This window comes from Syngnathus leptorhynchus, chromosome 4 (genome assembly GCF_054491065.1).
Source record: "Syngnathus leptorhynchus isolate UIUO chromosome 4, UIUO_Slep, whole genome shotgun sequence".
Taxonomy (NCBI): domain Eukaryota; kingdom Metazoa; phylum Chordata; class Actinopteri; order Syngnathiformes; family Syngnathidae; genus Syngnathus; species Syngnathus leptorhynchus.
Window position 1 is genome coordinate 3,078,862 of NC_141198.1, and position 68,417 is coordinate 3,147,278.

At 43.5% G+C, this 68,417-nt stretch overlaps 1 protein-coding gene and 1 pseudogene across 4 annotated transcripts; both read right to left on the bottom strand.

Annotated features, from left to right (window-relative positions):
- Nucleotides 1-11,511: 11,511 nt before the first annotated feature.
- On the bottom strand, nt 11,512-13,745 carry LOC147057647 (uncharacterized; annotated as a pseudogene).
- A 2,975-nt stretch (nt 13,746-16,720) lies between these two features.
- Nucleotides 16,721-60,469, bottom strand: dhfr (dihydrofolate reductase). Of its 4 annotated transcripts, none has more exons than XM_085908773.1 (6): nt 58,606-60,141; nt 43,072-43,121; nt 31,072-31,177; nt 29,410-29,533; nt 28,558-28,673; nt 16,721-17,090 (listed from the first exon to the last, which is right to left on the bottom strand). In XM_085908773.1, exons 1-6 carry the CDS (start codon nt 58,713-58,715, stop codon nt 17,009-17,011), a joined length of 588 nt encoding a protein of 195 aa, XP_085764899.1. In that variant the 5' UTR covers nt 58,716-60,141; the 3' UTR covers nt 16,721-17,008. The 4 variants fall into 4 exon arrangements, with proteins under 4 accessions (XP_085764899.1, XP_085764902.1, XP_085764901.1 ...); XM_085908776.1 differs by lacking the exons at nt 43,072-43,121; nt 58,606-60,141 and adding exons at nt 33,076-33,136; nt 33,229-34,353 and having other exon boundaries at nt 16,722-17,090; XM_085908774.1 differs by lacking the exon at nt 58,606-60,141 and adding an exon at nt 60,238-60,469 and having other exon boundaries at nt 16,733-17,090.
- Between the last annotated feature and the right edge of the window lie 7,948 nt (nt 60,470-68,417).

Here is a 68,417-nt window from a genome sequence, read left to right on the forward strand (position 1 = left end):
TATGACAAATCTTCCATCTTTGCTCAATATGATTCAAAATCTGTAGCATTCAAGGTCTCGAATTACATGGTAAGACAAGCTCCCTTAGCTTCAATAAAGTAATAAAAATATTGCATTTTTCTGTGTGGATATTTGCTGATTCTTATTTTGAAAAATGTATATATATATATATATATATATATATATATATATATATATATATATATATATATATATATTTGTATATTTCATTTTCTCACCCACTGTGAGTCCGATTCAGCAGTTATTGAGCCCATGTGTCACACTAAATGTGGCAATTGCTGAGCAATTTGTGAATTTGTTTTCTTAATATTTGATCAAATACGTGTTATCAAACTATAGCATTTTTAATTCAATTTGACAGGTTATCAATCAAAACATTAACATGTTTCAACACATTAAGTTCCTTCCCTTGTTGTGGCCTGCTCAGCTGTCTCCAGTGAGTTTACATGTCTTTAGTTTCACTGGTTTTGTATTATGTACTGGTTCTCTCTCCTGTTTTCTACTATGTGGGTACCTTGTTTGCTTAAGATACCTACTGCATGCAGACAGTTATCTAATTATCCTTTTCAGTTGAAAAACGTTTCACTCAGTAATCTGATACCAAGAAAAACTTTGATAAAAAGATACACCCTTGTACACGATAAACATTTGCTATTCACATGCAGAAAATATCCTGCTAGGTGTGACATCAATGTCAAGTTTCATGTAAACAATTCTTTTACTCCCAAAACAACGCTTGCCCTTTTAGCTGAGCACAAAAATTACAATAAGAAAAATTTACACTGGTCCTTTTTTAGGTTTTTTTTGTTCTTTGTTAAGGGCTCTTTAGTCAGAGTTTGTTGTGATGAAAAATAGTGGAATGTGGTGCATTTGAGGCCTTCTTCAAGGTCTTTGTTGAATGGTGAGTCAATTTGTCATCCCTGGCATCTTAAAACACTCTCATTGCACAAAATGTCAATGCTGCTTGGAAAGTTACTTTCTTTGCCACACGACCATAAATTATCAAACCTTTTAGAGGGCAAATGAGTAGTGCACAAATAACACAGCCACCTGAACTCCAACCTTCTTGCTAATTTAAGAATGCTAATTTATGGCTGTCACCATGGTAACTATGTTGCTGGTCTTTGCAAAAGCAGCAGTCCTATTAGTTATTGTAAAGAATTACTTTTGCATCGGTGTATAAAGGCAGGTAGTCCCGGCATAGAATCCACAGATGGTCACCTTTTGCAGCTTTGTTTGGAGCGAAATAGTTCGTTTTACTTGGAAGTATCACTAGAAACTGGCACTGTGAAGATCCATGATAATACCCTAATTGTTTTGGACAATGGATCATATACACAATATACATATACATACATATACACAATATATACATAACAACACATTAAGATTTAGGCGGGTTGCAAATTTCCGTTTCATCTTATTTTAAGCCACCGGGGTGCTCTCTGGAGGAAATATAGCATAATTCTTTAAATGTTGTCATGTGCAATATTATACATATTCAATAGTTCAGAGCTGGTGCTTTTCAAGGTGTTTATGTCATGCCAAGTTAGGACTTTAAAGACGAAGGGATAGCCCCCCTTAGCCCACTCTGGTGTGTTCTGGACATACTCAACAGTTCAATTACTCTTTATATTTGAACACTTCTGGTCTGCTCTTGTGTTTTATATTTTCTTAACCTTGTTTTTTTTCTGCATACCATCCAGTGACAATTGAGGATGTTGATTCTAAAACATTCACTCTTTCTGTACAGAACATTGTCCGAGTTGTGTTTGATTATGATTTTGTGGTTTGTAAACAATCCTACAGCAGAGCCAGAGGAAAAGAAAACCAAAAGCTTATCGAGGAAGTTTGTGCCAAGGTGGAGGAGGCTCGTCCCAGCAGAGTAGTGAGTATGAGCAGGCTGGGGGCCTAGACCAAATGCGATCACATAGCTGGTCGAAAGATCACCTGGACCAAACTGGAGGCACGCCAGTTCAAGTTCTTGGTCCTGTCCATCTATGACAGGGGTGTCAAACTCTTTTTATTTCACGGGCCACATTGTAGTCATAGTTTCTTTTGGAGGGCCATTATGACTGTCAACCCAAATAAATGTATGAGCACTTCATATTATATACAGTAAAAGCTACAAAGCAAACTGACAAATAACTCGTTTTCAAATCAGACGAGTAAAAACTGGTCAAATATTTAAATAAAAACATATTAAAAGTGAAGACAATTTGCAATTCTAGTAATGACACATGAATTTGATGCAGAATTTGTCTTCGCGGGCCACATAAAATGATGAGGCGGGCCGTATCTGGTCCCCGGGCCTTGAATTTGACACCTGTGGTCTATGAGGTCCTGCTAAGTTTTGCTAACCTATTCACCTGGGGCAACAGACTCAATTGTGTGTCAGCTCTGCCAGAAAAAAGGATCTCTAGAAAACCCCTTCAGCTCTTACCCAAAGGCGAATGCATTTGTCAGAGCAGTGGAGAAACCTCAACCCTCCAAGATGTGGGGGTCCGCTTGCATCATCAAGGGATTTGACTTCTGGAGGCAGACATCATCGCAACTGTGACACTCAGGCCTGACATGGTCTTGGTGTAAGGAGCCAAGCAGGTGGTGCTCCTTGAGCTCACTATATACTGGGAGACAGATCGGAAGAGGTTCGGGAGAGGGAGAGTGCAAAGTATGCTGATCTTGTGGCTGAGTGCCAGAGGAATTGGTGGAAGGCCCACTTCGAGCCAATCAAAGTGGGCTGCAAGGGTTTAATCGACAAGTCCTTACACCGGGTCCTGGGGCTCCTTGGAGTTTGTGGACTGCACGGAAGGAGCCGTCAAAAACATCCTGAAATTGTCTAAAAAAGTTCCATGATGGCTCTGGTTGAGGAAGAGGTAGGCAAAATGCACTTGGCCGCCTGAGATGGTTAAAAACGGGAGAATTTTGCTGCTTAAATTGTATATCACAAACGCCAATATTAATCAGCATACTGTGTTTCGATGAGTGAGGGAACATCCAACATATTAGTGTAAAGAAAATTTGGGGATGACTTCCTCTTTCAATAAGCGTTAGTGATGAACAGGGCCAATGATTAACATCTCAGTTGTATCACAGTTGAGTAAAAAAAAAAACGACAACTGAAAGACATTAATTGTCATGGTCAGAATTTTATCCTTGTCCAAGTGGACTTCTGTTGGTCAGTCGGTCTATTTGCTGGCCGTGAGTCTCTATCCCGTCTGTCTTCGTTGCCCAACTTCCTCCCTTTCAACTCCCTTTTCCCTTCAATAAACCCTGGTCAAAGCTCCATTTGGTTGCCCTGGCTCAACTCATTCCTGACACTGTAAAATGTATATCAAAGAAAGAACTAAAATGTGCATCACAAGATGTGGAAATTTCTCTAGGAAGTCGTCGCAAATCCATCAATTAGCTCAGGTTTACACAAAGCATGCATGTATAGGTATAATCATATGTATTTGAATACTGTACAAACAATACTTAATTGTATCTGTGGGCAAATGTATTGTGATCAAACACTTGGCAGGGAGCAAACACTTGCAGCGAGCAAAAGCCCACCCCGGTCTTCCTCGCTGAACCTGCACGAGAGGATGAGGCTTCAACAAAGGAGCTCGTGTGGAGCATTGTTGCCATCTAGTGACCGCTGGCTGACAGGCCAATTTAACACGGCGCTGTTAATTCACAGAGCAGTCACAGAGGCCAAACTATGTCCATAAATACAATTGTGCGTGTAATTTTTACCTACTACCGACTGAACAAAATGTGTTGATGTCTCCAGCTCTGCCTTCATTTATTTTTGTGTTAATTGTAAAATTTTATGTTGATAAATAAGTACAATTATGGGAGGTGGATTTATCTTATTTTTCTTATTTTATTTCGTATATATATATATACACACACACACACACACACACACACACACACACACACACACACACACACACACACACACACACACACACACACACACACAAGCCATTAACGTCTATTAGATGTCTGGTGTCATGTTTTGTGGTTATTGTTGTCTTGTCTTTTTGTCGTATTGTCTCTTCCTGTTTTATTTTGATAAGTAACTCCTCTCATTTCAGTTCGTGGGCCCTTCCTCTGTGCGTCAGTGTGCTTGTCTTTTTTTTTTCATTTCATTTTATTCACACACACACATATACAGATCATTTATGCTGGACATATCATTTAGGCATGTGATTAGGTCTCCTGAGGAAGCTAACTAAAGCTTATGGTAGGAGCCTTGTGCGCAGAGTTAATTGTTGGTGAGCTATCACTATAATAGACATACACATAGGACATTTACATACATTACATTTACATACATTTAATATGCTGCGTGTAATGCAACGGATATTTAACATAAAATAACATGACAATAACCGAACAACGTGCACTTAGGATAACATAACAACATGACACTATACATTTAACATATAGTTTGTGATCCCATAAATTATAATTTCGTGTAAGAGTTCAACAGTTGTTGTTTTAATTGATGTTTGAATATGGAGACAGATTGTGATATTTTGAGGCTGTCGCTCAACTCATTCCAAATCTGTGGTCCCCGGCACACCACACTCATACTGGTTCTCATTAATTTGCGTTGTTTACCTACTATGAGGTGTTTGTGTCTCGTATTGTGGGTATGCTGGGGAACACAGTCTTTGTTTCAATCTGTGGTTTGAGTCTGAGATTACCCGATATATTACACAAGCGTTGTGATAGTAGTTGAAATCATTAAGTCGAAGGATACGATAACGGGCAAACAGGTGACAGTAGGGTGAATTAGGTTTATTCCAGGAGATGGCACGAATGACTTTTTTCTGTAATACGTCCAGTTTCTTGATATGGCTGGGATAGGTGTTGCACCAAATAATATTACAATAGTTAAGGTGTGGTTCAAATAAAGTTTTATATAAAGTGAGAAGGGATGAGCATGGCAGCAGGTGCCGCAGCTTAAAGAAAAGACCAACATATTTTGACAGTTTATGTGCTAGGTAGTCGATATGACTTTTGATATTTAAACAGTCATCTATGTGGATCCCAAGGAATTTGGTAGAGTGGACCCTTTTAATCTCTTCACCATCTATTTTTATTTTGGTGATAGGATTTTCCATTTTTAATTGTTTTTTATTTGAATGGAATAGCATATTGGTTTTCCCAATGTTGAGGGAAAGTTTATTTACTTTAAGCCAAGAGTTCACACTCTGTAATTCCTTATTGAGAAGGTCGTGAAGTTCATAAATATTATTGTGTGATATAAACAGGTTTGTATCATCTGCAAAAATTATTTTATGAAGAGTTTTAGAGGAATTAACCAAGTCGTTTATATATATGATGAAGAGCAACGGGCCAAGAATAGAGCCTTGTGGGACCCCACACTTGATGCATTTCTGTGGAGACTTGGTGTTATTAATGCTGACATATTGTTGTCTCTGAGTAAGATAACTTTTGAACCAGTTAAGAGCTAAGCCACGGATCCCATAATGCTTCAATTTATCTAGAAGTATGTTTCGACCAATAGTATCAAAGGCCTTAGATAGGTCCAGAAATACACCAATACCATAGTCCCCTTGTTCTAAGGTATCGTTAACTTTTTCAAGTAGATCCAGGATAGCCATACAGGTAGTGTGTTTCTTCCTGAAACCGTATTGGGATGATGTTAATATGTTTAATTTGTTGAGGTAATTGATTAATCTGCTGTGGACGATTCTCTCTAATATTTTGGAGAGGGTGGGTAGTATGGCTATGGGCCGGTAATTGGTCTTATCATTTTTGTCACCAGATTTGTATGTAGGGATGATTTTTGCCATTTTTGTTCTTTTGGGAACAATGCCTGTGTGTAGGGAGAGGTTGAGACAGTGGGCAATTGGGTCAGCAATTACATTTGCTATAGATTTTAAATTTCTGCTGTTGATCTTATCCTCACCAGCTGAGTTGGAGGTCTTCATGGACTTTACGATGTTGAGAATTTCATATTTGTCTGTTGGTTTCAGGAAGAAAGAAGTCGGGTAATTGATAATGTACCTGTCATGTAATGTTGATACGAAGCTCCCTGTAGTTGGCTGATCTTACTTGATAAATTCTCATCTATAGATATAAAATAGTCATTGAATTCATTAGCGAGGTCATTGTTGTTGTTAGTAAAGGAGTCGGGGAGTGTAGTTTGTTTATGGCATCTGTTTAGGACATTGTTTAATATGTGCCAAGATTTTTTTGAGTCACCCTGCGCGTCTTGCGGGAGTTTACTATAATAGTTGGCTTTACTTATCCTTAATAAATGTGTAAGTTTATTTTTGTAGGTGGTATATTTATTTTTATTATCAATTGTTGTCGGTCTTAAATATCTTTTGTATAGTTTATTTTTGTGCTTAATGGTATTAGAAAGGGGTCGGCTCTGTGATGGACTGGGTAGCACGTCCGCCTCACAGTTAGGAGGGTGCGGGTTCGATTCCACCTCAGGCCCTCCCTGCGTGGAGTTTGCATGTTCTCCCCGTGTCCGCGTGGGTTTTCTCCGGGCACTCCGGTTTCCCCCTACATCCCAAAAACATGCTTGGTAGGCCGATTGAGCACTCTAAATTGTCCCTAGGTGTGAGTGCGAGTGCGGATGGTTGTTCGTCTCTGTGTCCCCTGCGATTGGCTGGCAACCAGTTCAGGGTGTCCCCCGCCTACCGACTGATGACGGCTGGGATAGGCTCCAGCACGCCCGCGACCCCCGTGGGGACGAAGCGGTTCAGAAAATGGATGGATGGATGGATGGTATTAGAAAGCTCTTGGGTTACCCAGGGTTTAGTTTCCCTCTTGCTGCATGTGACCTTCTTAACAGGGATGGTTTTTAATATTGCATCCCTGATTGTCAGGACCAGGCTGTCATATGCCGTGTTCGGATCATTGCACAGATGAACATTGCCCCAGTCTATGGCCTGGAGGTCGGTGTGTAATTGCTGTAGTGTACTCTCGTTTATGACTCTAGTTTGCACTATATGTTGTAGTGTAGGACACTTGAGTGCAAGATTAAGAAACATTACAATTGGGAGGTGGTCAGAGATATCAGAGAAGAGCACACCAGAGTCAAGTTTGTTATTTTGAATGTTTGTGATGATGTTGTCAATGATAGTTCTGGAGGAGTGGGTTACTCGTGTGGGTAATGTAATGGTAGGGAAAAAGGCTGATGAAAGAAGAGTATTAATGAAGTCGTTTTTAGCTGTGTCATCTCTGGAGATATCGATATTGTAATCTCCGAGAAGGATACAGTCATTATTTGTTGTATTAATAAGCATTAGCAGCTCATCCAGGTTTGAATTAAAGGTAGATAGAGTGGAATCTGGTGGGCGGTATATAACTCCTACTATAAGTTTTCTGTTTTTATCTATAGTAACCTCTAAAAAGAGGGAGTCAATAGTGTTATCATTTATGACAAGATCATCACGAACCTTCACATGCAAACTAGAATGGATATACAAACATACGCCTCCACCTGTTCTATCTAATCTGTTCTTAAAATGTAGTGTATATCCCTCTATATTTAAGGTATCTATGTATGACTTCTCATTAAGCAAGGTTTCAGTACAGCCAATTATATTAAAGGGACTGCCTATGTCAGAGAGCAGTGATACTAGTTCATCATAGTGTTTGTTTAAGCTCCTTATATTTAGATCCAAGGTTGAAAATGTATTGTTACCAATTAGGCATTTTAACTGTTCAGGAGTGTCGTTCATACAAGTTACATTATCACTGATGTTCATATATTGATTCACATTATCTCCTTCAAAATAAAAATCATCCATCCATCCATCCATCCATCCATCCATCCATCCATCCATCCATCCATCCATCCATCCATCTTCTTCCGCTTATCCGGGGTCGGGTCGCAGGGGCAGCAGCTTTAGGAGGGACTCCCAGACTTCCCTTTCCACACTCACTTCATCCAACCCAAGGCGTTCCCAGGCCAGCCGAGAGACATAGTCTCTCCAGTGCGTCCTGAGTCGTCCCGGGGTCTTCTACCGGTGGGACTCTCAACGTGGAGGAGTAGTGGCTCTACCGGATGACCGAGCTTCTCACCCTATCTCTAAGGGAGAGCCCGGACACCCTGCGGAGGAAACTCATTTCGGCCGCTTGTATCCTGGATCTCGTTCTTTCGGTCACGACCCATAGCTCGTGACCATAGGTGAGGGTAGGAGCGTAGATCGACCGGTAAATCGAGAGCTTTGCCATTTGGCTCAGCTCTCTCTTCACCACAACGGACCGGTACAGAGTCCGCATTACTACCGACGCTGCACTGATCCGTCTGTCGATAACGCAAAGAGACTTGTGGACAAATCTCTCTCAATGTTATTTTATGTAATTTTGCTCATGCTTGTATGTGTTTATGTATATATGTTTTTGTGTGATCCTGAAACTTACAGTTCTACTCCATTATCATATGAGCTTTGATGATTTTTATTTCCCTCTGTGAGTCGTCACCTTATCGTGGTGGAGGGGTTTGCGTGCCCCTATGATCCTAGGAGCCATGTTGTCTGGGGCTTCATGCCCCTGGTAGGGTCACCCATGGCAAAAGGGTCCTAGGTGAGGGGCCAGACAAAGCACGGCTCACAAAAGCCCCTTATGATGAGAAACAAAAATGGACTCAGTTTTCCCTCGCCCGGACGCGGGTCACCGGGGCCCCTCTCTGGAGCCAGGCCTGGAGGTGGGGCTCGAAAGCGAGCGCCTGGTGGCCGGGCCTTCGCCCATGGGGTCCGGTCGGGCATAGCCCGAAAAGAAAACGTGGGTCCCCCTTCCCATGGGCTCACCACCTGTAGGAGGGGCCAAAGGGGTCGGGTGCAAAGTGAGCTGGGCGGCGGCCAAAGGCCTTGGCGGTCCGATCCCCGGCTGCAGAGGCTGGCTCTGGGGACATGGAATGTCACCTCTCTGGCTGGAAAGGAGCCCGAGCTAGTGTGTTAGGCAGAAAAGTTCAGACTAGACATAGTCAGACTTGCCTCCACACATAGTTTGGGCTCTGGTACAAGCCTTCTCGAGAGGGGCTGGACTCTCTTCCACTCTGGAGTTGCCCACTCTGAGAGGCGTCGAGCAAGTGTTGGCATACTTATTGCCCCCCCGGCTGGGCGCCTGCACATTGGGGTTCACCCCGGTGAGCGAGAGGGTAGCCTCCCTCCGCCTTCGGGTGGGGGGACGGGTTCTGACTGTTGTTTGTGTCTATGCACCAAACGGCAGCTCAGAGTACCCACCCTTCTTAGAGTCCCTGGAGGAAGTGCTGGAGAGCGCTCCTTCTGGGGACTCCATCGTTCTACTGGGTGACTTCAGTGCTCACGTGGGCAATGACAGTGAGACCTAGAAAGGCATGATTGGGAGGAACGCCCCCCCCCCCCCCGATCTGAACCCGAGCGGTGTTCTATTATTGGACTTCTGTGCTCGACACAGATTTTCTATAATGAACACCATGTTCAAGCATAAGGGTGTCCATGTGTGCACTTGGCACCAGGACACCCTAGGCCGCAGTTCGTTGATCGACTTTGTAGTTGTGTCATCGGATTTGGACACTCGGGTGAAGAGAGGGGCGGAGCTGTCAACTGATCACCACCTGGTGGTGGGTTGGCTCCGATGGTGGGGGAAGATGCCGGTCCGACCTGGCAGACCCAAACGCTCTGTGAGGGTCTGATGGGAACGTCTGGCAGAATCCCCTGTCAGGAAGAGCTTCAACTCCCACCTCCGGCAGAGCTTTTCCCACGTCCCGGGGGAGGCGGGGGACATTGAGTCCGAGTGGACCATGTTCCGCGCCTCCATTGTTGAGGCAGCCGACCGGAGCTGTGGCCGTAAGGTTGTTGGTGCCTGTCGTGGCGGCAATCCCCGAACCCGCTGGTGGACACCGGCGGTAAGGAATACCGTCAAGCTGAGGGAGTCCTATCGGGCCGTTTTGGACTGCGGGACTCCGGAGGCAGCTGACAGGTACCGGATGGCCAAGCGGAACGCGGCTTCGGCGGTTGCTGAGGCAAAAACCCGGGTGTGGGAGGATTTTGGTGAGGCCATGGAGAATGACTTCCGGAGATTCTGGTCCACCATCCGGCGTCTCAGGAGGAGGAAGCTGTGCACGGTCAACACTGTTTACAGTTGAGGTGTGCTGCTGACCTGGACTCGGGACGTCGTGAGTCGGTAGGGAGAATACTTTGAAGACCTCAGGGTCAAAGTCACTGAGGTAGTTAAAAAAAACTCCCTAACCCCCAGAGTTCTTAAAGGCTCTGGATGTTGTGGTGCTGTCATGGCTGACACGCCTCTACAACATTGCGTAGACATCGGGGACGGTGCCTCTGGATTGGCAGACTGGGGTGGTGGTTCCTCTCTTTAAGAAGGGGGACTGGAGGGTGTGTTCCAATTACAGGGGAATCACACTCAGCCTCCTTGGTAAGGTCTATTCAGGGGTGCTGGAGAGGAGGGTCCGTCGGGAGGTCGGATTCAGGAGGAGCAGTGTGGCTTTCGTCCTGGCCGTGGAACAGTGGACCAGCTCTACACCCTCGGCAGGAAGTTCGCTCAACCAGTCCACATGTGTTTTGTGGACTTGGAGAAGGCGTTCGACCGTGTCCCTCGGGAGATTCTGTGGAGGGTGCTTCAGGAGTACGGGGTGCCGAGCCAACTGATAAGGGCGGTTCGAAGTCCGGTTTGGGGACCTCAGCATCGCGTCTTTACTTTTTGCAGATGACGTGGTGCTGTTGGCTTCTTCAGGCCGAGATCTCCAGCTCTCACTGGAGCGGTTTGCAGCCGAGTGTGAAGCGGTCGGGATAAGGGTTAGCACCTCCAAATCCGAGTCCATGGTCCTCGGTCGGAAAAGGGTGGAATGCTCTCTCCAGATTGGAGATGAGATCCTGCCCCAAGTGGAGGAGTTCAAGTATCTTGGGGTCTTGTTCACGAGTGAGGGCAGGATGGAGCGAGAGATCGACAGGCGGATCGGTGCAGCATCGGCAGTAATGCGGACTCTGTACCAGTCCGTCGTGGTGAAGAGAGACCTGAGCCAAAAGGCAAAGCTCTCGATTTACCGGTCGATCTATGGTCCTACCCTCACCTATGGTCACGAGCTATGGGTCGTGACCGAAAGAACGAGATCCAGGATACAAGCGGCCGAAATGAGTTTCCTCCGCAGGGTGTCCGGGCTCTCTAGAGATAGGGTGAGGAGCTCGGTCATCCGGGAGAGACTCGGAGTAGAGCCGCTGCTCCTCCACGTGGAGAGGACCCAGATGAGGTGGCTCTGGCATCTCATCAGGATGCCTTCTGGACGCCTCCCTGGGGAGGTGTTCCGGGCATGACCTACCGGTAGGAGACCCCGGGGACGACCCAGGACGCGCTGGAGAGACTATCTCTCTCGGCTGGCCTGGGAACGCCTTGGGATCCCCCGGGATGAGCTGGATGAAGTGGCTGGGGAGAGGGAAGTCTGGGAGTCCCTCCTAAAGCTGCTGCCCCCGCGACCCGACCCCGGATAAGCGGAAGAAGATGGATGGATGGATGAACTCACGACGACTCCAACGTCAGCGGCGCATATGTGGCATTGTTTATATTAAGGACGATCGATGGATTTAATGAATTGGAGTGACACACATGGTTTTATTTATGTAGTAATTTGAATAACTCTGAATGTTACATCAGGCTCGTTCTCAGCTCCTCGTTTGTGTATATGTCATGTTAGCATCCCATATTGTTTAGCCTGTTGTTGGTGGTTCATGTCTGTTCTTGGTGTTGGAATTTGTGCGAAAAGTGCGATTCACTTTATTGTGCATTTTATTGCTGGTGCGACTTATACTCCGGAGCAACTTTATACCGAAAAATACGGTACTCACTTTGTGTCAAAGACGCACAAGATCGCAGCAACACACTCAGTCCATACCAGCAACGTTTAACTTACCGCTGCGCACAAGCTCCAACAATCGCGAGAAGCTGATGTAACTCACGCAAGACTTAAGGTGCGGTGACGTAACTGTCCAACATTTTAACATCAACATAGGAACCGTTTCTCCATTTTCTGTTATCTCTTCTCTTATTTTCTTCTGTTTTCTGTCTAACTGCTATTTTTTATTTTTCTTCTTCGTGCGACCGGTATTTTTATTCTTCGTGACAGGGGTCCGCTTTGGCCTGGAGAGTTAAGTTCAGCATTCGCTTTAAAGATATCTGGTGCCATCTAGCGTTGTGAATGGGTATGATGTCTAAACCCCGAATGTAAGACGACCTCCAGTTTTTCAGTCTTATTTCAATGCAAAAAAACACCGTCTTATATTCGGGCCAATACGGTAGTTTGGGTCGAAGCGGATCGAGGAAACACATTGTTTGTTTAGCCGCACGAACCAATTGTGTAAGCCTTTCAAGGGACACGTTTTTTAAATTTGAGACGGTTATTGCATGATTGTCAGTGCCCGTAATCGGGGGTCTCGACTGAGTGATTCGAACAGTCATCTTGATCTCGTCCCTAATGGATTCAATCTTTTGAGCGAAAAATGTCATGAACTCGTTGGCTGAGTGGAAAGAGCGGAGGTCGGCTGGCGTAGTGTTAGCTTTGCCACTGTATCGAATAAGTATTTAGGATTGTTTTATTGAGATTAACAGTTTGCGAGAAATAGTTTTTGCTAAGATAAGCGCATCTTTGTATTTCAGGAGGCTGTCACGCCATGCCTGATGAAAAACCTCAAATTTGGTTAAACGCCATTTGCGCTCATGCTTTCTACATAATTGCTTAATCGTACGTGTTTCATCTGTGAACCATGGAATGGGCATTCTACAGCAAATTTTCAGACATAGTGGTGCTACAGAGTCGATGGCATTTAACAATGTCGCATTGAATTCATTTGTGAGATTATCAATAGAGCCGATATATGCGGGAAATATGGCAGTTACCGGCGACAGTAACTCAGATAGCGCAGTCAGAGTTACGGAGTTAATATTACAGCTGCTGTAATTTTGATTGCGCTCTTTCTTTGACAGAGAACTAAAATTTCCATTTTTATTAAGTAGTGATCAGACATAACATTTGTGTATGGCAGTACTGTTTATATTTGAGGTTGGTTCTCGGGATAATACCAGATCTAAGGTATTTCCATTCTTATGCGTTGATGCTTGTATGGTTTGCGTAAAACCAAACGTATCAATTAAAGTCTGAAATGCCAAAGTAAGTGGCTCTGACGGTAAATTTATGTGGACATTGAAATCACCCATAATTATTATATTATCCGCATTTGTCACTAGATCAGCCATGAATTCTGAAAATGCATCCAGGAAGCCAGAGTAAGCCCTGGATGAACTCTATATAACAGCAAAATAAAACGGCGGTAGAGCTGTGGATCGGACAATGAGAACTTCAAATGTTTTAAATATGTTAATCGAACAAGGCCTAAATCTAAGATCAGAATTAGAGATAAGGGCGACACCCCCACCCTTTTTACGAGGACGCGCCACATGCAAGCTCACAAATTTTGGAGGCGAGGCCTCATTAAGCGGCAGCAGTTCATTAGGTTTTAATCAGGTCTCACAAAGACCAAATTTTTTTAGATTATGGTCTGTGATGAGGTCATAATGAGTACTGCTTTCGTGTGAAGTGATCTAATAGTCATAAAACCGAGTTTGAGTCTAATCGGTAGATCGGAATTCGTATCTATTGGAGGATTTTTAAACGAAATACGGGTAAGATTGTGTTGTCTAGCCCCGACACTACCTCTAAAATGTTTATTAGCGCGGTGGGAAGATACTACCATAGGTATTTGATAGTTAATATTCGGGCTAACCTTTTTCATTTTTCTGTTGAAAAAATTAACAAACTGGGCTAAATAGTGAAAAATGAACCAGCTTCGCTTTTATGTCCTTTTAATGATGGAAAGCCTTTGTTTCTTTGGCCCCAGCTCTCTGCAGGTCATTGGCCAGTTTAGTTCTGGGATTTTTGGCACTGTTCCAATGATAATTTCATTGAACAGGGTTATCTTGCATGGAGCCCAAAGCCCTTTTATGTAATACTTATTTTCCACTATACTATGCAAATTCATGCTCTAAAAATCCTAAAATGTTATTTCCAGTAGATTTTTTTTTACATTCTGTCTCTCACAGTTAGTGTACGCAATGGTGCAAATTACAGAACTCTCTCATCAGTTTAAGTGGGAGAACTTGCACATCTTGTCTCTTGCAGTTGAAATGTATTTATGATGAAAATAACAGACCTCTGTCAGAATTTTAAGTGGGAAACATTACACAATCTGTGGCTGAATTAATACTACACTGCTCAAAAGAATTAAAGGAACACTTTGAAAACACATCAGATTTCAACGGTGAAAAAAAAAGTTGGATATCTATACCGATATGGACAGTTTAATGTCTCAGGAACAAAAGGATGCCACATCTTTTGATGGAAATAAAGGTTTTCAGCCTACAGAGGGCTCAGTATATAGACACCCCAAACATCAAAGTGAAAAAATGATGTGGCAGGCTCGTCCATTTTGCCTAAATACAATTTCTGCAATTCAAAACTCTTTTCAATATCTTGTGTAGCCCCCATATGCTTGTATGCATGCTTGACAACGCCACGGCATGCTCCTAATGAGACGACGGATGGTGTCTTGTGGGATGTCCTCCCAGATCTGTCTAAGGGCATCAGTGAGCTCCTACAAAGTTTAACGAGCAACCTGGCGGCCTCTGATGGACCGAAACATTTTGTCCCAAAGGTGTTCTATCGGGTTTAGATCAGGTGATCGTGAGGGCCATTCAATTGTGTCAATTCTTTCATCCTCCAGATACTGTCTGCATACTCTTGCCTTATGAGGCCGGGAATGTTGTGGATCAGGAGGAACCCAGGACCTACTGCACCAGTGTAGAGTCTGACCATGGGTGCAAGGATTTCATCCCGATACCTAATGGCAGTCAGACTGCCGTTCTCTAGCCTGTAGAGGTCTGTTCATCCCTCCATGGAAATGCCTCCCCAGACCATCACTGACCCACCACCGAACCGGTCATGCTGAATGATGTTGCAGGCAGCATAGCGCTCTCCTTGGCTTCTCCAGACCTTTTCACGTCTACTACAGGTGCTCAGGGTAAACCTGCTCTCATCTGTGAAAAGCACAGGGCGCCAGTGGCGGACTTGCCAATTCTGGTGTTCTATGGCAAATGCCAATCGAGCTCCACTGTGCTGAGTAGTGAGCATAGGGCACACTACAGGACGTCGTGCCCTGAGGCCACCCTCGTGAAGTCTGTTTCTGACTGTTTGGGCAAAAACATTCACACCAGTAGCCTGCTGAAGGTCATTCTGTAGGGCTCGGGCAGTGCTCAACCTGTTCCTCCTTGCACAAAGCAGCGGATATCGGTCCTGCTGATGGGATGAGGACAGAATACGGCCCTGTGCAGCTCTCCTAGAGTAACTGCCTGTCTCCTGGAATCTCCTCCATGCTCTGGAGATTGTACTGGGAGACACATCAAATCTTGCAACAGCACGCATAGATGTGTCATCCTGGAGGAGTTGGACAATCTGCGCAACTTCAGGAGGGTTAAGAAATCGCCTCATGCTTCCAGTCGTGATAATGACTCTTGCTAAAGCCAACACTTGTGGAAAAACAGTTAGGTACTGTCACCTTTAAAGTTCCCCACATTATCAATGCAGCTGAACCTCGATTTTACACAGACTTTGGGGTCCAGTATTTGGGAATCGTGTTAATACCAAAAGTGCGTTATTTAGAAAGTCTTCGAAGTGTAATAAAATCAGAGCCATGCATACAAGTGTATTGGGAAATTGCAGTCGGGAATTACCTACTATGATATAAGTGTTTGCATTTAGGGAATAATGTCATTATTCTGGACAAGATTAATTCGATATAATTATTAAAAATTATTATGTTACCAATCAGGGTAGCAATCATGAAGGGATACCCTATCTATTAGCATAAGCAGTCATAGATATCAAACAGCCCTTAAAGATCGCCATATCTGTGGTTGTACAAAGGAGTGCTGTTCGGGCGTACTATCAAACGCCTTTAAATTAGTCACAGAGATTAAATCACTAGTCCTCTTAGGTCCACATGCTAATCATTTACCTTCGTACGGTCCTTCTTTATAAACTGGGGTCTAGTGTAGTGTATTTTTATTCCGGTATCATACAATGTATATTTCAGTGGTAAGCCTAAATGTGACCTGGTCACGCTCGTGTGGGATTTTATGGGGCCTGGTCCAGGAAGGCAGACTTCCTGGCACCAGGATGTATAGATACAGTGGTTGGCCATCTGTGTAGAATCAGCAAGGCAGGCTGGCGGGTCAAAGGTGATCCAGCAGCCTTCGTGTGCGTGCGCTCAAGTGAGGTGGGGGCGCTGGGTATAAGATTCGAGGCGGGAGACACTTCAATTCTGACATCGGTTGAATAAAATCTTTCCCCACTCAGCCGTGTGTCACTGAAGTTTTCCCTCCCCGAGCCAGCCACCTTTCCACCGCTTGCTTTTGAAGACCAGCTGACCACCGAAAATAATTCGCCACACTAGGACCAAACCAAAGCGCGTAAAACTATGGTTCAGGTGCATATAATTTTTCTGTCGATCTCGTATTGTATCTACAGCTTATGATATATACAGTGCACAATATAGTAAATGTACATGTCCCAATTCACTGACTATATTTAGTTCTGCATCATACTATTATGCCAACTAAAAAAGTATTTGATTTAATTCCAAAACATCTAATATTTATTAAAAAAAAACTCGATATATGTAGTAATAGAACAGGGTTTTTAGTGAAATGAAAAAAAAAAAGTCAGTCACAGTGCTTATCGTGAACCAGGCAACTTTTGGGTGAGAAAAATACCCACCAAAATACAATCCTGCTCACCAATATTGGCACCAATGAAGTATATTATGGAAATCATACGACATATACCTGCAAAAAATACTTTTCTTTTCATTTAAAGTTTTCATTTACAACAGAATAAACAACTCCAAAAAGTACAAAGACGTATTTTCAGCTTTTCAGAGATTTCTTTACTGTATAATTGACATCAATGTGCAATGCTCTCATAGACTTCAAATCTGTACTGGATACCATTTTCTTCTTGCAGGCCCAGTGGCAGTCCTGGAAACCTGTAAGCAAAATAAAACTTGCAATAAAACTCACTGCACTCATATCAATTTTAAAATCCTACTAACCTTTATAACTATGAATCAGAACTTGGGTAAAAATCTATAGAAATAGGTTTTATACCAAAAATGCACATCATTTTATGTGCTATATTGTGAAATAATAGTTTCAACTTCCGTCTGCCTGCAAAGGCTTCATATAAGAAAGGAAATTTTATTGCACAGTTCCATGTTTTTAGTGAATGTTTCCGTGGTTTTACAGAACATAACATGCAAAAGTCAATTACAGTGTGGAAAAATGCAAATGTTTGTCTTTAAACTGCTTGAGCCGCTTGGCAGTTATGAGAGAGAGGAAAGTGGATATCGAGTCCGAATTTAATCCAGCTATGATTGATGGCTTTATCAAAAGGTCATCAAAAGGTAATCAAAAGGTCATTAAAGGGTAATAAAAGTGATGGATGGTTCTCAAGGGTTAGGGTTAGGGGTTAGGGTTAGTTTAAAGGTGTAGGGTCACATGTTTCTCACCATATAGAATGACATGGATTAGTTTAAAGGTGTAGGGTCACATGTTTCTCACCATATAGAATGACATGATTGAAGACAATTTAGTGTTGGGGGTTTAAAATGTTGCTGTCACACCTGTTTTAATGAGAATGCTGCCTGTACATAGATCAACTGGTGTTTTGGTAGTTGTAAAAAGATGTTGTTGCAACCTGCATCCTCCAGGGGGTTAATAAGATTGCAGGATGCTCGGAGGTCAAGGGTGAGATTCTGGGTGGGAATGTGCCTGGAGGAGTTGGGTATAAAGATATGTAGACTTGTAAATGTTTAAATATTTGCAAAAGACCTTTGCAAGCTCAATCCACCACAAGTCTGAGTCTCTACGCTGCGAAGATCTTTTAGAGAGATGGTTAAAGGTAACTATTTTTTTTAAATAAAATATATTCTCGTATAATGAGATTGTATGCATAATATGACGTACGTGTATGTTTCTTTTCACAGATATTATCGTTTATGCGGACGTACACAATGCTCGTGAGTTTATTATGTTTACATTACTCTGTTATTTTCTCCAGCAATTGTAATGTAATTTTTTTTTTCCTCTCACAAAAGCACGCTTAAATGATGACTACAGTGGTATCTATTTGACGCAGACGGATTACGGTGAATCACACACACACATTCATTTATGTTAGTTAATATTAATGTGATGACTTTTTAATTTTAACATATGTATGTACGACAGATCTCGTCGCCGCAGCGGAACAAGATATTCAGAAAAACGGTCTGGGTCACATGGATCGAGAGGAGGTGGAGGGGGACGAGGAGTCAGCTTCACACGTGCTGCGTGCGTTTGAGGAAAATCAAAACAACCGCGACCGAGAGGAGGAGGAGGAGGACGAGTCAGCGCCACACGTGCTGCGTGCGTTTGAGGAAAATCAAAACACCCTCTTTGACTACAAAGGGGACCACGTGACGGATGCGGAACTAGCGGATATTACGTATGAAGACCGGAACCAAACTCGAGAGTCGTTAAAAGAAGTTAGAGGTATGCCGAATCAATTTTGTTTTCTATATTTTTTTTCCTGTAGTATCGTTATCAGTATATTTATGTTATTATAACAATGTTTGTTCTGTATACTTCAGGCACGTTTCGATGCCTGCCTCAGACTGTTCAAACCGGGAGGAAGAAGAGGAGTTGGAGTAGGAGAGCGTTCACACACAACCCTCACCATTCCTTCGGGGTGAGAGCGACGTGTCCCGAAGGTCCAAGAAGGTCTATATCACGTGACGGTGAATGTGTACATAAGCAACAACTGCGGGAATGTTTAAAAATAATACATGCGCTAACATCTACGCTTGAAACGTCATTAGTTTAAAAAAACAATGGCTAGCACTAACCTCACATCAACTGAGGCAGACGTCATAACAAGCATTACTGAATTCGATTTTGAAACTGCGAAAACAAATCATGACTCACATACCGGGCAGAGATGCAATACCCCTGAACTAGATCAAGAATTATTGACAATTAGCAACGATATTGAATTGTTATCGGCTGATACGCATAGGAGTCAAATATCAGAATTAACATCTCACCTGCTAACTGTTCTTGAGGATGTAAATGCGGTGGTGTCGGGTGAGCAGAGTGCCCTCAGCCCCAATGTACCCAGTCATTTACTCAGTGTGATAGAAGGTCTTAATAATCAAAGTGTAAATGATGGTGGACAAAGTCCTACACACACATTTCTTCACAATTGTTAAACTTGGTAGCCGAACTAAACAGCCACACGATCGATAGCATAGGATGTCTCAGTCCTAACATACCGGCTCAATTGGTTGACATTATCAACGAGTTAAATATACAGCCGTCTGATGATCAATTATGCGTTAGTCCTGTTGATCCCAGTCACGACAATCATTCTGTGTTAAATGATGAAATAATTGATGAAATATGCGTTAGTCATGTTGATTCCTCGCACGCACCCGAGAATCATTCAATACCGATGGCTATCGATGACAATACACTGACAAATCAGCGTACACCCCCTGATGTTAATTTAAGGCCTCCGAGAAGTGATCAGAGGTTTGTTCAGGAAGGGGGGTCTGTGGTAATTAACAGACTCCATTTCAATAATGTTGAGGTACGGAGACGTATAAATCCTCCCATGCAATCGGATACCAAGGATTTTGCGTCCTTTTACATGCACATTGAAAATAACATCGATGATGTTTTGGAGGAGGTAGATAGGACGGCACAAGCGGGTGACGTGATTCAGATTGAGATTGTGGGTGGTAATGAAAGAGCTCATACCTATCAACAAATGACCGACATAAACTCTATGAGGGAGCATGTATAAAGCATGCTTGAGCGTCTAGCACAGTCTAACACCGAATTTATGCTCGATGAAAGCTTAGAATTAGTGGTACAAAAATTCACGCCTTTGCGCGGAGGTATGCGACGTAATCCACTAATACAATCCACTAATGTAGAAATATTAAAGAGAAAAAAAACGACACTTGTACATAACTCTTAACAAAGACAACAATCTATGCTTTGCTCTCTCGTTAGCACATCTGTTAAACAGCACGCTAACATCAAAACAGGCCACACATCAGGCGCGGCTTTTACAAGAGAGTGTAGGTTTGAATTGTCAAACAGCTGTAAGTTTGGCTGATGTACACAAATTCGAGAAAGCCCTCAAAAGAAAGATAGTTGTAATGTACAGAAAAGCCGACTGCCGTCCTATGACTTTTTTTGAGACTCATTACCCCAAATCAGCCAACGATACTTTGTTTATCCTTTAACTCGAGGGTCATTACCATGGCGTTAAATCGATAGAAGGTTTCATAGGTCATACGTTTTTCTGTAGACATTGTTACATGGGTCATGAGGATTGGCAACATCACCGCTGTCCGGGGCATTGTCACGTTATGTCTTGATGCGAGATGTAAACATCTACCATTTAAGCTTGTAATCTTCCCTGATTGTAATAAGACTTGTTATAATGACGAGTGTTTTATCAAGCATAAAGAGCCGCGGAAGACTGAAAGATCGGAGATCCTCAAGACTAACTGTGACATATAAAAAATGCATGCAATGTGGTCTACAATATGATGTGAAACCTGGTGGTAGTCTTGCTAAACATCATTGCCTCGCTAAAAAATGTGCGGTGTTGAATTGAGTCGAGATGCTGATACAACGCTAAATCCACATCTGTGTTACATTCAGCCGCTAAAATCAGAGCCACCTTGTAAAAATGTAATCTACTACGATTTTGAAACTTATGTAGATACAGACGGGCCACTCAAACCGTTTCTTGTGTGCTGTAAATCGATTAGTATGGAGAAGCATTGGTTTGGTCCCGATTGTGTCGATGGTTTTGTTAGTTTTTTTCAGAAATCCTCGTTTTAAGTGCACAACATTTGTCGCGCATATTGCTAGAGGTTTTGATTCCTTCATTTTACTCAACAGAATGATCGATCTAGGTATCAAATTTGACATTATAATGCAGGGGAGTAAGGTTCTCTCTTTTGTGGATGTTGATCTGAAATCGAGATTCATAGACTCGCTCTCATTTTTGACCATGGCTCTCTCTAAGTGCAATCCCAAAGGCCCTGGGGTTTGAGGACAAATCAAAGGGGTACTTTCCTCACAAATTCAGCTCGCCGGCTCATCTAAATTATGTGGGGTGTTACCCCGAGCCTTTGTATTATGACGTTGAACGCCTGGCCCCCTCCGAGCGTGCAAAGTTCTACGAATGGTATGACAAAAACTGTAAGGGCCTGTTTGATTTTGCTCAGCAGGCTGTAGCCTACTGTAAGAATGACGTGAACCTGCTATACCAGGGTGGCGAAACATTCAGGGGGGAGTTTTTTGAAGCCACAGGTTGTGACCCGTTCAATGCTGTGACAATTGTGGCTGCATGCATGCGCGTGTTCCGCACAAGATTTCTGACACCCCAAACGCTGGCCATTACACCTGCAGACAACTACACACGTCAATGTAAAGCTTTTTCACATGACGCTATGGGTCATGCATTGTCAAAACATTCACATTAGACACGCTTTGAAAGGTGGGGAAGTCAAATTAGATAACTACACTGTAGATGGCTATACTGAAATTGGAGGTGTGAAGGTACTGTACAAGTATTTCGGATGCTATCATCATGGTTGTTCAGAATGCTTCGATCTTGCTAAAATATGTCCGACGACAAAACGCCACCCGAAAGAAAATTCGGGAACTACGGCTTAAAACGGATGTGCAACTTGTAATTATGTGGGAGCATGAATGGTTGCGAATGAAAAGGCTAGACGCAGAGGTGAGCGAATTTGTCAAAAAAGCTAAATTCCCATCACCGCTAAAGCCTAGACAAGCCTTGTTCGGAGGCCGGACAAACGCGTTTGTTTTAAGATATACGCCAAAACCTGACGAGCGTGTGCTTTATGTTGATGTCACGTCACTGTACCCTTTCATCAATAGCACCTGCGTTTATCCCATCGGTCATCCTGAAATCTCCCACAGTGACTTCAAGGACCCCAGGACGTATTTTGGCTTCATCAGCGCTACAGTTAATCCACCCTGAGGGTTATATTTTCCTGTTTTACCATTCAAATCAGCTAAAGGTAAACTGCTATTCACACTATGCCGCACATGCGCCGATATCAACAATCAAAATACAACATTTACGCATAATGATGATCAAAGGTCATTAACGGGTGTCTGGAAAACCCTGGAATTTGTTAAGGCTCTCGACCTCGGTTACACTGTTGTGAATATTTCAGAGGTATGGCATTATACTTGAAAGAGCGACACCGTTTTCCGCGATTACATGCGAACGTTCCTAAAGGGTATGCAGGAATCTTCAGGCTATCCAGCACATGTCATCAATCAGGCTGACAGAAATCAGTATATTGAGGATTATAAGACTCATCAAAATATTCAACTAGATCCTTCCAAAATTATCGTAAATCCTGGAAAAAGACAAGTTTCAAAACTCTGTCTGAACAACCTTTGGGGTAAGTTGGCACAGCGCGAGAACATGCCAAACACAAAAATTGTGACAAAAACTAAGGATTTTTTCAAACTGCTTTTTTCAAGCCTGTATGATGTGAAATTCATCCACTTTCTTTACAAAAAACGCTCGATGGTGCAGTATTCTTTCCGAACAAACACTGAGAAACCATTGCCAAAAACTACAAATCTGGCTGCGGCTTGCTTTACAACAGCGTACGCTCGTTTGAAAATGTACGGCTATTTGGAAATGTTACAGAATAGAGTTTTGTACACTGATACCGATAGTATCATCTATACAGCTCTGCCCGGTGAAAGCGTTCTCCCTTTGGTAGACTATTTGGGAGATTTGACAGACGAGCTTTCTAATGACAGCATTGTAGAATTTGTCTCTGCAGGACCCAAGACCTACACATACAAACTGAGAAACAGCGGGCGGGTCGCGATGAAGGCTAAAGGGATGACACAAACACACGAAAGCGGTCAAAACATAAATTTTGATAGCATGCTTGATCTGGTTCAAGGGTATATCGACAGCGAAGGTGCGCACTCAGCTGTGCTCACTGCCCCCCAACACATCATTGTACGAGATAAAAAAGGCTTCCGTTTGAAGAATGCCTCATTCAATAAGAAACTGAGGGTCGTGTACGATAAGAGATGCTTAGTTGAGCAAGGTCAGACATTGCCTTTTGGGTTTTAGCATTTTCTTTTTTTCTGTGTGTAAAATGTCTTTGAACCAAGTTGAATTTGATCCTAGATTAGAACTACCTTTTGCCTGTATAATCAGTGGCCCCAATGGATGTGGCAAGACCTTTCTTGTGAAAAATGTTTTAGAACACGCTGATCATGTTATGAGACAAAAGCCTAATAATAGTGTATGGGTTTATACTTTGTATCAACTGTTGTATGATGAAGTCAGAACTCTGAATAAAGATGTTGTATTTATCAAAGGATTGCCTGATTCTTTTGACGATGAAAAGTTTTTCCCTCCGCACCAAAGCCACCTGTTGATATTTGATGATGTCATCTTTCAAGCGTCAGACAATCAGGAAGTGGTTCCAATTTTTACACAATATAGACATCATAAGAATCTAAGCGTCATAATGTTAACGCAGAACGTCTTCCACCAGGGTAAATTTAGCCGCACTATAAGCCTAAACAGTAATTATCTAGTTTTGTTAAAAAATCCACGGGATGAATTGCAGGTGATTGTTCTGGCTAATCAAATTTGTCCCAACAACCGGAAGTTCTTTCTGGAATGTTTTGAAGATGCGACGAGGGATCCACACGGCTATTTACTGGTTGATTTGACACCCACGTGTCCAGAACAATACAAACTTCGAACAGGCATACTCCACAATCAGTGGCCTACTGTTTATATCCCTAAACAATAAAAATGATGACGAAGCTTTTAAAAAAAAATGCGGCGTTACTCAAGTCCTTGTTTACCTGCAAGCCAGCCAAATGTAAGCATTTACTCCTCAGAGCTCCTACCAGTTTACTAAAAGCGTTGTGCGAGATTGCACTAAACCTTCTGAAAGGGCATATACAACTGAAGCCGAAACAGTACAAAAAACTTAAAAAGCAAAAAACGAATATTCGCTTTCTGGCCGATAAAAAAATACTTTAAAGAAATAAAGAGCTGTGTTGGTTCAAAAGGGTGATTTTATATTACCCCTGCTGGCCGCATTTGCACCTATACCCGAGTATAGGTCGTCGTCGGGGGGCTCATAAACAAATAAAAAAATGAGTTTGAAAACTGCGACCAAATTGTACCTCATTTCCCCATATCAGTTAGAGCGGCTGACTCGAGCGGAGCCGACCATCCGCGATACAGTGGAACGTGATTTAGATGGTCGGATGAAACAGGTGTTGGAAAATAAACATTTAAATCAATATGAAAAACTCAAAATGTATCAAAGCCTAATGCAACGTTACAGAGGGATATTAAAACAAAAGAATGATGAGAGTGTCCCCATCACACTGAGCATGCCGCAAGAACAGCTAGACCGCAGCATCCCCACCACTCAAAACAACACAGAGGACGTGACGGAGATGAAAACTAAAGAGCAGGTGCACGTTAAAGAATGGTCAGACACTCTAGATGCTATAGGATCACGTCATCGCCGAAACGCTGCATATGTGTTAAGAAAATTATCATCGGGGGATATAGGATGGACGCCTCATGGCGAATTTATATTTAATGGAAATCTTACCAAAGGATCTTATATGACTGATTTGTTAAAATAGCTCGTCGTGAGCGGTAAAAAAAAAGTAGGCAGTGCCCCTATAGGTTGGAGTGAATTTTTGGAAACACTGACCCGTCTTAACTTACCAGAATCAGCCATTTCTAACCCGTTGGCTCGTTCTGACTTTAAACGTTTAAAATACGCTAGAGCTGAAGACATTTCTCATGGAAAAAATATAAATGGTAAAAACAATAAGAAAACAAGAAAGAAACCCACAACGGCTCAAAAATGGCTTAGTTATTAGATATGAGAAAATTGATGTATTATGAAAAAAAATTGTATATTGTATGTCAGCAAAAAAAAACAAAAAACACTTGACTCTGTAACCCTCTTTGAAAGATTTTTTAATTGAATTAAAAGAGATTTCTAAAAAACATTAACGTGACTACGGACAATGACATTTTTTAAACTTCTGCAAAGAGCATGCGGTTTGACCCCCACACATCCGCCACGACCGACGAGATTTTGGAACAAAGTCGCTAGCCATAGCGTCGTTACGTAGGGGATCTCGCGTGTGGCTATCCAAAACTTCCTGGTAAGTTAGGCCGCATCCTCGTTTACTTAAATAATAAACACAATGTTGGCCGCAGGTGTCCGTCAGCTCATGTGCTAGTTGAATATTATGGTAAACTAGAATTTGCAATTTCTGGAGAAATTGCGTGTGAAAGCGAAGACAATATAGGTCACTTCCGGTTTAGAGTGGGTCACTTCCGGTTTAGCTGAGGTCACTTCCTGTTTATTTAGGTTACTTCCGGTTCAATTTGGGCCACTTCCGGTTTAGCTGGGGTCATTTCCCTTTGGCTAATAAAACACTATGGTAAGAATCTTTTTATTTTCCACACTATAGTTAAAAAAAACCAGGTCTTTTTTTTCTTTTGTAATTTAAATGAATCGTAGTAGAAAAGATATGTTTGGGTATTACACTCTCTCCACGTTACTCTGTCCCACACTCCAGGTGACGGCCGTACATGTCCAGGCACATTCCCACCCAGAATCTCACCCTTGACCTCCGTGCATCCTGCAATCTCATTAACCCCCTGGAAGATGCAGGATGCAACATCTTTTTACAACTACCAAAACACCGGTTGATCTATTTACAGGCTGCATTCTCATTAAAACGTGTGACAACAACATTTTAAACCCCCAACACTACATAACAGGTGTGAGCATGTCCAGGCACATTCCCACCCAGAATCTCACCCTCGACCTCAGTGCATCCTGCAATCTCATTAAGCCCTGGAGGATGCAACAACATCTTTTTACAACTACCTAAACAACGGTTGATCTATGTACAGGCTGCATTCTCATTAAAATAGGTGTGACAATATTTTAAACCCCCAACACTACATTGTCTTCAATCATGTCATTCTATATGATGAGAAACATGTGACCCTACACCTTTAAACTAACCCATGTCATTCTATATGGTGAGAAACATGTGACCCTACACCTTTAAACTAACCCTATCCCCTAACTCTTGAGAACCATCCATCACTTTTATTACCCTTTAATGACCTTTTGATCACCTTGTGATGACCTTTTGATAAAGCCATCAATCATAGCTAGATTAAGTTCGGACTCGATATCCACTTTCCTCTCTCTGCTATGACCCCAGAAAAATGCTTCCTGTAGTTGCAGACTCGACCTTGGCTCTTTTCAGAAAGCAAGGTCAGGCCAAATAGTCAAACGCTGACCAAATTTGAGAGTCAGTATTTTCTTCCATTTACAATAAATTACCAGATTTTACTGCTTAGAAAGTTGCAGACAAACTGCAGGGATAAAATAAATTGACAAAGATTTTTGCCCTCATTTGCATGTGAATGTATTTTGAGTGAACTACCATCTCTGACTACCTTGTGACATCTAATCAAGGCCCATTTCTGGACTTTAAAATGTCTCAGTTTCAAAATGTATCAGTATCAAAAACATTGTTGAATGTTATTTCTACATAATACCATTTAATTGAGTCCAATTACTGTTCAAAATTTGATAAAACATCACCAGGAAAAAATTATGCTGCGTTCAACTAAAAAAAGTTGCTTGTGTTTCTGTGGACGCGAATCAATCACAGTCAATGTAGTTCCCGCGCGTAGATGCGTATGAGTGCAGATGCATGGATGAGGTGTTTGGAGCGAGGGACGCGCGACGCAAAACCGCTCAATCCGCCTCTGCGCAGGATATAAAGTGAATTAACTTTTGATGCCTACGTCTTGCGCCAGCCAATCAATTTTGAGGACGTACCACGTGACACTGTTTGAAGAAGGAAAGAACCAAATGCAGGAAAAGAGTTTTACAAAAATGCAGGAAAAGATGATCATCACGAAAACTACAACACATCCAATACTGGAACAAAAGTAAGACAAAAGCAGGCATGGATAACTGTGCCAGTGATTTACTTGGGATGTTTTTACTTTTTGTTTCTTTAGTTTCTTCAGCTGTACTGTACAAAGATGGCACCATTGTTTACACGTGTCAATCACTGGATGTTGAAAAATTTTTGTCCTCAGAGGGGTTATGTCGTAAAAAATGGAAAAGTCTGCGGGATATATACTTAAAAGGGGTAGCCACTAATATGACGCGCATCAAGCGGCTGGCAGCCACTCGATTCTTATAAGCATTTGCTTGCGGTAAACAATACGTGGGGCACAAAACTGTTGTCCAGCCGCTGATGAACAGCTGCTTGCGTCAGCGTGTCAAAACGCTAGCGTGGCAAGTGCATTTTGTGTTCATGTAGCAATAGAATTGAGAAACTACATTACAATATTTCGTCTTTTTCTTTTCTAAATCAACTTCGCTTTTCTGGACCATAAAACACATTCAGAAATACTAACTCTAAATTGAAATTCATATTTGTTTGAAATTGCTCCACTGAAAAATGGCCAGGTCATTCTTGGAAACAAGATTATTAATCTCAGTGAGTTTTTTATCTGGTTAAATAAATAAAGGAAATGATTTTTTTTCTACATACAAATAATAATACGGAGTGTTCTAGAAGTCTTGGGCACATTGAATATGTCAAAAAATATTAAGAATATAAAAATGCATGTGAGAAATTTTGAACGCTTGCAATCTCAAGTCTTTTATGGAATGTTTAAAGCTGTTCAATATGAGCACCATTGGCCACATACAAAATGCCTGTTCTGGTTGAGTGAACACCATAACTGGATGTTAAAAATAAGAAAATCATCGGCATTACGAAAAAATAGCTTTAAAATGGTACCAGTTGTATCTTATTACCATTCTTAGTTCAGCAGATACGAGTACATGAAATGTGCCCAAGAATGTTATACACAATATGAATTTAAGAAATGAAAATAGTAATGAAAAAAAAAAAAAAATAATATATATATATATATATATATATATATATATATATATATATATATATATATATAGTAATTCATTTGTTACACTGATGTATTTTATTTACTGTTTAATAAAGGCCTTTGCTTCAGGTTCTTGGGATTAACCTGCAATAAATAATTCTCTCCAAAATTAGAAACTGAAGAAATGAAGTCATTGATTTGCAAAACTGCCCTGCAAAGAAAAATAATGTTTTAAGCCTTGTGTTGGAATTTATCACAACTGAAAAGTGAAGTGACCAACGACATCTTTCACATTCAAAATAATACATATAACACATTTAATTTATAATGTCCTTTACAGTTCAAAGAAATCTTGGTGCTAAGCACCATGGTCATCTTACCCAGGTAGAAGATTGTACTTGTCTGGGCAGAATTCAGGGAAGAATGTATCACATGGAAACTGTTTCAGGACTTGCGTGACAAATAACCGTTTGGTGCCTTGGCTCTGCATCAACTCCTACAACATTATCATAATAAAAAGCAACAATAGCAAGTGAGACAACTTTTTATAGGTCTTTTAAATACAGGACATTCCACAGTGCACTACCAATAGTATTCCTGAAAAGTGAGCTGCCTGAATTAAACAAGGTTTTCAACTTTTGACATTATTTTGGCTGTCTTATCCAATTTTCAAATGAGACAATTAACACACTTGTATTACAAAGTTAGCTACCGCTGAAGCTGGGAAATATTTGCCATATTCAAACAAGATCTTCAACTTGTATTATCATGCTGACTGTCAGCATGGGTCAGTATCAGATTCCGATGGTATGATAACCGTGATCAAAAATTATTGGGTGTTTAATTTTGATACATTTCTGTAAAATAGAAAACTTAGTTGAAGCCACAACAATAAGAAAAATAGGAAAAGTAAATTAAACCTTCGTGCAACAGTAACAGTGATTATTTCTCAGAAAATTTCAATGCTAGTTATGTGCATTATATAGTCTGTAGTATTTTTTTGACACGTTAATCCTTGATGGTTGCAAATGTTCATTTCAAGACAGGGTTATAATAATATATTAACATCACTTTGAGTTACAGTAATGAGCTGTGCGGTGCCAAGCGTATGTACACTTATTGACTTCTCGCACCAATGACAAGAGGGAGAGGGCGTATCACTTTGCCTGCACCAAGACCCACACCCCGAAAGACAGTAAAAAAAATTAAACCCATCAAATGAACATGGTTACCTTGTACAGTGAGCTACCTCCTATAACCCAGACCTGATCGGCCTGGTCTGACAGTTCAGTGTCAATCAGCCTAAGAGCTGAGCAAAAATCAGGAGCCAGATGATGGGCGCCAGCAGGGGGAACCCTGACGGTCAAGAACCATTATTGTTGAAACTGAGAAAGATTCATTACATTTAAATGTACTAAATTAAACCAAACTATTGCAATTAATCATTGCGTAATCAGAGCAGCTACTTAACCCTAAGCTCCTAACGCAGGGGTCACCAACATGCCTGTGGGCACAGGATAAACTCGCCGATCTGTTATAAAACTAGTTACCCAGTGACGGGAGACTGTGATTGTCACAAATTAGTTTTCGTTACAACCCAAGTCAATATCATTAATTATTAACCACATAATGATCGATCACAATTTCCTCACTGGAAATTATTGTACAGACTATTGCTAAAATGTCCAAAAACACAAAAGTGTCAGCCGGCTCAAGGCTCACCCCAGTTGTCGGCTTGGAAAGATTGGGAGCATGTGACTTCCAGCGAGGAGGCCGACCCTTCATATGAATGTGGCCATGTAAAGCGCCTCCTTTTCGGATAGGCAGTGGAGGTGGTACCCCATACGTGGACTTCTCATTTCTTGCTCTTAAATCAGCCACGAAGGGGCAAATCCTTGTGATATGTTAAAGTAGAGATTTCCATGTAAATTTTGGTGCCAATTGATAGCTGTTTTTGGACATTTTAATTGATAGTCCAATGAGGAAGTTGTGATTCCTTCCTTCTGTGACGTCATCAACCAAAACATGGGATGGGGTGTGTGGCCCTATTCCTCATTAAAAGTGGGCTTTTCTAAAGGCATTCATTGTTTCATTACCGTATTGGCACGAATATAAGACGACCCTGATTATAAGACGACCCCTAGTTTTTCAAGACTGAAGTTTGAAAAAATACTTTTTGAACACCAAATTTAATTTTTATACCGAAAATAATTACATCTTAAACAAATGATTATAACAATATATTCGAGAGAAAAAGCATGTCATTTTGTCTCATTCAAATCATGCAGAAACATCTTGATGTGAGTGTTGTGTACTGTCTAGCCACCGTGGGACGGTGGGAAACGTAATTTCGATCTCTTTGTGTGCCTGGCATGTGAAGAAATTGACAATAAAGCGGACTTTGACTTTGACTTTTGACTTTAATATCTGAACATTTAAATATGTAAACTAAAGTGCAGTAGGCGGCTCGGTGGCGCACTGGGTAGCACTGAAATATGAAATACTGATAAATGAAATACTCTCGGCAACACACCAAGTCATCGATCGAGACAACAAAATACACTGTGTCAAAGACGCACACGATCACAGCAACATAGTCGATACCAGCAACCTTTAACTTACCGCTGCGCACAAGTGAAAATGGGTATAATGACGACGCCCAATCTTTCAGTCTAATTTCAATGCAAAAAACATCGTCTTATATTCGGGCCAAAACTATATTTCTCCAAAATGAATGGATAAAATGGAAAAATGCTAACCTATTTAATTTTCCTGATAAGAAAAAAACTCTGAAATTGGGCTCGTTAATGAAAAAAATTAACCATCTTGACTTTCCCATCACTTAAAGGCAATGACAAACTGTGTGTGTGTGTGCGTGCGCGTGCAAAACATACTTTAGTTGTCGACTGAGGACGATGTTGATCCTTTTGTTTAAAGGTCTGTTTTTTTCTGGGATGGAAAACCATGTCTTCCTGCCCATTATCACCACATTTTTCTTACCTGCAAGACAACAGATTAGGAAAACACACTTCCACACAGCAATGGCTGTCATTCATAAACCTTCAAAATATTTAGAATTCTGTGGCATGACTTCAAATGGGCGGCTCGATGGCGCACTGTGTAGCACGTCCGCCTCACCGGTAGGGGGGTGCGGGTTTGATTCCACCTCCGGCCCTCCCTGTGTGGAGTTTGCATGTTCTCCCTGAGCCTGCGTGGGTTTTCTCTGGGCACTCCGGTTTCCTCCCATATTCCAGAAACATGCTTGGTAGGCCGATTGAGCACTCCAAATTGCCCCTAGGTGTGAGTACGAGTGCGGATGGTTGTTCGTCTCTATGTGCCCTGCGATTGGCTGGCAACCAGTTCAGGGTGTGCCCCGCCTGCTGCCTGATGACGACTGGGATAGGCTCCAGCACGCCCGCGACCCCCGTGGGGACAAAGCGGTTCAGAAAATGGATGGACTTCAAATGGCATTGTAATTACACTGCGTCCCTAGTTATAATACAAACTGTGTTCATAAAGGTAAATTCTGGTCAGTTAAACTTTGGTTCACTGAAATCAATCTCAGACACCTGAGCGAATTATTTTGCCAGCTGAGTACAAATGAAGGAAAAGGTACTTTAGAAGGTTGTTCCACATTATTAAGCAGATCACCATTTTAAAGCAACATGGGAAAGAAAAAGGATTTCTCTGATGCTGAAAAGCAGTAAAAGTTAGGCATGAAACCATAGATCATGAAAAGAAACTAAAGCAGGCTCATTGTACAATTAAGCTATTTGTTGCTAATTTAGAACACACACAGGTTTGTTGAGCTAAAGGAAACATGAGACTTGCTTCTGCCAGACAATTGCGCTGGATTAAGAAGGCAGCTAGGTGTTTGAAGCTAACGGTGCCTCTGGAATTCCATGAACAAAATAAAAATGAACATCATAAACAGCCTGAACCTTCTATCCGGCCACCATTATCCAATGCTCACGAACAGAAGTGACTCCAGCGGGCCCAGAAATACATGAAGACTAACTTCCGAACTGTCTTGTTCACCATTAAATGCCATGCAACCCTGGATAGTCCAAATGGAAGAAGTGGGGGATGTTTGGTAGGTGTACTTACCATATTGGCCTAAATATAAGACGACCCCGATTTTTCAAGACCCAAGTTTGAAAAAAGACTTTAACACCAAATTTAATTTTTATACAGAAAATAATTACGGTACATCTGAAACAAATGATTATAACAATGTATTTGAGAGAAAAAACATGATATTTTGCCTCATTGAAATCATGCAAAAACTGTTTATCACATCTTAATATCTGAACATTTAAATATGTAAACTATAACATTTGTAAATGAATGGCTTCCGGTTTTTGATATGTAAAAAAACCTATCTACTGTGATCAAACAACAAAATTGCAATAACTGCTTGAACTATCAATGTGAAGTCTTAACTGTAACTGTAGTCTTGAAACAAATCTGAATAAGGCAAAACATTACAATAAAATAATGCAAACAGCTACCGCTATTGTTGGGGAACCTGAGGACTGTATAGGGGGTTGGCTCGGATGGTTATGCAATTTTCGCCCCCGGGTGTCGCTCAGAACACAGGAGGGAAGACGTGGTTCAGTTTTGATTGCTTTACTGAATTATTGGCAAAAAAATAATAAATAACCATAAATGAAATACTCTCGGCAACATACCAAACATAAGTCATCGATCGAGACAACAAAATACATTTGCTGGCGACCGTTAGTCGTGCCTCTGCGTCACGGCTACTCGTACGATGCGAGGCAAATTTAAGGGTGCGCACCAGAGTTGTCAATCAAACGGCGCACACACACGAAGCAAACTGCGATCGGACAAACGGCACAACAGTGGAATATAAACAATGAAATGTATATACTCACTTTGAGTCAAAGACGCACACGATCTCAGCAACATACTCAGTCGATTATGAGCGCGCCGGTGCTGTCAATCAAACGGCGCGCACAAGAAGTAAACCGCGATCGGACAAACAGCACAACAGTGGACAGTAGTAACAATAAAATGTATATACTCACTTTGTGTTAAAGACGCACACGATCACAGCAACATACTCAGTCGATACCAGCAACCTTTAACTTACCGCTGTGCACAAGTGAAAATGGGTATAATGCCTAGACCCCGAATATAAGACGACCCCCACTGTTTCAGTCTTATTTCAATGCAAAAAACAAGGTCTTACGGTACTATCATGTCCCAACAGGGCTACGACGTGAGAAAGGAGGTCCAGTTTTTGGCTGTAATCATAAGGAGTGAGATGGTCAGCCCCTATAGGCGTTAGTATTTAGTTTAGTGTTAAAATAACCTTTATAAATTATATGTGGAGATTCTGAATGACCAATTTCTACCATGGAACAAAAATAAGAAACCGTGCTTTCGTAGCAAAATAATTTTCATGCATGAAAATGCACACAATCTGAAGCTGTAACCATCATCCTCTCCTGAATCATGAGGTTAGAAATGGTCAGCCCCATTAGAGTCTCTGGTGTTAAAATAGGTTGACAAGAGTTGGGTTTCTGAAAAAGAGGACACCCTTTTTTTTGGGGGGGGGGAGTCATTGGCCCAAATAATACAAAACATATGTACAATAACAAAAACATAAATACACGAACAAAAACATGTACACTGACATTTTTTAGTTTTATAGTGGTACACTAAGTAAAAAAAGACAAAATACGGCCATCGGTGCAGCATTTGAAGAAAAATTAGAGGGCTCCTCTGCAGTCCTCCTCTTGCGGGGTGCGTTGGCACCTTTATTTGCCAGAGACACACAAGTGCCTGCCTTACGTGTCAAGCACTCACCTTCATAAGGATCACGACCCTGACGAAAGCACGGGAATTTTTGATTCAACTCCTCCGTGAACGTGCATTTTTGTTTCGGCATTGCTTGTAAACACTCGGTGTAGACTGGCCAGCCCACCCTACTTTGTAGCGAAGTGAATAGATTTGAGGAGAAGGATGTGACTTATTTGCTTATGATACAGAGAAACCTGGAATTGAGTGAGATGGAACGTAGTGGCAATTCTATTGACAATTGTTTGGGTTTACAAATTACTTTGATCGTATGATTATGTTGGAATGTAGACTAGAATTACTAACTTGTTTAAAGCTTTTATCTTTCCTTGACTCTGAAAAGTTTAACCATTTAGTTGTTGAAACTTTCCAAATGGTGTGGAAACATTCTTGCTTAGTGAGTCATCTAAAATGCTCCACTAGTTTCTATTTTCACGACCCTGTAAAACAATGAGCTGGGACCCTCCGCACTGAGTAACCAGTTACTGAGGTGACCACCAAACATGTCCAATGTCACCCCCACCCTACTTGTTCTCAATAAATATGCTCTTGCAAGAGACCAAAGGCAGACTTTGTTCGAACATTGCTGTACCTACAGTAACGAACAAATTCTCCACATGCAAGTGCTGAAAGGGCATACTGTCTCTCGTGTGATTCTTGCAAAATAAGTTAGAGTGGGAACATCTCTAACAACAATGTACTGTACATATATATAAGTGGGGTTTCTGAATGACAAATTTCTGCCTAAAAGGAACTGTGCTTTCTGTAGCAAAACTGTTTTCATGCACGATAATGCATAATAATCTAATGCTCATGTCCTGACCTTAAAAATTGAGAACCATTGGAGCATCCTCAAATAAAAGATCTATGAAGGTGGGACACTATGGAGGACAAAAAAACAACCAAATCTCTAATATATATAATCATCTAATATATATCCCCTCCGTGAGTCGTCACCTTATCATGGTGGAGGGGTTTGCGTGCCCCTATGATACTAGGAGCCATGTTGTCTGGGGCTTCATGCCCCTGGTCGGGTCACCCATGGCAGAAGGGTCCTAGGTGAGGGGCCAGACAAAGCATGGCTCAGAAGACCCCTATGACGAGTACAATATATGGACCTAGTTTTCCCTCGCCCGGACGCGGGTCACCGGGGCCCCTCTCTGGAGCCAGGCCTGGACGTGGGGCTCGAAAGCGAGCGCCTGGTGGCCGGGCCTTCGCCCATGGGGTACGGTCGGGCATAGCCCGAAAAGAAAACGTGGGTCCCCCTTCCCATGGGCTCACCACCTGTAGGAGGGGCCAAAGGGGTCAGGTGCAAAGTGAGCTGGGCGGCAGCCAAAGGCGGGGACCTTGGCGGTCCGATCCCCGGCTGCAGAGGCTGGCTCTGGGGACATGGAATGTCACCTCTCGGGCTGGAAAGGAGCCCGAGCTGGTGTGTGAGGCAGAAAAGTTCCGACTAGACATAGTCGGACTTGCCTCCACACAAAGTTTGGGCTCTGATACAAGCCCTCTCGAGAGGGGCTGGACTCTTTTCCACTCTGGAGTTGCCCACGCTGAGAGGTGTCGAGCAGGTGTTGGCATACTTATTGCCCCCGGCTGGGCGCCTGCACATTTAGGTTCACCCCCGGTGAGAGGGTAGCCTCCCTCCGCCTTCGGGTGGGGGGACGGGTCCTGACTGTTGTTTGTGTCTATGCATCAAACGGCAGCTCAGAGTACCCACCCTTCTTAGAGTCCCTGGAGGAAGTGCTGGAGAGCGCTCCTTCTGGGGACTCTATCGTTCTACTGGGTGACTTCAATGCTCACGTGGGCAATGACAGTGAGACATGGAAGGGCGTGATTGGGAGGAACGGCCCCCCCGATCTGAACCCGAGCTGTGTTCTATTATTGGACTTCTGTGCTCGACACGGATTTCCTATAATGAACACCATGTTCAAGCATAAGGGTGTCCATGTGTGCACTTGGCACCAAGACACCCTAGGCCGCAGTTCGTTGACCGAGTTTGTAGTCGTGTCATCGGATTTGCGGCCGCATGTTTTGGACACTCGGGTGAAGAGAGGGGCGGAGCTGTCAACTGATCACCACCTGGTGGTGGGTTGGCTCCGATGGTGGGTGAAGATGCCGGTCCGACCTGGCAGACCCAAACACTCTGTGAGGGTCTGCTGGGAACGTCTGGCAGAATCCCCTGTCAGGAAGAGCTTCAACTCCCACCTCCGGCAGAGCTTTTCCCACGTCCCGGGGGAGGCGGGGGACATTGAGTCCGAGTGGACCATGTTCCGCGCCTCCATTGTTGAGGCAACCGACCGGAGCTGTGGCCGTAAGGTTGTTGGTGCCGGTCGTGGCGGCAATCCCCGAACCCGCTGGTGGACACCGGCGGTAAGGGATGCCGTCAAGCTGAAAAAGGAGTCCTATCGGGCCGTTTTGGCTTGCAGGACTCCGGAGGCAGCTGACAAGTACCAGATGGCCAAGCGGAACGCGGCTTTGGCGGTTGCTGAGGCAAAAACCCGGGCGTGGGAGGAGTTTGGCGAGGCCATGGAGAATGACTTCCGGACGGCTTCGAGGAAATTCTGGTCCACCATCCGGCGTCTCAGGAGGGGGAAGCAGTGCACAGTCAACACTGTTTACAGTGGAGATGGTGTGCTGCTGACCTCGACTCAGGATGCCATGAGTCGGTGGGGGGAATACTTCGAAGACCTCCTTAATTCCACCGACAGCCTTCCATTGTGGAAGCAGGGCCTGAGGACTCTGAGGCGGACTCTCCAATCTCGGAGGTCACTGAGCTAGTTAAAAAACTCCTTGGTGGCAAGGCACCGGGGGTGGATGAGATCCGCCCAGAGTTCTTAAAGGCTCTGGATGTTGTGGGGCACTCATGGCTGACACGCCTCTACAGCATTGCGTGGACATTGGGGACGGTGCCTCTGGATTGGCAGACTGGGGTGGTGGTTCCCCTCTTTAAGAAGGGGGACCGGAGGGTGTGTTCCAATTACAGGGGAATCACACTCCTCAGCCTCCCTGGTAAGGTCTATTCAGGGGTGCTGGAGAGGAGGATCCGTCGGGAGGTCGACCCTCGGATTCAGGAGGAGCAGTGTGGCTTTCGTCCTGGCCGTGGAACAGTGGACCAGCTCTACACCCTCGGCAGCATCCTCAAGGGTGCATGGTGTTAGAAATGTTCTGACTCTAACTTATTTTGCAAGAACCACACGGGAGACAGTATGGCCTTTAAGCACTTGCAAGTGGAGAGCCCGTTCGTTACTGTAGGTACAGCGATGTTCGGACAAACTCTGCCGTTAGTCTCTTACAAGAGCATATTTATTGAGAACAAGTAGGGTGGGGGTGACATTGGACATGTTTGGTGGTCACCTCAGCAACTGGTTAATCAGTGCAGAGGGTCCCAGCTCATTGTTTTACAAGGCCGTAAAAACAGAAACTAGTGGAGCATTGTAGATGACTAACTAAGCAAGAAAGTGTTTCCACACCATTTGGAAAGTTTCAACAACTGAATGTTTAAAATTTTCAGAGTCAAGGAAAGGTAAAAGGTTTAAACAAAGTTCATAATTCTAGTCTACATTCCAACATAATCATACGATCGAGATAGTTTATAAACCCTAACACATGGGAGTTCGCCCAACCAGTCCACATGTGTTTTGTGGACTTGGAGAAGGCGTTCGACCGTGTCCCTCGGGAGGTTCTGTGGAGGGTGCTTCGGGAGTACGGGGTGCCGAGGCAACTGATAAGGGCGGTTTGGTCCCTGTATCACCGATGACTTTGGTCCGCATTTCCGGCAGTAAGTCGGATTCGTTCCCAGTGAGGCTTGGACTCCACCAAGGCTGCTCTTTGTCACCGATTCTGTTCATAATTTTTATGGACAGAATTTCTAGGCGCAACCGAGGCGTTGAGGGGGTCCGGTTTGGGGATCTCAGCATCGCGTCACTGCTTTTTGCAGATGACGTGGTGCTGTTGGCTTCTTCAGGCCGTGATCTCCAGCTCTCACTGGAGCGGTTCGCAGCCGAGTGTGAAGCGGTCGGGATGAGGGTCAGCACCTCCAAATCAGAGTCCATGGTCCTCGGTCGGGATGAGATCCTGCCCCAAGTGGAGGAGTTCAAGTATCTGGGGGTCTTGTTCACGAGTGAGGGCAGGATGGAGCACGAGATCGACAGGCGGATCGGTGCAGCGTCGGCAGTAATGCGGACTCTGTACTGGTCCGTCGTGGTGAAGAAAGAGCTGAGCCGAATGGCAAAGCTTTCGATTTACCGGTCGATCTACGTACGCTCTTACACTCACCTATGGTCACGAGCTATGGGTCGTGACCGAAAGAACGAGATCCAGGATACAAGCGGCCAAAATGAGTTTCCTCCGCAGGGTGTCTGGGCTCTCCCTTAGAGATAGGGTGAGAAGCTCGGTCATCCGGGAGAGACTCGGAGTAGAGCCACTGCTCCTTCACGTTGAGAGGAGCCAGGTGAGGTGGCTCGGGCATCTCATCAGGATGCTTCCTGGACCCCTCCCTGGGGAGGTGTTCCGGGCATGTCCCACCGGTAGGAGACCCCGGGGACGACCCAGGACGCGCTGGAGAGACTATCTCTCTCGGCTGGCCTGGGAACGCCTTGGGATCCCCCGGGATGAGCTGGATGAAGTGGCTGGGGAAAGGGAGGTCTGGGAGTCCCCCCTAAAGCTGCTGCCCCTGCGACCCGACCACGGATAAGCGGAAGAAGATGGATGGATGGATATTTAAATGTTCAGATATTGAGATGTGATAGACAGTTTTTGCATGATTTGAATGAGGCAAAATAACATGCTTTTTCTCTCAAATCTAATATAATCATTTGTTTCAGATGTACAGTTATTATTTTCTGTAAAAAATTAAAAAATAATATTGGTGTTCAAAAAGTATTTTTTCAAACTTGAGTCTTAAAAAAGAGGGGGTCGTCTTATAATCGGGGTCGTCTTATATTTGGGCCAATACGGTATGTCCACAAATGAGTGTGTGCGTGTGTGTGTGTGTGTGTGTGTGTATACATGGTCCGACAAAATCATCTGACACATTTGTAGGTTTAATAAAATGCAAATAAATTAAAGAAACAAAAAGTTTTAATTTTCCTTTTTTCAAAAAGTACATATGCCATTTTGTTTCATTTTCGAATGTTATTTTGTTTTGTTTCAGTTGCTAACATGAATTGGACCGGTGAGCATCGCGCTTTCATTGTGGAAACGTTTATCAAGAACGAATCTGTAACTGCAACACAACGAGCGTTCCATTTGCGCTTCAGACTTGGTAGACATGACACCTGCTCGAAACACAATCTTATTGTGGGTTACTAACTTCAGAGCCAGCGGATCAGCATTGAAACAAAAATAAACCAGCCGACCTCGCACCGCCAGAACTCCAGAAAATGCGGCAGGAGTAAGACCAAAATGACATTATTTGGAAAGGAAACGAAAATGAAATGAAACAAAATAAAATGGTTTTAAATGTACTTTTTGAAAATAATGTGTGTGAGCGTGCGTGCGTGCGTCAAGGATGAGAATGTTTTTTTTCCGTCAAAAGTATCATTTTTGTGAATCGTGTAAATCCGTTGAGAAAACTATTTTTTCTATATATGGGGAGGAGCGGGCAACGTTAGCCTCGGCGACTAGCGAACATTCTCCCGCCGGCCGCAACGGCTTCTTTAGGTTTTGTGCATTTTCTGTCAGGATATGATTAGCTATGGAGATTGCGGCGCTAGGAACATTAAAGGAGCACATCGAAACAAAAGAACACAAAGCTATGTTTTTATTTTTACAAGCATGTGGGTTTCTAAAGTAACATGATGTTACATGTAAGCTAATGTTAGGCTATTGTCATGATATCGTTCAAGAACAAATCTTCAATGATATGCTTCATTTGGAGATATGATCCCCTCCCTGAGTCGTCACCTTATCGTGGTGGAGGGGTTTGCGTGCCCCTATGATCCTAGGAGCCATGTTGTCTGGGGCTTCATGCCCCTGGTAGGGTCACCCATGGCAAAAGGGCCCTAGGTGAGGGGCCAGACAAAGCACGGCTCACCAAAGCCCCTTATGACGAAAAACAAAAATGGACTCAGTTTTCCCTCGCCCGGACGCAGGTCACCGGGGCCCCTCTCCTGAGCCAGGCCTGGAGGTGAGGCTCGAACGCGAGCGCCTGGTGGCCGGGCCTTCGCCCATGAGATCCGGCCGGGCATAGCCCGAAAAAAAAGACCTGGGTCCCCCTTCCCATGGGCTCACCACCTGTAGGAGGGGCCAAAGGGGTCGGGAGCAAAGTGAGCTGGGCGGCGGCCAAAGGCAGGGACCTTGGCGGTTTGATCCCCGGCTGCAGAGGCTGGCTCTAGGGACATGGAATGTCACCTCTCTGGCTGGAAAGGAGCCCGAGCTGGTGTGTGAGGCAGAAAAGTTCAGACTAGACATAGTCAGACTTGCCTCCACACATAGTTTGAGCTCTGGTATAAGCCCTCTCGAGAGGGGCTGGACTCTCTTCCACTCTGGAGTTGCCCACGGTGAGAGGCGTCGAGCAGGTGTTGGCATACTTATTGCCCCCCGGCTGGGCGCCTGCATATTGGGGTTCACCCTGGTGAGCGAGAGGGTAGCCTCCCTCCTCCTTCGGGTGGGGGGGACGGGTCCTGACTATTGTTTTTGTCTATGCACTGAACGGCAGCTCAGAGTACCCACCCTTTTTGGAGTCCCTGGAGGAAGTGCTGGAGAACGCTCCTTCTGGGGACTCCATCGTTCTACTGGGTGACTTCAATGCTCACGTGGGCAATGACAGTCAGACATGGAAGGGCGTGATTTGGAGGAACGCCCCCCCCCCCCCCCCCCCCGATCTGAACCCGAGCGGTGTTCTATTGTTGGACTTCTGTGCTCGACACGGATTTTCTATAATGAACACCATGTTCAAGCATAAGGGTGTCCATGTGTGCACTTGGCACCAGGACAACCTAGGCCGCAGTTCGTTGATCGACTTTGTAGTTGTGTCATCGGATTTGCGGCCACATATTTTGGACACTCGGGTGAAGAGAGGGGCGGAGCTGTCAACTGATCACCACCTGGTGGTGGGTTGGCTCCGATGGTGGGGGAAGATGCCGGTCCGACCTGGCAGACCCAAATGCTCTGTGAAGGTCTGCTGGGAACGTCTGGCAGAACCCCCTGTCAGGAAGAGCTTCAACTCCCACCTCCGGCAGATCTTTTCCCACGTCCCAGGGGAGGTGGGGGACATTGAGTCCGAGTGGACCATGTTCCGTGCCTCCATTGTTGAGGCAGCCGACCGGAGCTGTGGCCGTAAGGTTGTTGGTGCCTGTCGTGGCGGCAATGCCCGATTTACCAGTCGATCTACGCTTCTACGTGTGTGTGTGTGTGTGTGTGTGTGTGTGTGTCTGTGTGGCAGACTAAAAATAAATATTCGCAATGCACCGAATCTATCCGCAATATTTGTTTAAAAAAAAATCCACAATAGAGCAAGGCCGCGATAGGTGAAGTGCAAAGTAGCGAGGGATTACTGTATAGTGTGTGTCTGTGTTGGGTTAAATTATTCGACTATCGGTTGTTATTCATGCCTGGTCCCTGTGTGTGTGTGCGCGCCCTCACACTGTGTTGACTTTGAACTGTGAGCACCACTAATTGACCACTATCAATTACTCAATTAATTGGATTATCTGATAAAATGTTATTTGGCAAAATGTATTACCAAGTCACTTTTCCTGATAACTGTTAATTAGTTGTGGTTTTTAATCACCAAACAAGACCAGATAAACAACAAAATGGAATATTACACAAGAAGGATTTGTGTTGTACTCCAACCTTTCTGAAATATATCAATTTACAGGTTTGGTCGTTCTTTTTTTCAAAGTAAAGGTGAATATTGCATAAATGTCTTGGTGTGAAAAAGACAATTTCCAATCTTTATGAAGGACTAACGGAATCTGAGAATTGTTACTGTTGAGAGGCTAAAATCTGGGAATTTGGAAAATTTGAAAGTAAACTATAGTTCTAAAGTTTAGAGTCTAAACCAGGCGTGTCCAAAGTCCGGCCCGCGGGCCAATTGCGGTCGGTGGTCAAATTTCATCAGGCCCGCAGCCTCTGTGATAAAATCTTTAGTATGTGGCCCGCCGCCATTGTTGACCAGCGCTTTAATACACACGTACCAAAGCTATTTTATATTTATGCCGCAGAAATGTAATCTCGCGCGACCCGGCGTGATTTCACAGCGAGAACATGACTCCAGCTGTCCTGCTATGCGGCGCATGCGCAAGTCAAATGCGGAAATAAACCCGTTGTAAAAAGGGTACGCGCGAACCGGCTGCGTGAACCCTGTGTAAAATGTTCATGAGGCGAAAATAATTTTAAACTCATACATACAGTTCATACAGTTTGTTCAATCTTATCGTATTTTATGTATTACTTATAACTCCTGTTTAAAATGTTCATGAGGCGAAAATAATTTTAAACTCATGTAAACTTAAGGTATTTCATACAGTTTGTTCAATGTTATCGGACTCTTCAGATATGAATGAAAGGCAGAATTTGTGTTTTTAGAGTTGTTCACATCTGCCTGAGTGGCTTATATTTAAATTTATATTTAAAAAATAAAGACAATTGGGAGAATGAAATTTGTTTTATAACAGTGTTTATTTGGATGAAATTGTAGTTTAAAAAATGTCCGAAAAAACTACTGGCCCCCGGGCCCCTTCACTTTATCAAATCTGGCCCTCCTTGCAAAAGGTTTGGACACCCCTGGTCTAAACCATTACTCAGATATTTAAATGGTTGTCAATTAATTTGATAATAGATTAGTTGTTGATTAATTCATTCATTTAGACACCTCTGACATACAATCTCTAGCTTGCCATTTTTATTGTATTCACACAGAAAACACAAAAAATAATATATGATACCATTACGTATATTATATGTGCAATGTAGTTACTTCTGCTGTCACATCAGCCTGATTCAGAAAATATTTAAGAGACCTCGGCTGCTATAATGCACCGAGCGCCCCTCTCTTTGTTCTCTGCTTCTACGTGTTCATATCCCTTGGGCCCTCCCTTGCACTTGAAGACTTCAATAGTTACCTTCAACAGATGCCGTGGCAGTCATCTTCCGAAAGTATTTGAATTCATCACTGGAAGAGAAAAGCATTTATTGGAGACAAATGTTAATTTATACACTTTTTTTTTTTTTAAACAAAGTGCATAGCTTGCGCCAGCTTCTGCATATAAACCACATGCTTTGCTTCATAATTCCTAAAGCATCTTATTGATAAAAGGGTTCCAAATTTAGTTTTTATTTTAAAAAGCAACAATAAAAGGCAGCCCTGGTAACATTGGTACGGTGGGATACTGACACAATGGAATTAATTTTTTTTTTCATCAGAAAGTACATCAGATTAATAGATACTTTGATCAAATGTAACCCTTATAAGAGGCCAAACGAGGCAAAATTTAAACGTACCGTAATTTCTGGACTATAAGTCGCGTTTTTTTCCCATAGTTTGGGGGGGGACTTATACTCAGGAGCGACTTATATGTGATTTTTTTCACAAATTTTCAAAAGTCAAAAATCCGCGATGTAGCAAGGGATTGCTGTCATTTGAACTGCAAGTGACGTCACCGGTGCCGCGCGGCGGTTGTTTACATAAAGGAAAAAGGATTCTATCAGAGAATGACGAAGGGCCCCACATTTGAAGGATTTAATGATTTGAGGTGACACAAGGTTTGAAAAACTTATTTATGTTATAATTATTTGATATATTTTATTTCGTGTAGCAACTTGTATATGTTTTTATTGTTACAGTTCAGTAGTTGTTGGCTTGTTGAACTCTTGTTTTATTAAATAAAGAGCCATTTACCATACCCACGTCTTTCCTGGTACTTTGTTAACGCTACAATATAGTTGTACACTAGATCTGTGTGGCGCGCGCGCGGCGTTGTTGACATAAAGGACAAGAAATTTGATCGATGGATTTAATGACTAAGAGTGACACAGATGGTTTGATAATATTGTTGTTACATGATAATTATTTGAAATATACTTTATATATGGTTATATGGGTCTGGAATAATTAGAAATGCAATTTACAAGTCCGATGTCAGCATATGCGGCGCATACACGACATTGTTTACATAAAGCAAGATCGATGGATTTAATGAATTGGAGTGACACAGATGGTTTAATAAACATGTTATTTATGTAATAATTATTTGAATAACTCTGAATGTTACGTCAGGCCCGTTCTCAGCTCCTCGTTGTGTATATGTCACCTTGGCATACCATATCGTTTAGCCTGTTGTTGCTGGTTCATGTCTGTTCTTGGTGTTGGATTTTGACAAATAAATTTGCCCCAAAAGTGCGACTTATACTCCGTTGCGACATGTGTTTTTTTTTCACTTAATTGTGCATTTTATGGCTGGTGCGACTTATACTCCGGAGCGACTTATAGTCTGAAAATTACGGTATATTAAAAATGGCCAAGTTCCTGTTGAGTTTAGAGGAGTTTTTTTGTAGGTCTTCAGCTGTTATGTTTCCAACTGCAGGTGAAACGGTCAATGGGGGCTGTTAATAATAATAATGCATCAGATTTAGTATTTAGTGCTTTTTGGACACTAAAAGCTTTACATTGGGTACATTACTGATGCACTCACACATTCAGCCCTGGGGCAGGCTGACAGAAGCGTAACTGCCGGTGTGCGTCTACGGCCCCTCTGACCACCACCACTAACCATTTACACGCAGGCACAGCAGTGTGTGTGACACGGGAGGCAAGTTGTAAATTGGAGAGCTCAAGACTTGAACAGCCAACCCTAGGGTTACTGAACGACCCCGCCCTATCGCCTTAGCCACGGCCACCACAAGTTTTATTAAAAATGTGTGTATGAGGGTGCCAACTAAGCAATTTTTTAACCGCACAAACTCATAGCGATTATTTTTGTATGATGATTGTGCCAAGTCCCATGTTTCCATGTGAAGACCATCAAACAAAACAAACTGATAAAATGTGTAGGACTTCTTTAAAATGTGACCTATCAAAAGCCAAAAATGGGACTGTTGGATTACTCCAGGGATTGTCAACTGGTGGTCCTTGGCCCATAAGTAGTCCATGACGGTATTGCAGGTGGTCCACAAAATTGGAAATGGAAAATGGTAATATTCAGACGCTTGTATCCTGGATCTCGTTCTTTCGGTCACGACCCATAGCTCGTGACCATAGGTGAGGGTACGAGCGTAGATCGACCGGTAAATCGAGAGCTTTGCCACTTGGCTCAGCTCTCTCTTCACCACGACGGACCGGTACAGAGTCCGCATTACTGCCGACGCTGCACCGATCCGCCTGTCGATCTCGCGCTCCATCCTGCCCTCACTCGTGAACAGGACCCCAAGATATTTGAACTCCTCCACTTGGGGCAGGATCTCATCCCCGATCCGGAGAGGGCATTCCACCCTTTTCCGACCGAGGACATTGGACTCGGATTTGGAGGTGCTGACCCTCCTCCCGACCGCTTTACACTCGGCTGCGACCCGCTCCAGTGAGAGCTGGAGATCACGGACTGAAGAAGCCAACAGCACCACGTCATCTTCAAAAAGCAGTGACGCGATGCTGAGGTCCCCAAACCGGACCCCCTCAACGCCTCGGCTGCGCCTAGAAATTCTCATAAAAATTATGAACAGAATTGGTGACAAAAGGCAGCCTTGGCGGAGTGCAACCCTCACTGGAAACGAATCCGACTTACTGCCGGAAATGTGGACCAAACTCTGGCATCGGTGATACAGGGACCGAACCGCCCTTATCAGTTGGCTCGGCACCCCGTACTCCCGAAGCACCCTCCAGAGAACCTCCCGAGGGACACGGTGGAACGCCTTCAAGTCCACAAAGCGCATGTGGACTGGTTGGGCGAACTCCCATGCACCCTCAAGGATCCTGTTCCACAGCCAGGACGAAAGCCACACTGCTCCTCCTGAATGAGAGGTTCGACCTCCCGACGGATCCTCCTCTCCAGCACCCCTGAATAGACCTTACCAGGGAGGCTGAGGAGTGTGATTCCCCTGTAATTGGAACACACCCTCCGGTCCCCCTTCTTAAAGAGGGGAACCACCACCCCAGTCTGCCAATCCAGAGGCACCGTCCCCAATGTCCACGCAATGCTGTAGAGGCGTGTCAGCCATGACAGCCCCACAACATCCAGAGCCTTTAAGAACTCCGGGCGGATCTCATCCACCCCCGGGGCCTTGCCACCAAGGAGTTTTTTAACTAGCTCAGTGACTTCGACCTCCGAGATTGGAGAGTCCGCCTCAGAGTCCTCAGGCCCTGTTTCCACAATGGAAGGCGTGTCGGTGGAATTGAGGAGGTCTTCGAAGTATTCCCCCCACCGACTCACGACATCCCGAGTCGAGGTCAGCAGCACACCATCTCCACTGTAAACAGTGTTGACCGTGCAATGCTTCCCCTTCCTGAGACGCCGGATGGTGGACCAGAATTTCCTCGAAGCCGTCCGAAAGTCATTCTCCATGGCCTCGCCAAACTCCTCTCACGCCCGAGTTTTTGCCTCAGCAACCGCCGAAGCCGCGTTCCGCTTGGCCATCTGGTACCTGTCAGCTGCCTCCGGAGTCCCGCAGGCCAAAAAGGCCCTATAGGACTCCTTCTTCAGCTTGACGGCATCCCTTAACGCCGGTGTCCACCAGCGGGTTCGGGGATTGCCGCCACGACAGGCACCAACAACCTTACGGCCACAGCTCCGGTCGGCTGTCTCAACAATGGTGGCGCGGAACAAGGTCCACTCGGACTCAATGTCCGCCGCCTCCCCCGGGAAGTGAGAAAACCTCTGCCGGAGGTGGGAGTTGAAGCTCTTCCTGACAGGGGATTCTTTCTGCCAGACGTTCCCAGCAGACCCTCACAGAGTGTTTGGGTCTGCCAGGTCGGACCGGCATCTTCCCCCACCATCGGAGCCAACCTACCACCAGGTGGTGATCGGTTGACAGCTCCGCCCCTCTCTTCACCCGAGTGTCCAAAACATGCGGCCGCAAATCCGATGACACGACTACAAGGTCGATCAACGAACTGCGGCCTATGGTGTCCTGGTGCCAAGTGCACACATGGACACCCTTGTGCTTGAACATGGTGTTCATTATAGAAAATCCGTGTCGAGCACAGAAGTCCAATAATAGAACACCGCTCGGGTTCAGATCGGGGGGGCCGTTCCTCCCAATCACGCCCTTCCAGGGCTCACTGTCATTGCCCACGTGAGCATTGAAGTCACCCAGTAGAACGATGGAGTCCCCAGAAGGAGCGCTCTCCAGCACTTCCTCCAGGGACTCTAAGAAGGGTGGGTACTCCGAGCTGCCGTTCGGTGCATAGACACAAACAACAGTCAGGACCCGTCCCCCCACCCGAAGGCGGAGGGAGGCTACGCTCTCGCTCACCGGGGTGAACCCCAATGTGCAGGCGCCCAGCCGGGGGGCAATAAGTATGCCAACACCTGCTCGACGCCTCTCAGCGTGGGCAACTCCAGAGTGGAAGAGAGTCCAGCCCCTCTCGAGAGGGCTTGGCCCAGAACCCAAACTATGTGTGAAGGCAAGTCCAACTATGTCTAGTCGGAACCTTTCTGCCTCACACACCAGCTCGGGCTCCTTTCCAGCCAGAGAGGTGACATTCCATGTCCCTAGAGCCAGCCTCTGCAGCCGGGGATCAGACCGCCAAGGTCCCCGCCTTTGGCCGCCGCCCAGCTTACTATGCACCCGACCCCTTTGGCCCCCCCTATAGGTGGTGAGCCCATTGGAAGGGAGACCCACGTTTTCTTTTCGGGCTATGCCCGACCGGACCCCATGAGTGAAGGCCCGGCCACCAGGCGCTTGCCTTCGAGCCCCACCTCCAGGCCTGGCTCCAGAGAGGGGCCCCGGTGACTCGCGTCCGGGCGAGGGAAAACGACATCCATATATCTTTTTCATCATAAGGGGTCTTCTGAGCCATGCTTTGTCTGGCCCCTCACCCAGGACCCTTCTGCCATGGGTGACCCTACCAGGGGCATGAAGCCCCAGACAACATGGCTCCTAGGATAATAGGGGCACGCAAACCCCTCCACCATGATAAGGTGACGACTCACGGAGGATACAAGAGGCTGAAATGAGTTTCCTCCGCAGGGTGTCCGGGCTCTCCCTTAAAGAGAGAGACTCGGAGTAGAGCCGCTGCTCCTCCACGTTGAGAGGAGCCAGATGAGGTGGCTCGGGCATCTCATCAGGATGCCTCCTGGACGCCTCCCTGGGGAGGTGTTCCGGGCATGTCCCACCGGTAGGAGACCCCGGGGACGACCCAGGACGCGCTGGAGAGACTACGTCTCTCGGCTGGCCTGCGAACGCCTTGGGATCCCCCGGGATGAGCTGGATGAAGTGGCTGGGGAGAGGGAGGTCTGGGAGTCCCTCCTAAAGCTGCTGCCCCCGCGACCCGACCCCGGATAAGCGGAAGAAGATGAAGGTGAAAATGGCAATATTTTCAAAAATGAAATTGATGATTTAGACTTGATTTATTTTCCAGCTAATTTTGTAAATCGGGTACTATCTGAGAGAATCTTCTCTATAGCCCAGAAAAGTGCAATGAAGCCAGATCATGTAGACTGCTTTTCCTAAACAAAAATCTACATGTGCAAATTTAGTAAGTGACTAGAAATGAAGAGACATGGTTCAGATGTTATTGTTCAAACTAGAATTTGCAATTTCTGGAGAAATTGCGTGTGAAGGCGTAATGGTTGAATAACTTTTTGGGGAATACTGCGGAATGATTTTGAAACGAGTTGAATCACTTGAGAAAGGTAGAATTTAGCGGTGAAACACGGAATTTTGGAGAATTTGGTGGAATTTCAAATTTGAAAATGTGGAATGTATGGGAAGTGGGAATTTGCGGAATAGGTGAATCTTAAGATGAAGAGTGGAAAGTTGGAATGGGTGGAATCGGTTGAAAAATGAGGAAATTAGAGGTGAAAAACGGAATTTTGGAGAATTTGGTGGAATTTCAAATAAATATAAATATTTTGGTTTGATTTGGGTCATTTCCGATTTATTTGAGGTCACTTCCGGTTCTACTTTTCACTTATTCCAAATATTAATAACACCATTGCTTACATTTTTTTTGTTCCAAAAATTTTCCGTTTTCACAAAATTCACAAATTTCCGGCAATTTTTGCCCCATTCACTCTTAATGGCAGATTCAACATTTCACATTTACATTGTTCCAGTTTGAAATTATTACATAATTCAACACATTCAAATCACATTTGGGACATTCCCAAACTTGGCAAATTCAAAAATTTCACGTTTTCACATTTAAAATTTGCACAAAATTTCATTTTTCACTTCTAATTTCAACATACTTCACCCGATTCAACCCGTTCCAACTGTCAACTGTTCATCTTTTGCCTACCTATTCCACACCTTGGCACTTAACAAAATTTCACATTTTTCAAATTTGAAATTCAACAAAATTCTGCAAAATTTCGTTTTTCTACTCTAACTTCTACATACTTCAACCGATTCAATTCGTTCCAACTTTCAACTGTTCATCTTTTGCATACCTATTCCACACCTTCCCACTTAGCAAAAATTCCAGTTTTCAAATTTGAAATTCAACCAAATATTCCAAAATGTGCTTTTTCCACTCTAATTTCACATTTTTCAACCGATTCAACCCATTCCAACTTTATTCACTTTGTTCAACTTATGCTTACCATATTCACCCCCTTCAACCCACTTCCACTATGCTTACACAATTCAACCCTTGACCCCCACTTCCAGTGTGGCGGCCATCTTGGATTGACCCTGAAGTGACCCCAATGAGCCCTGAATGGACCGGAGGTGATCCCAGGTAACCTGGAAGTGACCCCCAAATGAACCGGAAGTGACTCTAAATAGACCAGAGGTGCCCTCAGGCAAACCGGAAGTGACCCTAAATGAACCGGAAGTGACCTTTCTAAACCGGAAGTGACCCAAATAAACCGGAAGTGACTTTATTTCAACACAAAGTGCCCTAAATAGCTATATTTTTGCTAACTTTTGCAATTTTTGTCCGATTCAACCCGTTTCAACATTTAACGCCAAAAGTGAAACTTTTGAAGCCGTATATTTTGTTTCGTTCTAAATTTCAAAACATTTTGGCGCAATTTTTTTTTTTTTAATTCCCATTCATTCTCAATGGGGATTTAACATTTGTTCTAACTTCTACATTTTTTAACCGATTCAACCCGTTCCAATTTTCAACTGTTCATCATTTTCCTACCTATTCCACAACTTTCAAGTTACCAACAATTCCAAATTTTTTATTTTAAAATTCACGCCAAATTCTCCTAAATTTCGTTTTTCAACTCTCATTTCTACATTTTTCAACTGATTAAACCCGTTTCAACTTTCAACCGTTCATCATTTTCCTACCTATTCCACAACTTCCCGCTTACCAAAAATTCCACATTTTTAATTTTGAAATACACACCAAACTTTCCAAAATTTCCTTTTTCCCTTCTAATTTCTACATTTTTCAACCGATTCAACTCGTTTCAACATCATTCTGCAGCATTCCCCGAGTATTTATTCAACTTCTTCCCCTTCACACGCAATTTCTTCAGGAATTGCAAATTCTAGTTATTTGTGTAATTCTACGTCTTACTGAATCGAATCATTTAAATCAATATTGAATCGATTCGAAACCTAAAGAATTGAAATCGAATCGAGAGGTTGCTATCAATACCCAGCCCTAGTGAGAAGGGTCTACTATGCAAAAAATGCAGTGAAGCCAAAGTGGCAGGTGAGGTTACGGCGGGAAAAATATTTGACTGAATGGAAGTTTGGCTACCTCAAGCATCACATTTAGCAGAAATGTCATTTGAAAGCTGTTGGAATTGTACAAAGACTCAAGATGGGACAGGGGATTGGTACATTATTGCGAGAGAGCGCAAAAGACAGACAGAAAAGGAACGAGCTGTCACACAAAACAAAATCCGACGCCGAGCAACTTAAAGTTCTCATAGACAATATTTCATAGATTTATTTATCAATCAATCAATCTGGTGTTGCACACAGTGGTCCACCGCTGGCACAGGGAGCTTGTGTGTTTGCACAGGCACTTGAAAAATTAGAGGGAACGTTGCCTGTCACACTCCACAGTATACAACTAATATCAATTGTCTTTGGCAAACTTACTCAATGCATGTTAATCAGGAATTCACACCAACGCAATAAAACCATACTCACAGGTGGGTTGAATTTCATCAGATATGTTATTGATTCTACAAGTTCAGGAAAAGGTTATTACAGTGCTGGACCGCTTTCTATGACCCACAAAGTTCACACCCGCAAACAAAGAGTCAGAAAGGTGGTGTTTAATTTATACGGTCTTCATGTTTATACAGTTGTTTGACAAGGGTACAATTCGACATAGCATGCAGGTTGTGTCATCTTTATCAGCATCGTTGGGTGTTCAACCATCTGGTCCTCCAGTTACCAGGGCACCGGCCTTTCTGTCAGCTCCAGCTATCTTGGTGTCTCAGTCACCAAGGTGGCAACTTCTCTGTCACCATGGAATTATTTTCCCCTCCTGTCAGATTCCCTGCACACACAAACTCATCAAATGTTCAAAATACTTTCAGACCTCATTTTCTATGATCACATCTCAGAATGCTTCATCGGGTCTGTCACTACATCTCAGAATGCTTTATCAGAACTTGGCTTCAAGGTCATCCTGACCTAAAACATGCAGGCTGCTAATGTCTAAAGCTCAGAGTATATGTATATGGACATGCAGATGGTTGGTGTGACAGAGTGTACACAGAGTGTGACAGAGTGTACACAGAGTGATTTAGAAAGAATTGATCTGCTGTGGCTACCCCTAACGGAAGCAGCCAAAAGAAGAAGAAAAAGAGGGAATGAATAACTCTAGTGCAACATGGCAAACATCGGTTTTATCAAATTCTAATGCCCCTTTAAGTGACTACAAGTGGTAGCCTTTTCAAAGCATTATCATACATCGTTATGTCAGATAATCATTCATGCATCTTAAAGTACGTTTTTCCTTCTCTAAAACTACATCAAACCCAAACTCCGTCATATTTTTTGAAAAAAAAATGTAGTTTAATCTTTTCATTTGTAAATTCATTATTTTCGCTTTGTCTGATGTCCCAATTAACACCACTGTTCAAATTATTTTCCAAATACCGTTTTGGCCCGACTATAAGACGATGTTTTTTTGCATTGAAATAAGACTGAAAAAGCGGGAGTCGTCTTATATTCAGGCTCCAGACATTCACAACGCTAGAGGGGTCCAGATATCTTCAAAGTGAATGCTTAACTCCCCGGGCCAAAGCGAACCCGTCACGAAGAAGAAAAACAAAATAAATACTAAAAATAGCGGAAGCACGAAGAAAAATAAAATAGATAAAAATAGCGGTAATAAGAGAAGAGATAACAGAAAATGGAGAAACGTAGCGACAATCTGGAGAAAAGTGCGTCAAAGATCGGTCAGGTTAACCGGCAGCTGAGAAGTTATGACGCAAACTTCAAGATGATCGTGATAAATGAGGCAGTCTTCCAACAATTGCCAAGCAGCTGTGAAATATGGTGTCACAGAGTGTAATGTACGGAGATGAAGAGCTAAAAAAGATCACCTAAAAATGCTCACAGTCAGAGAGAAGCTTTCCGTGGTCATCAGAGCGGCCGCTTTCGAGAGCTCAACAGGAGGGTGTGCGCGTACGTGGACGAGAAACGAAAGGACGGGGTGCCCATTAGCAGAGCTGTCATTCAGCTCAAGGCCATGGAAATAGCCAAAGAGCTAAACATACCCACTGCTGACTTTAAAGCAAGCCTCGGCTGGTGTAAAAGAATGATGTGGCGTAACGGACTAACGCTGCGACGCAGAACAAGTCTAGCACAGCGCCTGCCCTCTAACTTTGAAGATAATCTGATAATCTGTTGTCTTTTCAGCGCCATGTGATCAATTTAAGGAAAAAACACTCTTACCCACTGGATCAGATTGGCAATGCTGATCAGACACTTGTGGGTTTTTTTACATGCCAACACCTGTCACTGTACACAAGAAAGGTGAGAAATCTGTTATTATAAAATCAACTGGAAATGAGAAGAGCCGCATTACTGTTAGCCTGCCTCGCAGACGGAACCAAACGCCCTCCCTCTATATGTAGTTTTAAAACGTAAGACAGTACACCTAAGGAGGCGATGCCAGCTGGCGTTATTGTACGTGTGCAGGAAAAGGGCTGGATGGAGACAGAGCTTGTAGTAGACTGGCTCAAGGTTGTGTGGGGCAGACGGCGTGGGGGATTCAGAAAAAAGAGGAACATGCTGATGTTGGATGTTGTGGTCAACAAACCATTCAAAGACAATCTGCGAAAGAATTACACAGAGTGGCTCCTGTCTGGTGATCACGCACTCACACAGACAGGAAAGATTCAGGACTTATATGCATGACAGGTAACAAGAGGCAGGTGAGACTAATCAAACTAATCAGGGGCACACAGGAGGGGAGGGGCGAGCACACAGACCGAAACCATGACAACAGACACATGGTGGAACGGCTGGGTACGAGGCGTGACAGTACCCCCCGTTCCATGGGAGCCACCTGGCGACTTGCCAGGTTTGTCGGGATGGGACCGCACGTCGCACGCCGCCGAAGGCCGACTGGGTGACGGCCGCTGGATCCACGCCGCCGAAACTGGTGGCGGCCGCAGCATCCGCGCCGTCGGAACTGTGTCGGGGGGCGGCCGTGCGTCTTGCACCGATGAAAACCGACTGGGTGACGGCCGCTGGATCCGCTCCGCCGGAACCGGTGGCGGCCGCAGCATCCGCGCCGTCGGAACTGGTTCAGGTGGTGGCCGCACGCCACACGCCGCCGAAGGCCGACTGGGTGACGGCCGCTGGATCGACGCCGCCGGAACTGGTGGCGGCCGTAGCATCTGCGCCGTCGGAATTGTGTCGGGGGGCGGCCGTGTGTCTTGCGGCGATGAAAAACCGACTGGGTGACGGCGGCTGGATCCGCGCCGCCGGAACTGGTGGCGGCCGCAGCATCCGCGCCGTCGGAACTGGTTCAGGTGGTGGCCGCACGCCACACGCCGCCGAAGGCCGACTGGGTGACGGCCGCTGGATCCACGCCGCCGGAACTGGTGGCGGCCGTAGCCTCTGCGCCGTCGGAACTGTGTCGGGGGGGCGGCCGTGTGTCCTGCGGCGCTGGAACTGGGTCGGGTGTTGCTGACAGGAGCCGATGGTGGAGTGAGGTCCAAGCGCTGGTCGCTGTGATGGTCGGATCATTCTGTCACTGTTGGAATGGAGCAGGGCGACCAAGTGCAGCTTGGACCAGGGTTTATTGGAGGAACCAAAGACAGACTCTGCAAACTGACATGACTTAACAAAACGATAACATGACTGACTAACCAAAAACAGACTTGAAAACGACAGGGACCAAAAAGACATGAAGACGACACGACAACAAAACAACCGCAACAAAAAGACAATGATCCGACGGGGCATGAGGGGCAGACAGGACTTATATACATGACAGGTAACAAGAGGGAGGTGAGACTAATCAAACTAATCAGGGGCACACAGGAGGGGAGGGGCGAGCACACAGACCGAAACCATGACAACAGACACATGGTGGAACGGCTGGGTACGAGACGTGACACTTATCTTGTAAAGGTCTATTATTTATCAGATAAATTATTTCATACGCTCCCCACTTTTAATATGCTTTGCATCTATTTCAAGATGTCTCTCATTCACTTCATTCCTGCGGCGCTGCTACTTCTCCTTCCATCACAGCATGTGGAATTCTGAGATGTCCTTTTAAGACTTGAAAACCATTAAATCTGAAAACACTTAAAATCTCACGCTCCAATCCCCCCCCCCCCCCCATTCTATTTACTCCCATCCCCTCTTTGACACATTCAAAAATGTGTCGCGATGTAAACAAGTAAAGATGTCCTGCCACGGTAACATACTCATTGCTACCAGGATTCTGTGTACCTCTAATGCCGTCCTGGCCTGGAATTGTCACTTATCAGTCCCTGAAACTCGACTGACACCAACTCGCATTGCAGCATGAACAAAAAACAATCACTATTGTAAGCCTAAATCTCGATTATACACGGAATTTGGGGTCTAGATTTTAGAAATCGTGTTAACCCTGAAATCACAAATATTTAGAAAGTCTTGAAAGTGTAATAAAGTCAGAGACATGCACACGAGTATATCAGGAAATTCCAGTAGGGAAAAGATGCACGCCTTTTCATTTTGGCATTAACATCATTGTTCTGGGTGAAAATTAATATGATAAAATTATTAAAAAATAAGAAGTCTTTACAAAAATATATTTGCACCTCGTTATTTTTTGCAAGTCATTAACCTCAATAAAAACAATCCTAACTACCTATTTGATACAGTGGTAAAGCTAACACTACGCCAGCCGTCCCCCTTTCACTTAGCTGACGAGTTCATGAAATTCTTCGCTCGAAAGATTGAATCCATTAGGGATGAGATCAAGATGACCATTCCGATTCGCTCAGTCGAGACCGCCGATTACCGGCACTGACGATCATGCAATAACCCTCTCAAATTTTAAAGGCGTGTCCCTTGAAAGGCTTACACAATTAGTTAGTGCGGCTAAACAAACAACATGTTTACTCGACCCGCTTCCAGCCCAACTATTTAAAGAATTATTTCAAATCTTAGGACCGTCCGTCTTAAATATAATTCATCTGACTGTCTCCTCTGGGATAGTGCCAACAGCCTTTAAAACTGCTATTATTAAACCGCTACTTAAGCGACCAAATCTTGACCCGGACTGTCTCAGTAATTATAGGCCAGTTTTAAATCTCCCATTCATAGCAAAATGTCTTGAAAAAGTAGTAGCGCAGCAGCGTATTGATTACATGGTCGCTAATAATCAATTTGAATCTTTTCAGTCTGGTTTTAGAGCTAATCATTCCACTGAGACAGCACTTGCTAAAGTGACTAATGATCTCCTCATGGCTATGGATTCAAACACTTCATCGGTAGTGTTACTACTCGATCTTAGTGCTGCCTTCGACACTGTAGACTTCGATATTTTATTAGAGCGTCTTAAAGGTTACGTTGGTATTTCAGCACTAGGCTGGTTTCACTCATATCTATCAGACAGGACGCACCGAGTGGTCCATGGCAATACGTCCTCTGAGCTCTATAAGGTTACGTGTGGTGTCCCACAGGGATCGGTAGTAGGACCAATTCTATTTAATATTTATATGATTCCGCTTGGGGACATAATACGTAAATATAACATTAGTTTTCAATGTTACGCGGATGACACCCAATTATATATGCCGTTATCAGTGACAGACTGGGACTGTTGTAATCTTGAGGCGTGCCTCGCGTAGATCAAGCAATGGATGTCTCTCAACTTCCTTCGTCTTAACACAGATAAAACTGAGATGTTGATAATTGGTCCAGCTCGTTATCAACATTTATTTAAGGAAACCACTATAAGTATAGATAATCGTACTATCACTCAAGTGATACTGTAACTAATCTCGGGGTAATATTTGACCAAACGCTCTCCTTTCAAAAGCACATTAAGAATATAACCAGAATTGCGTAAATTCACCTTCGTAATATTGCTAAGATTCGCCCAATCCTCTCGACCGGTGATGCAGAAATTATTATACATGCGTTTATTACGTCGTGCCTGGACTACTGTAATGCATTATTCTGTGGTCTTCCCAAGTCCAGCATCAAAAGTCTACAGTTAGTACAAAATGCTGCTGCAAGGCTGATCTCACGGACAAGAAAATTTGATCACATTACCCCATTATTAGCCAACTTACACCAGCTCCCGGTCCATTTAAGATGTGACTTCAAGGTTCTTCTATTAACCTATAAATCATTACATAGCTTAGCGCCTTCATATTTTGTCGACCTAGTTGTTCCTTGTGTTCCGTCTCGTAACCTTCGTTCGCAAAACGCTAGTCTTTTAGTGACACCGAGGGCTAAGAAAATGTCTGCAGGGTCTAGAGCATTTTCTATTCGGGCTCCAGAGCTCTGGAATGCCCTACCAATGGATATTAGAACTGCTACCTCAGTAGAAACATTTAAGACACGTTTAAAGACATATTTCTATGATATGGGCTTTAATTATATACATATTATCTATTTTATGTGCCCTCTTTGCATCCATTGCAGCCTGGTGATCCTGAAAGGGGGATGCTTCCATCTGTGGTCCCTTCTTAAGGTTTCTCATTTTTCCCCTGGTAGGGTTTTTTTGAGTTTTTCCTTGCCCTTTTGGGAGCCCAAGATCAGGGGATGCTTTGAGAATAATTGTCAATTGTTTTTTCTATGTGAAGCCCTTTGAGACTGCTTGTGATTTAGGGCTATACAAATAAACTTGACTTGACCCAAACATTAAAACACAAAACTAATAGAAATTGTATTGTTTTAAGGTTAGTGCTCATAGTTAAAAAGAACATTTATTTACAACAAAATAAATTGGGGTCCATGACCAAATTGCGCAATACAGAAAGTCACAAAGAATCGAAGCGTGTTCTATCGAGGTATAGACCAAGTAAAATGTGCAATGTTACACAAAAGACAAAAACATATCCAACTAGAATTGGCAATTTCTGGAGAAATTGCGTGTGAAGGCGAAGGCACTTCACACTATTGTGGGACTCGAAATGATGATTAAATGACATAAAAATGGTAAATTGATGATGATTAAATAAAATAAAAATGGTAAATTAATGATGATGATGAAAATAATTATTAAAGTGATGTGTTAAAATTGAATGAATGAAAAAAAAATATTGGTCAAGCGGGATTCGAACTCGCACGGGAACAGCGCTCGTGCTCCAAATTCCAGTCTCTTCTTACTGAGCTAAACAGCAGCTTAGTGTTGCTGTGGTGGAATGATATTAAACAAGAAATAAAAATGGTAAATGCCGTTAAAACGGTAAAATGATGTTATAACTTAAAATTAAATGAATAACTAAATGAATGAATGGAAAATAAATAAATAAAAAATGAAAGAGTTAAATAAACGAGTTAAGGAAAGAAATCATGAAAAAAGTTGTCAGATGTCAAAATTTGAACTCACTCCTGAACGTCGCTCGTGTCTAATGCGCCATTAAGAATGAATGGGGGATTTTAAGGCACAAATTTGCTAATTATGCAAAAACGGTAAATGTTATGAACAAATGAAATACTAGCAGTCATGCCGTGAATTTTTGGAACGTGTGAAAGTTGGAATGGGGTGAATCGGTTAAAGCATGTGGGAGTAGTTAAGTGTCAAAAAAGTGGGAGGAATAAAGTAGGATAATAATAAGAAGAAAAATAAAGTAGAATAACAATAGTGTGAAGGCCTTCGCCTTCACACTAATCAGAGTTACCGTAATTTCACGACCAAAGGGCGCACCGTACTAAAAGGTGCAGTCTCAGTTATGTGTGTCATTACTGTATTTAACACACACAGGGCACATCACATCATAGGGCACATGCATGCCATGATTTACGGTGAACAGGAAAAAAACGTCACGGGAGCAAGATTGTGAGTTCGGTTGTACTTTATTCTACTTTTTAATCATGTCTTTTACTGTACTCACATTATTGTTGATCGATATTCATACGCAAATCCGTCCAAGTCCTCATCTTCTGTATCCAAATTAAACAGTTGGGCAAGTTCGCCATCTGACATGCCAATTTCCCTCGTCATTGTCACGTTGCTCTTCGGCAATGATCCCGGCTTTCCAGGAAGCTTGAATTGTGCCTCGTAAGCATGTCTCTGTCTATGCGGGGGTACGTATTCCTCTACGTGTCACATCCAGTCCTCTGATTGTGCCTCGTAAGCAAACGTAAACGTAAGCAAACGGGTGCCTGTATATCACGTCTCTGTGTAGCAGAAGCCAATGGCGGCAGAGGTATGTACTCCTCTACGTGGTACATCCAGTCGTCTGATCGGTTTACCGCCCCGACCGTCGTAAAACGTAATGTCCTCTGATTGGTTCATCGGATGCCTGTATGTATGCCTGACTGTGTGGCGAAAGCCATACAAAACAATGGTGGCAAAGGTATGTACTCCTCTACGTGTTACGTCTAGTCCTCTGTTTTTTCTTGTCCCGATCTACGTCTACGCCTGTATATTACGGAAGCCACACAAAACAACTTTACAGATTTTTTAATTTGATCAACACAAAAGGTGCACCTTCTTAAAAGGCACATCTTCGTTTTTTGAGAAAATTAAAGGCGTTTATGTGCGTCCTGTGGTTGCTAAATTACGGTAATTGAAAACTGGAGCCTGAAAACCATCCTATTTACAAAAAGCAAAGGGTTAGCATTAAAACATTTTCACAGACATGATACAAAATTCTCCCAGACAGCAATCATCAACCTGCAAAGTAAATACAAGATTCGCAAACAACTCAGTCTTCTCCCTGGACTGCGGTTGGGGCTGCAATAAAATTTGTTAAAACAACAAAACAAAGCAAGTCGTCAGTTGTGTCTCCACGGTTCTGGTCGGAGGCAAGTGCAAACGTTAAATATTTGCTTACTGTCCAAATAGGTGAGTAAATAGAATGTTTGAAACACAGCTGTTGTTGGAAGGCAAGCACCTTTTCATCTTGAATAGGTATAACCCAAAAAAGATGACTAAAAGGTAGCATTAAGGCTGGGAGATTCACTTATTACCTATTCCTCAATAAGTTTTATCTACTTTTGCATCGTGGATTTTATGCAAGTCACACATCAAGCAAACGAAACATGGAGGTTGTATTCTACCCGATAAATAAATTATACTGTTTTAAGATGCGTGCATTTCATCCGATTAAGTTTATTAAACGTGTAACGTTTATTATTACGGCACTAGTTTAAATATTTCATTTGTCTTTATGAAAATCATTCATGGAGCGGACACTCATTTTTCGATGGGAACAAAGTGCATCGAGCTTGCAAAAAAAGGGGGGTCAGCGGTCGGCTAATTCACGTGCCTAGTGAAAACTCTCGTTAAAACTGCCGTTTTCTTTATTTCTTTGTCTTTTGCTTTCAATTCGAAATCATTTTTATACATTCATTAAACCAACCATCATTCCTCGCGTTCACTATATCTGTGAACACGTTTTAAATACTACAAAGATCCGCAGTTTTTTCCCCCCACTTGATTTAGTCTTGTGGGGTGCCATGGGAACACGTTTTTAACTACAAAGATCTGCACACAGGTTGTTGGGTTTTTTCCCACTTACTTTAGTCTTGTGGGGTGCCACGGGAGATGTCCGTCTCTGCCTATTCCCAAATCTGGACACATTGCTACAATACCGTTCAATACTCGAGGCATATTATTGTATCGACAGTTCTTCTTCTGCTGCTGCTTCTGTTTCTTCTTCTTTCCTTTTTTTTTTTTTTTGTTGCTGCAGTATACCTCCTGATATATGGGGCGTTGCTGGGTCGAAGGTTATGACGAGATATACGGCAGTTACAGACTAAATGCCGAATAATAATAATAATTATATATATATATATATATATATATATATATATATATATATATATATATATATATATATATATATATATATCCTTTCTATTAGCCCGGCTCTCTCAAGGAACTCAAATAACTGGCCCTTAACTTTTCCTATCCCTAGCTTCAAAATATTTGCCAGTCTAAATGCTACCTTTGTTTGGGCCACTCGTGCCTCCAATATTTCTCTCCTTTCCATACTTTATACACGACATCATTCATCATTACGTGCTGATCTGTCTCACTCTCCCCGCAATGTTCACATTTCCCATCAACATGTTTGCCCATTTTATGTAGCGTCTCATTCAAACAGCTGACGTACCGTCTTCTTTGCAAAGCAACGGCTGGCAAACAACATTTAGCCGCATCACCGCCACCGTGAGGATTGGTGGATTATAGGGCGAGACCATTGTGAGTCCCTCCAAACTCGGCCCACCCAAGTTTGCTTCATGTTTTTGATGCCCTTCTAAAATGAGTTTGCATGTCATTATCATTAAAATTTCAAAAATATTTTGTTGTGGTTTTCATAAACCACTAATACTGTCCGGTGAATGTGCTGTAGCCGCGTGACCACTGTGTTGGGCTAATGTAGCAATAATACCGATTAGACGCAAAAGTAGAGAAGTCAGCAGTAATTGTTTTTGTGTAAAAAAAAAAAAAAAGTCATCTTGTCGTGGTTTTGGTTGAAGGAAATGAGAATAATAACTAGAATTTGCAATTCCTGGAGAAATTGCGTGTGAAGGTGAAGAATGATGTTGAAACGAGTTGAATCGGTTGAAAAATGTAGAAAATAGAAGGGAAAAAGGAAAATTTGAAAAATTTGGTTGAATTTCAAATTTGAAAATGTGGAATTTTTGGTAAGCGGGAAATTGTGGAATAGGTAGGAAAATGATGAACAGTTGAAAGTTGGAATGGGTTGAATCGGTTGAAAAATATAGAAATGAGAGTTGAAAAACGAAATTTAGGAGAATTTGGCGTGAATTTCAAAATTAAAAATTTGGAATTGTTGGTAACTTGAAAGTTGTGGAATAGGTAGGCAAAAGATGAACAGTTGAAAGTTGGAACTGGTTGAATCGGTTAAAAAATTTAGAACTTAGAGCAAATGATAAATTTGATAAAATGATACATTCGACCAGCTCAGTGGCCTAGTAGTAGAGTGTCCGCCCTGAGACTGGAAGGTTGTGGGTTCAAACCCCGGCCGGGTCATACCAAAGACTATAAAACTGGAACCCATTGCCTCCCTGCTTGGCACTCAGCATTAAGGGTTGGAATTGGGGGGTTAGATCACCAAAAACGATTCCCGAGCGCGGCGCCGCTGCTGCTCACTGCTCCCCTCTCCCCCAGGGGATGGATCAAAATCACATGGGGATGGGTTAAATGCAGAAGACAGAGCCCTTTGAGACTGCTTGTGATTTAGGGCTATATAAACTTGACTTGATTGATTGATTGATTGATTGATTGATTGATAAATCCCCATTGAGAATGAATGGGAATTTAAAAAAAAAATTGCGCCAAAAAGTTTTGAAATTTGGAACGAAACAAAATATACGTACGAGTTAAATGTTGCAACGGGTTGAATCGGACAAAAATTGAAAAAGTTTGGGGCACTTTGTGGTGAAATAAGGTCACTTCCGGTTTGATTTGGGTCATTTCCGGTTTTATTTAGGTCATTTCCGGTTTATTTGAGTCACTTCCGGTTTACCTGGGGTCACTTTTGGTTTGCCTGAGGTCACTTCCGGTCTATTTAGGGTAACTTCCGGTTTGCCTAGGTCACTTCCGGTTCAATTGGGGTCACTTCCGGTTTGCCTGAGGTCACTTCTGGTCTATTTAGGGTCACTTCCGGTTTGGCAGAGGTCACTTCCGGTCTATTTGGGGTCACTTCCGGTTCATTTGGGGTCACTTCCGGTCTATTTAGGGTCACTTCTGGTTTGCCTGAGGTCACTTCCGGTTCATTTGGGGTCACTTCCGGTCCATTCAGGGGTCATTGGGGTCACTTCAGGGTCAATCCAAGATGGCCGCCACACTGGAAGTGGGGGTCAAGGGTTGAATTGTGGAAGGATAGTGGAAGTGGGGTTGAAGGGGTTGAATATGGTAAGCATAAGTAGAACAAAGTGAATAAAATTGGAATGGGTTGAATCGGTTGAAGAATGTAGAAATTAGAGTGGAAAAAGGAAATTTTGGAAAATTTGGTTGAATTTCAAATTTGAAAAATGTGGAAGTTTTGCTAAGTGGGAAGGTGTGGAATAGGTAGGCAAAAGATGAACAGTTGAAAGTTGGAACGAGTTGAATCGGTTGAAGTATGTAGAAATTAGAAGTGAAAAAGGAAATTTTGTGAAATTTTGTGAAAATTTTAAACATGAAAACGTGAAATTTTTGAATTTGCCAAGTTTGGGAATGTTCCCAATGTGATTTGAATGTGTTGAATTATGTGAATTTCAAACTGAAACAACGTAAATGTGAACTGTTGAATCTGCCATTAAGAATGAATGGGGCAAAAATTGCCAGAAATTTGTGAATTTTGTGAAAACGGAAAATTTTTTGAATGAAAAAAATGTGAGCACCCGTGTCATGAATATTTGGAATAAATGAAAAGTGGAACGGAGTGAATCGGTTGAAGTATGTTGAAGTAGTTAAGCGTCAAAAAAGTGGGCACAACAAAAAAGTACAATAACAATAGTGTGAAGGTCTTCACCTTCACACTAATAACAATAGTGTGAAGGTCTTCACCTTCACACTAAAAAGTACAATAACAATAGTGTGAAGGTCTTCACCTTCACACTAATAACAATAGTGTGAAGGTCTTCACCTTCACACTAATAAATACATTGTGTTATAGTCAGCATACAGTGTGCACTGAAAGCATCCCTGCGAGCATTTCGGCTAAAACACGTCTAAAAGTCGTCTAAAAGTGTAACAAATATAGACGTCTATAGCATGTACGTCTATAGCATGTACGTCTAAAAGACGTCTAATAGACGTCTATGCCATAGACGTATTTTAGACGTCTTTTAAACGTCTTTTAGACGACGTCTACGGGATGGACGTCTATATGTGAAAGTTTCTTTTGAAAAGAAAAAAATTTTAGACGTTTCTTGAGTAGACGTTCGAACGATGGCTAATAGCGATTAGCGATTAGCGCAAATGATCACTAGCTATTAAGCTAGTGATCATTTGAACATCTAGACGTCTATTCAACATTGAGGTTCTCTTCAATACATTTAACCGATGATCCTTACCTTTGTGTAGTTTCAGGAAGTTGGGAAAATGCATTTGATTAGTGATGGTCCAGGGTGTGAAAATTAAAAAAAAAAAAAATACAGAAATAGGCAGAGACGGGACCAAGTCACACATGTGCAAGTCTCAAGTAAGTGTCAAGTCTTAACCTTAAAGACTCAAGTAAATCCCAAGTCATTTTTTTCTTGGGCAAGTCAAGTCCTTAAATAGGTCAAGTCCAAGTCAAGTCACCTTATAATTGCTATTTTACCCGCAGAATCTGATTTTAGTAACGTGAAAAGACAAGATATCAGTAACTAAGTAACCATCATTGTCCAATGTGTCGAACCTGTTTAAAAAATATGACAATAATTTGGATTTGCACTGTAATTACTGATATTCAGTAAAATACACCATGGAATCAAACAAAAAAGAAATTACCTCATACAATGATTCATTGACAGCTCAATCTAAACAAATTACCGTCTGCTGACAGTGTCTGACACATTTGAGTTGCAAATATGAAAAAAGAATCTGAAAAAAAAATTGAAAGAAGAAACACATTCAAGAGCATTAGAAACATTTTATGTTTCATCTGTAACATCTGGAGACACCAGAGCTCTATAAACTTCAAACAGACAAAGTTTAAAGTTGTCGTCTGGTTGTCTGAAATGTTTCTGTTGCATATCTTGCACCGTGCTGTTCGTCTTTTGCCGTCATAAAGGTAATTACGATAGCCGAAGGTGATGACTCGCGGTACCGCGCCCCCTGACATGTTTGTGCATGTCTGATATAAAGGGGCGTGATTCTCCAATAAACACGTTAGGTACGTAGCGAGGGCACGACGGATTGATTGACAAAGCTTTTCTCAGCCTGCGCTCCTACCGTGTTCTCGATATTATTTCCTAAAATGTATTATTAATTTTATATTCAAACTGAAAACATAAACTAAATAACACTGAAGTCATTCAAGTCATCGTGTCTCAAGTCAAGCCCCGAGTCTTTAACTTCCAAGTCGAGTCTCAAGTTTTTTTTATTTTTTGTCAAGTCACAAGTTATCAAAACAGCGACTCGAGTCGACTCGAGTCCAAGTCTCGGTGACTCGAGTCCCCATCTCTGGTTCAGACTTTAAAATTTTGAAATATGATCATATTTAATGTTTTTAATTTAGACATCTATTTTAGGTCGATACCGTAACCAATTTTAGACATCTAAATGAGGTCTTGACGAGACCAGACGTCTAACAGACGTCTATGGCTGACAGGGAGGGATGTTTGGAAAGCTTCTTCGGAAAGGGAAAAAAGCCCAATGAAGAGACGGAAGAAGAAGAGGCTATGACTTCTAAGAATCGGAGTCCTACTTAAAATATAGATTTATCGCCACAGGTGACTGACGCGCCAAGCTCACTCTGCATAATATGTGGCGACAGGCTATCTAACGAGGCAATGAAGCCTTCGAAACTGCTTCGCCACATGGAGACCAAGCATCCTGCATTAAAAGACTAACCTTAACCACTTCGGGTGTCATTATCTCCGATTACTCCAAGATGGGACCGGCTCGTTTCTGAGAAACAAGCTCAGTGCTCCCACTAATTCAACGTAATGGTGAGTTTTATTTTGATGTCATTTGTAATTGTTTTTATGCCAGTCGTATCATTTTATTTCATCGTATTTATATATTTATTATAAATGTATAATTGATTTATATAAATGTATTATTTATTTATATAAAGGCCAGTCTGCGAAAATATTTCTGACACGTAACAGGTCCGTGGCGCAAAAAAGGTTGGGCAACACTGGTGTGGAGAGCATGGAACATGCGCACACAGTACAGAGCAGGCGATAAAAAAGTGCAGTGGGACATCATGGAAAAATATTTAACAGGGTTGAAAAGAAACGGAGATGAGAGAAATGAGAGTCACCCGAAAGCTAAGACAAGGAAATATGACCAAGTGTTGGATTCTTTCCCAGTTCTTTATCTTTGATGCTCGCTATGCTAACAGTAATTATCAAGAGGCCGCCTTCACAGTTTAACTATTTAAGATATGCCAGAAAGATCGATACACAGCTGTGGAGCATTTTCTGCGAGATGCGGAAGAAGGTCTAACTCCCACTGCCAAGGTTCCTGCTCTTACACTACTCTGTGCCGCCTTCCTGCAAAGAGGCGACTCTTCCTAGCCTGCGTGATAATGTGTGACCTTGTAGTCTTAAGAGCGACTTGAGAGCGACTTCTACAAATAGAGAAGAGAAAGCTAATGAAGCAAGAGAAGGCTTACAGCGATTTAACGGCATAGCTCAAGCTACCTAGCTAATCACATGTGAGGCCTATTCTAAAATCCCCCTGTTTGAGTGACTTTACAGGTCCTCTCAACGTAGAGGAGCAGCGGACGAAAGCCACACCGCTCCTCCTGAATCCGAGGCTCGACCTCCCGACGGATCCTCCTCTCCAGCACCCCTGAATAGACCTTACAAGGGATGCTGAGGCATGTGATTCTCCTGTAATTGGAACACACCCTCCGGTCCCCCTTCTCAAAGAGGGGAACCACCACCCCAGTCTGCCAATCCAGAGGTACCGTCCCCAATGTCCACGCAATGCTGTAGAGGCGTGTCAGCCATGAGTGCCCCACAACATCCAGAGCCTTTAAGAATTCCGGGTGGATCTCATCCGCCCCCGGGGCCCTGCCACCGAGGAGTTTTTTAACTACCTCAGTGACTTCGAGATTGGAGAGTCCGCCTCAGATTATTCAGGCCCTGCTTCCACAATGGAAGGCGTGTCGGTGGAATTGAGGAGGTCTTCAAAGTATTCCCCCCACCGACTCACGACGTCCCAAGTCGAGGTCAGCAGCACACCATCTCCACTGTAAACAGTGTTGACCGTGCACTGCTTCCCCCTCCTCAGACGCCGGATGGTGGACCAGAATTTTCTCGAAGCCGTCCGGAAGTCATTCTCCATGGCCTCGCCAAACTCCTCCCACGCCCGGGTTTTTGCCTCAACAACCGCCGAAGCCGCGTCCCGCTTGGCCTTCCGGTACCTGTCAGCTGCCTCCGGAGTCCCACAGGCCAAAACGGCCTAGGACTCCTTCTTCAGCTTGACGGCATCCCTTACCGCCGGTGTCTACCAGCGGGTTCGAGGATTGCTGCCACGACAGGCACCAACAACCTTACGGCCACAGCTCCGGCTGGCTGCCTCAACAATGGAGGCGCGGAAAATGGTCCACTCGGACTCAATGTCCGCCGCCTCCCCCGGGAAGTGAGAAAACCTCTGCCGGAGGTGGGAGTTGAAGCTCTTCCTGACAGGGGATTCTTTCTGCCAGACGTTCCCAGCAGACCCTCACAGAGCGTTTGGGCCTGCCAGGTCGGACCGGCATCTTCCCCCACCATCGGAGCCAACCTACCACCAGGTGGTGATCGGTTGACAGCTCCGCCCCTCTCTTCACCCGAGTGTCAAAAACATGTGGCCCCAAATCCGATGACACGACTACAAAGTCGATCAACGAACTGCGGCCTAGGGTGTCCTGGTGCCAAGTGCACACATGGACACCCTTATGCTTGAACATGGTGTTCATTATAGAAACTCCGTGTCGAGCACAGAAGTCCAACAATAGAACACCGCTCGGGTTCAGATCGGGGGGGCCGTTCGTCCCAATCACCCCCTTCCAGGTCTCACTGTCATTGCCCACATGAGCATTGACGTCACCCAGTAGAACGATGGAGTCCCCAGAAGGAGCGCTCTCCAGCACTTCCTCCAGGGACACCAAACGGTACTTTGAGTTGCCGTTCGGTGCATAGACACAAACAACAGTCAGGACCCGTCCCTCCAGGTGGAGGGAGGCTACCCTCTCGCTCACCGGGGTGAACCCCAATGTGCAGGCGCCCAGCCGGGGGGCAATAAGTATGCCAATACCTGCTCGACGCCTCTCACCGTGGGCAACTCCATAGTGGAAGAGAGTCCAGCCCCTCTCGAGAGGGCTTGTACCAGAGCCCAAACTACGTGTGGAGGCAAGTCGACTATGTCTAGTCTGAACTTTTCTGCCTCACACACTAGCTCAGGCTCCTTTCCAGCCAGAGAAGTGACATTCCATGTCCCAAGAGCAAGATTCTGCAGCCGGGGATCGACCGCCAAGGTCCCCGCCTTTAATAAAATACATTCATTTTTCATCATTAGTCAAAAGATGTACTGAAAACAACATGCCTTAAAAATACACGCCAAAAGAAATTGTTACAACCTCAGTTCTATGATTCCTATTCCCCTCATACCCCCCTTGTTTCTTTACCTTCTCTGATAACCCTTAATTAAAACGAAATACAGATTTACCAGGTTAATCCTGATCATGTAAAATGATGTAAAATTAAATCAAAAACATCACACAAACAATGTCAAACAATTTACAATTTCCCAAAGACTTTGTTTTCCGTTTTTATTTTCTAACTTCAGATAACGTGAAACACCACTTGGTTTTCTATTCAATTCTTAATGTAATTTTTGGTAATTACTGTTAGCATAGCGAGGATTAAAGATAAAGAACTGGGAACGAACCTAACAGATGGTGCTGTGACCCTTGGTCTTGTGCTCACTGATCCTGTTTTTCAACATCGCGCCATCTCCGCGGAAATTTCAACAATTCGATTGGGCCCAAAAATAAGATGAGCAGAATACCTTCTCTTTGATAAGAACATTTTCTTCCTACCTCTA

Bases quoted from the DNA above. Each gene is read 5' to 3' on its own strand.
- dhfr (XM_085908773.1), bottom strand. From the start codon at position 58,715: ATGACGAGGGAAATTGGCATGTCAGATGGCGAACTTGCCCAACTGTTT. The intron at 31,178-43,071 runs GTAACTATTGAA...GTTGTCTTGCAG, and splicing joins TGCCACGGCATCTGTTGAAG to GTAAGAAAAATGTGGTGATA. The intron at 28,674-29,409 runs GTAACCATGTTC...ATAATGTTGTAG, and splicing joins GAGGTAGCTCACTGTACAAG to GAGTTGATGCAGAGCCAAGG.